Below are 72089 nucleotides of genomic sequence, written 5' to 3'. Positions count from 1 at the left end.
GCTTGTGGTCAATTATTAATAATTCTACATCCTTAAATAATGAAGCTTCAATATATTCTTTTCCATATGTTTTGGGAGATATATGCACCATAATTATAATTAATTAATGACTAATAAGCAGCATTTAATTGCACAGATAAGTGGTAAAAGATTTCTTACTTATTTAAATTTGATTTAGTAAATAGGCCGAATTATTTTTGTAATATTTTCACTGCAATAGTGACAACTAGTATGCGTTCGTTCTTCCACAAAAAAATTTCAATTTCTGGAAATTAAAAAAAAAAAAAAAATTTGGATCGACTGTTAATACCAAAATAAAAGCTTCACCATAGAAGAAGGGAGGGGGGGGGGGAATGAAATGCATTTTTGAGATATAATAACGGAATAACAAAGAATAATCTTTTCAAAAAAAATTACAACGTACTGTCAGTTGTTGAATTTCTGATTTTTCCCGACAGACATTATTATCTTATTTTACATTTATTAGTCAATCTAGTATTTGTTTGTTTTCATTTGTTTATTATTGATATGATACTGTACAGATGAATTTCGTTTGCATTCCTATATATAGTCTTCTGTATTTTTGGAATTGTTAATATTGGCTAAGAAATATTCTTTATAAATATTTTTGAAATTTTCATAGAGTTGGTTCACTACCAAAAACTTACTACTGCTACAGTTATGCATATACTTTTATTTCTTTACTTTCGATAACATCAGTATAGTACATTAATTAAGAATATTGTTACGGAAATTCCCAAGCCAACGGGTTTGCCTGTAGTGGGTGTATGGTTTAACGCAGTCAGCAGGCCACAATAATAAATACGGACTTTTATTAACACAAAGACACAGCTGAGACGAACATTTAGAAGAAACAACAGCCCACAAGTAGTTATCGGTAGCTAACAGCAACTGCAGTGGGCAGACCGAACTCAGAGGCGGAGGGTGTAGTTATTCACTAAAAGTCTCTCTAAAGGCTTGCTATTCTCCACTACCTCCTCATTTTAGCTGTACCCGACAACCGACTCACTACTCGATGCAGCTTCAATACTTGTCTTCTCATTTGTCATTATGCGACTCGCTGTATGACAGCTTCCGAATCAGGGCACAGAAGGCTTATGAATACCTAAGTATAACTTGCTTCCTATTAATCCTATCGCTAAAATTCCCGAAAATTCTATCATCGTCCATTTTATCGCCAAGCCCGAGGGTCACTGATCCAAGACCGTAAAGCTGTCTTTCCTACGATAAAATTAATTGTGCTCGGAAGCAACACTGCTGATTACTAACAATATATATAACAGATTAAGAATCGATTGAATTAATTACAACTTATTGATGCTTATTTTTTACTTTCTCAAATGATGAAGAAAAAGTACAGCCATCGTCAAAATATTCGAACGAGATTTTGACTACTCTTCCCATTCAGACCTGCCAGAGTCCGAAAAATATTATTATTTGGAATGAAGTCTGTCTGTAGATTTGCTCCTCTCTCTATGAACACGAAACTCAGAAATGATTTGAACTCGATAGATCCATCTTGATAAATGGACATGAACCAAATTTGTAAATTCTTATCGAAATACTTATTTTGTTTTCTAGTATTTGTGTATTAACTGCATTAGAGCGATGAATCGTCAAATATCTCGCCAGTTGGCTTTTTCGTAACTATCCAACGCCGTAGAAATGCAGTGAAAGCACAAGTACCAATTCCCCCTGCCCAAATGTGTAAAACTAAAACTAAAAATATGAGCATTGATGGTGTTCACAATATTGATCGAGGTCCAACATTTCACATAAGGCGAGGGAATGCAGAAAAAAGTTATGCACCCATATACTAGGAAGAACCTGCTGGTTATATTTACTTACTAGACACGTCAGTTGGGGTAAAAGGATTTTTATGCTTTATAATAAATATTAGCTACATAATTTTCACGAAAATTAACTTCCTATCGTTCCGTATTAATAAGCAAAACTTTAAGCACGACAAGAACTAGTTATATAAGCTATTATTGGGTATTTAAAGTCATTTGAAAGAAATTAAAATTATATCAAATAATATCATTCGACAGAATATCACCACATCTGCAGATAAACGTGTTTAAAAAACGCATTTGTATGTGAAAAATATTGTTATACCAAATAATAACTTAACATTATAGAAATTATAATTACATCCTTTGATTTTAATTCATGCATTTTTGAAAATTTTATCTACATTTGGCAAATAAACATTGAATAATAGCATCGTAAATGTGAGCAACTAATATTTTTAGATTTAATATCTTCCTTTTATTCTAAATAAAGGCCAATTTAAAATTACAGAACAATGCTTTTAAAATAGATTTTTCACTCTTCGTGAATTTGGGCTGGCAGAAAATTAGCAACATGCATTTTCTGATTAGTTTTTTTTTCTTTTATTTTCTTTTTTCCTCGCAACAAAGTCGGACTTTTCAGAATATAAAACAAATATGAATATTCATTTTTCTAAAAAAATTTAAAAATTTTTTATCAAAATAAAAAATTTTTATCAAAAATAAAATTTCTACCAGATTACTAAAAATTTTACAAAATTTCCGCCTGTATAATGCATATAATCGCAAAATAACGTCCAGTTAAAGATTTTTTTATTTATTTTATTCTAATTTGATCTCCATTTTATAAATATATTTTATATCTCTAATTTTTTTATTTAAATTATTTTCATCAAATAGAAAAACAAAATGCTTAAAATATTCTAAATTCAATTTTCATAAAAATCCTTGTGAGTGTATTTCTTTGAGATGAAGGACAGTTAATTGCTGATTATTTCGATAGTCTTATTAAGATTCATAAAATAAAATTTGAAATTTTATTTTTCTTCTTTTAAAGCTATTTCATTTGTAATGAGTTAATATATTTCATAAATGTAATAAAATTTTTATCTATAAGAGATCTCCAATTATTTGGACTGGACCACTTTGAGAAAGAAAAAATATTGCAAACAAATCTTTTGCAATTAAGAGCAATCAAATAAAAGACAGTCAAACACCTGTTTTGACTGTATTAACATTTCTTGTAATATTTTAATACAGTATGTAAGTAAGATTAGGTAGGATACATATTACCCATTTTTAATTTTCGGCTGAAGTATCAAATAGTCCTTAAAGTGATCTCTGATTGCTTGCATATATGTTGCACATCGTTAAAATTAAACATAACAACATTTTTTTTTCAATATTTAATGTTTTTGATGATAGTATCTCACTGTCCAGGTATGTTGGCACATCATAGTAGAAACAGTTTTTACAAAGAATGGGATTCTGTTGAAATTAATTCCAATAGAAATATGCACGTATCTAATTGTTCTTTAAGCAGGCTTAAAATAAAATACTATCTCTGATAAGTTATGTGTCATTCAATAAATTTAAATGCTTTGGCAAATATAAACTGTAGCAACAACATTGCAGTAACATTTGCAGACACTAAGCCATCCTTTCGATCTAATCTAATACTTAAATTCTTAAACAAAATGTAACCGCATATATATATTTTTTAACTAATGTAAAGAAATATTATAAACATTCTATAAAAAGCAATTCAACTTACACATTATAATCATAAAAAAACTTTATAATCATTCATATTTCTAATTTTAAAAAAAAACACCTTTAAATGCAAAACTATTAAGTATTAAAAAAAAAATTTACTTTCTAAAACACATGCTTGTTTCAAATGTAACAATTGGGAAAATTATATAAGTATCAGTCTGCCCCATTTAATTTTGTAATACTGGACTTAATCTGACATATCTTATTACAAAAAAAAAGTGATTGCCATTTGAGTTTATTTTTTATTTAAATATAATGACGTGAATTTAGATCCATTTGAATTAAACAAAATTTGCTTTGCTACTGAAATAACATTCATCATAAAATGAACATGAATAAAGATAATTTAATTACAAACACAAAAATTTAACATGTAAAAATAGTGATTTATTTACACAAATGCAATTAATGTTGCAAATTCCTTTCAAACCACATAGATTTCTAGAAAACATGATAAATCGGCAATAATTTTGTCACAGCTTTAAAATAAATTAAATAGAACACTGTATTATGTGCCCCACTATCTCCTACATAAAACACAAAAATTATTCGTAGTCATTTAATTCATATATGTAAAATTTTGGTTTCTTTTTTCCATATCAGTTATCCAGATAGAGACTGTTTCCCATTAATCAAGAAAAATTTAACTGTATTCTCCTTTATTTTCTTTCACGATAGATATCACATTTCTTTTATGATGTGTCTATCTCATTTTTATGCAAGTTTCATTTTGATGAAACATTTGTTTTTGGCAAAAATTGATATTAAGATAAATACCATAAATTTTCAAAATGATTCAATTTCATGTGAATTAGTATTTATGTTCAATTTTATAACCAAGATGTGTGGTAAGAAAATGCTGCAAAAATTAAGCACCTTTTTTTCATCACACATAGGCAAATCTGCCTATTTTTTAAGCATAAAATGTTTTGTCTTATACATTGTTTTTACTGAAAAATGTTTAAATTTAAATGTGTTTACAGCTAAAGTATTTCAGAATGGATACCATCACAAAATTAGTAAAATGGCCAAAAATGGATAACAAAATAACATGTTCTAATTAAATATTTTGGATCAAAAATTTTTAATATGAAAGAATAATAGTGTTTAGAATTGTTCCGACTATAAAAGAATTAGTTTAGCAAAGGGCTTTTTAAACATTTTACATTTCAAAAATTTAATAAAAGCTCGCTTTTTACAAAAATAAATAAAAAACTTCAGCTTTAAAAATTACAGAAAAATGTGAATATATATTTTATGAGGAAATAAAAATGATTCTACAGTATGAAATATTACTGAAATGAAAACTGAACATTACTGAAATCACATTACATAAAATATTTTCATAAGTAATGGAAATAAATAATGACGGTGCAAAATGAAAATAAAAAATGATAGTTAATGTATTTTTTTAAAACTATTTCTTGAAGCTAGCACACGATATGCCCTACAGTCTCAAAATTTAAAAAGCACTCAACAATCAGTGAATTTTATTCAGTAAACTGCTTTAAAGTTTTGAATTTTAAATTAAAGCAAAGAAAGCCTTTTTTTAATCACAACATTAACATACTTAACATGATTCAACAATGAAGCAATAACAACAATTTAAATTTCGTTTCAATAAAAATCATTGTAACAAATTATGTCCAAAATTAATTTTTCAAATTACTAAAATTTTTATAAAAAATACATTCATTTAAACAAAATTTATATTATCGGAAAGTAACCTTCTAAAACTTTTAAAATGATGTAAAAATAACTTTGATGCGATAATAAGCTTTGATGTTAGGGCGAAAACAAGTTAAATTTTTTTATTTTTTCCTTATTCTAATTAAAATTTTGAGAAATCCATTCTTAGTAGGCCTCAAATACCCAAGAAGTAACTTTCTACCAATTTTCATGTGCTCAACGTTGCTCTGTCAATCAGGACAAAATTCATCATGTATAGAAAGATATTTATGAGTAACAAAATAAACAAAAAAAATCTGTAAGAGATGAAAAAAGAGAACAAATTGTTATCAAAATGCTATTGATACGAATCTGTGATGCGGCTTCCCAGCATAGTGGGTTCCATAGGAGGTCCCAGAGCTTGGCGACCATTTGGCGACTTTGGCGCCAAAATAGATTATACCGAAACATCGAGAATTTTCCCGATCCGTCCAGTAGGAACTGAGTTACGCCTCGAACGTTCCTGATTGGTTGAGAGGCTTCTAGCCCCGCCTCCTGAGACCTATAAAAGGAGCAGCCTGCAGCTGCCGGAGTCGTCGTGAATTGAGGAGTCGTAGTCGGAAGCGACAGAGAAGAGTAGTCGGAATTGACAGTCAAGAACTGGCCTTCCAGAGATAAGCGGAGCAGCGACGGAGTCAATCTAGTGCTGAACTAAGCTGTGCGCTACTGTCTGCAGTAGAGTCTTGTTGTATGCTGTACGTCTCGGCTGAAGATAATCGTCTTCTATGCTGTATATAGTTGTCGTCTTTGTGCTGTCCTGTGTGTCATCGTGTAAATAAACGTCGTTGTTTTATTTTCTACTGCTGATTGAGCATTCTCCACACCATATAACTTCCACTATCCAAACGAACCCCTGGAAATTCCGTAACAATATCATCTGAACCCTAAAGAATAAGTTTTGATTTTATTTCCCTTCTTAAAAAAATTTAAATGCTAGATTTAAAAGGGTTTTAATGAACTAAAATTTGTCACCAACAAATAGAAATTTTCAAATGGATAGAGACAAAAAGGAAGTGAAGGAAATTATGATAGTTGAAAACCTATAGCTTCAAGTTAAAATTTCATCAGGCAAAATTTTACGCAATCGACTAACGTAATTGTACAGAGCAATGAACTAAATTCAGCATAGTAAAGTAAAATCCCTTTAAACAGACTGTTCAAGAAATCGCTCATAAATGACATATTGATGAGAACAATGATCAAATGTGTAAAGGACTAAAGAGGCTGCATGATAAATCTTTTTAGAGGAGCTTCTCCCATGTTCGATGTATCTCTATGGTGCACCAAATTCATACTGCTGTATTCTTATTTTCTTTTGATCGGACCAATCTGCTTATTTTTCCTAAATACATAAAAAGGTAAAATGTATATTTATCAGGGATAACTAAACCAAATTGTTCCCCATCTTTGAATTCCAATGACATTTGTAGGTTTTTCACGTTGCAAGAAGTATGACATAGTATATATACAGTTCAAGATATTTCATTAAACAACAATGCACACTGTTGAATAGAAAATGAGAAAAAGCCATTAAATGTTATATTAATACATATATGTAGCAGACCTCAAAAAGTTTTTCTTGTACATCTCAAGAAAATTAAGCACTTTTTAAGGACCCTTTTTCAAAATTAAGCCCTTTGAAGGTGCTTAAAAATAGTTTTCAAATTTAAGCACTTTTTCATGAAGCTATGCATCCTGTATAACACTTTAATTAATTAAATTGTCCTTTAATATATTTTGTAAAATCAGTAGAATAACTAGGATAGGATGTTGCATTGCTTGAAATAAGAAGAGTAAAATATGAAAATAAAGTATATAAATTTAATTGCAAATTAAAATAAACCAGCTATCAAATTAGAACACTTTATTCACATCTGATAAAATGCTTCATCCATTCAATTATTTTCTTTTCTGTCAAACTCTGATTGACATATGATAACAATAATTAACAGAACTGTAGGATAAATTATATAAATAACACATAATAAAATATACATATGACAAATTATAATGTGCAATGTAATGGAAAAAAAACAGCTTATTAATAATCACATTTTAAACATTGCAATAAATAATCAATTTATATATAAATATATTTGAGAAACACTAACTTACAAGATAAAAGCAATCAGAGTATTTTTTAAAAAAATGCAAAATGTAATTATGGTATTTTTATTTCTTACTAAACATACATGTCCTTATTCCTTTTAAAATAAGCTTCATCTTAATTATAATTCTTAATTGTAAAATTCTCTTAATGGACAAATCTCTCAAAACTGTGCAAAACTTTATTTAAAATGTTCTACATTTCAAACCACACATCGTTGAAAGAGAATTGTGCAAGAAAATCCTTGAAGTAAATAATGTACCATTCTGATACAAGTCGAATCATTTTCAAGAATCAATATACATATATAATTGCATCTAATCTTAGGAAATCATCTAGCTATTAAAATCTATCATTTAAAAGATGCAATTTCTAAAATTTATCTAAAAAGATTCAACACAATGATAATGAGCAACTTGAGTTCATAAGTAAAATATAAACGGAATATATTCCAAAGCTTTAAATAAGAAAAATACAAATAAAAGTAATAAATGTCATGCTTCAGATAAATTGAACAATAAATAAATTCTAAGTAGGAGAAATATATATAATAGAAAGTATTTATTCAGTACTTAGAACAGAGTACATGGACAAGCAGTTCTAGTTATATAAAATTTGTTCCAATTTGTATATAATATTAATAAAGAAAGATATAATTGAATTGGAAGCTTTTGATCATACTATCCTTACTTTAAACTTTTGGAATGTTTGTAAAGGGAATATTTTCCTATTAAATTACATTTACAAATGCAATAAGTTATAAATGAAATTGTAGTAGACAGGAAACATTGTGCATGTCAGATGGACAGCTGGAACTGACAGATCATTCACTCTTCTTTACCACACATAGGACAAAATTTTAAATAAAGTAATTCTTTTAATGATCCTTTACTTCTTTTTGGCATCTTTCTTTTGGTGCTTTGCTTTCCTTTTTTCTTCTTTTCTCCTTGTTCTTTCTTTCAGACTCTGGTATAGCTTGAAACCAAAAAATCCTACAAGGAAAAAAAAGAAGAAGAAAATTGTACAAACATATCTTATTTAATTTAGTTTTAACACGTATTGATTTTAGTACAAATTTACTTTTTAAATTTTAAAATATCAGTATTAATTAATCAAAGGTTTCTTGATGTTTACAACATACATAGCATGCAGACACCAATACAGTGGTTCAACTCACTCATTTAGTCCTCACTTACTCAAGATATTTTGAAAATAGGTATACTCTTAAAGTAATCAAATAATGCATAAAGTTATAATCATAATATCAAAATTTATGTTGGCACATAATATCATAAAATTTGCTCCAGTTAATTTGATATTCCAAGTGATATCCAGTATTCCTGAAACTTTAAGCAATTAGTTTCTAGTACATCATCAATTTCAAACAATAAAAATGTTCATAATTCAAAATAACCATCCAGATTACAAATAATTATAAGTTCCGTAAAAATGATAACAAAGAGAGAGCACGTGAATAGTATACAGAAAAACTTCAGCTTTACTCTGTGTAAATAGCTGCTCTGGATGACTATTCTTGATCAAACAAATTCCATTCAAGCAGTAACTAATTTCATACCTGGCAATGAACTTCCAAATATGAAGGAATCTAGAATCAACAGAAAAATTATTCAAATATGTAAAGTATGCAAATTTTATAATTCTATATGTAGCCTTCTTAAAATTACTTCTGATGTTTTGATTTCATAAGGATGCAGATGAAAGTATTTTAATATCCTTTTTTCCTAAAACACTGAATAAACTGTGCTTTTTATTATCATATAAATTGTTTACCAAGAAAATACCTCATACTATAAATAAATAAATTGCTTCAATATTGTCAGGATAGTCAGTTAACTACCTATCTAAAAAGTAACTATCTGTATGTGTGTGAGGCATCCAGACCAATATAATTCACACACATGAATGTCATGAAATGTGGTACACAAGCAATCATAATGGTGACTCAATGCACTTTGAATTTTAAAATGCAATGAAGAAATTTCTTTTTATTTAATACTGTGTAATGGTTTGATAGATTTTTTCACACAGTGTATTGTTTTTGATATCATAGGGGGAAAGTTAATACTTTTTCAGATTGGATGTACAACAACCATTTTGATAAAATCTGTTTGGAACCTCAAACAATATATATTTTTTAAATTTCTCAAAATTTAATTTCAAAAAATCATTATGAATTGAAATAAATTATTGCATCCAGCATTCTAATATTGTAATCATTTTCATTTTTTTTTTTTTTTTTTTTTTTTTTTATGTATTAACTGGAATGCTTCTCCAAGTCACACTAAGAATGATGAAAATCTTTTTCTTAATACTGTTTTTTTAACTATTTTCTTAAATAATTCAAAGATTTTCTTCACTGATTTGTCAGAGGGGAAATCTGCTTTTTTACTGTCAGATACCATGCCAGGCTTCTTGACCTTGCAAGGATTCAAGTCAAAACAAATATTACAAAAATCCTGAAAATTATTTTTACAATATCAAAATTCTATTAGCTTTGTTTAACTGCAAACTTTCTTACTTCATAGTAAGGTCTTTTTTCCTTTTACAGATATTTTATCTATCACTCCTACTTTTACATATCTGAATTCTGATCATCTATAATTCACCATCTGATAATATTGTGATAAAATATAAATATATAATATCAATACTTTTTCTTTCATTTTCATAAATTTAATTTTATTATTGTGATTCTGCCAAAACTCATCATGCCACAAATAATGTTGTCAAAGAATTGCTATACACATTTGTTTGCTTTCATATGCAAACAAAATTTAAAACTTCTTTCAAAACTGTGTTCATTTTTCCCCCTTCTTTCTATCATTGCAATCAGGGCAATCATTCTGAACAGTTAAAAGTAAAAGAAATAGGAGACAGTTGAAAGAAATTTGATAAAGGAAAGAATGGAACAGCTGCATTTCTACCTAAATAAAAACATTAGAATTTTATAAGTTATAACATTTTTCCACTATACAAAGCAGCTATACCCTCTTGCTTGATTCTAATTTTTACAATAGCTACAGTATTGTTTGTGTTTGAAAAAAAGAAATCTTTATTTTTATATATTAAAATGTTCTCTTTTTTTTCAGTCATTTTATTTATAAAATAAAATTGTTATAATATAATAGGTTCAAAGATATAATATTTGTAAACTAACATTCAAACTAAATCTAAATGTAACATATTTTATGTGATAAGCATTTTAAAAGAATATTCTGCAATGAGGAGAATAGGGCATGCTCTTTCACATTTCCTTTTTATACATACATGTGTTTTCTAAATAACTGAATATGATAGAATTCATATTCTGAATCTTTCTTAATGTTGTTTATCAAAATTAATTGCTGGGGTTCTGCAATGTATTCACAAGTTATTTTCAATTTATTAAAATTCATAAATATAAAAAATTTTGTTCTATGATTTATATTTTTTTAAAAAATAATAATAATAATTAGGGCTACAACAAAAAAAATTAAGGCGTTCATTAATTAAAAACAGAAAGCATAAAATAAAATTCTATTCATTTTCACAACTGTATTTAAAAACTGTAATAATTGTCGGCATGTTTTGTTATTTTTCTTTTATTTTTATTAATAACAGAACTGTTATTATACAGAAAGTGTCCAGAAAGAGAAAGCCTTTCAAATAACATACTGCAAACAGTAGGGTTGTAGAAAAAAAGTATTCATGATGTGGCAGCATCATTGAAGATTGTAAAATCAGCTCTACCTCAGCATGTACAAAATATAAATCAATGACATAATTTTCAAAAAAAAATCTAACATGAAAATTTTTATTGCAAGTCAAGAAGCTGTTAAATAACTATTTTCATTCATCACGTTTCATAAATTATATGCTTTCCAGCAAACAGATTTGTACTTTGTCATATCAATGGTTGGCTGAGCTTCAACTTACGCTGTTATTGTGCTACGATCGCAGTGTTACCTATAAAAAAAAGGGGGGGGGGAGTTCATTTATGAATAAGGAGATCCCAGTCAGACATGCTAAGACAGAGCGGCGCGACTCGGCGCATGCGGCTCCCAGAAGTCAAGGATGAGGCTCTGTACAAATGAACTTGTACCTCATCTACTTTATCTACTTTTTTACTACATATAATGTAATATATTTTAAGTGTTCATCTGTGCATATTTGTTTATATTTAGTTGTTGAAACAAAAAGTAAAACGAAGATAAATTAAACACTCAACTCCTAACAATGCACACAGCATTATTTCTTCACTGGAAACGACCACAATAAGAATTAAGGAAGAAGTTTAAATGCAGCAGTCGACGGATTTGGAAATATACGAAGTTTACAGTATATATTATAGTCTAGTGCAAGTGTGCAAATATTATTAATATAAAGTAAGTAGATTTACAGTCATTTATCTCACTTACTAGGTAATAGCGTAGATAATACCATATATTAATTTGATAATTCATTCTATAAACTGCTTATTACTGTTAGATATAACCATGCCCATGACAATGAAATATCGCTCTAGGTGTCAAAAAAGAAAATTATCAGAAAAGAAGAAAAGCTAAACTTCACAAGAAGTCACAAGTAGATCAGTTTTCTTGGCTTCGAAGTAATTCTGGAAAAGAAATTGCTTCAACTTCAGAAATTACAATTTAAACTTAAACTGGGGAAGAAATTTCTACTCCAACTACACAGTCTTGCAATAAAAATGTTAAAATGATGAAATTTGTTGAAGAACCGTGTGTTTATACAAATATCACCGAATCAGAAAATAATCACGGAAATGACAATAACAAATACGATCAAGAGAGTATAAATGATCCTGGTTTACGCCCAAGTATTATAACTGATAAATTTAGAATGTTTTGTGTTAAAGCAGACCTGTACAACACAAGGGATTTTTTGCTAAAAGTGCTAAGGCAGATCATTTTCCACTACGTACTACTTTAAAAAAATGCCAAACGGTGAAACCCAACTTCGCAGATGGTTAATTTATTCAAAAACGCAAGACTTCGTGTTTTGTTTTTGTTGTATGTTGTTTTCTAAAAGACGAAGAAATGACTAAACTACATGCTTTATAGGTGGCTATAATAACTGGAGACGGCTGTCAACTGTAATCCAAAATCATGAGCGTTCTAGTTGTCATTTTAATTCGTTTACTGCTTGGGAAGAATTATTAAAACGACTAAATTTACATTCAACTAATGGTAAAACAAATCAAGCTAAATTATTTTATTTTTCTAATCTTTCACTTCGAGGAAATCGCGAAATAAAAGGATAGCCTAATAATGGAAATTTTTTGTTTGATCGAATTATTAAGTAAATACGACCCTGTGCTAACGGATCATATAAACAAAACCATAAATTCGAAAAACAGAATTGCGCATCATTTAGCATATAGTTCAAAAGAACAAATAATCTCTGCATTAGGAAATGAAGTCCTTAACAAAATTATACATGATACAAAAGCAGCCATTTACTATACTATTCAAAGAGATTGTACTCCTGATATTTCCCATAAGCAACAAACTTCAATCATTATGAGTAGGGATTGCAATACCGGTATACCGGGGTAACGAATACCGGTATTTTGAGCCATTTGTACAATTTCGTAATACCGGTATTCACAAGTTTAAATACCGGTTTTTCGGTATTTACTAGAAATTTTTAAAATTGCCTCCACTATATGTTCAGGTATCGCGAACATAGCAAAATAGTATACGTTTTTATGTCTTCATAACAGGCGAAATTAATTAGCTAATTAATGGCTTAATTAATTGCTTAAATCTAAATTAGCGAAACATGGATTATCCCTGAAAGAAAATATTGTATCCATAACGACTGATGGAGCAACAATTATGAAAAAAGTTGGAAAGTTGATTGGTGCAAATCAGCAGTTGTGTTATGCACATGGAATTCAATTAGGAGTAATAGATGTGTTATACCGAAAAAATAAAGAACAGAAGAATCCAAATACTGTGGATATAGAAATTTCGGATTCCAACTTTGAAAAGAGGAACAGTGAGAGTGATATTGACAATGAAGATAATGACAATGTAATTGTTGAAGAAGATATTGGTAATGAGGATGAAATATTAACCTATCAAGAATTGCTTCCTATAATTTATAAAGTTCGAAAAATTGTTAAGATATTTAAACGTTCCCCTATAAAAAGGATATATTACTAAAATATATACTAACTGAAAATAAAACAGAATATATGTTAATATTAGATTCTAAAACACGTTGGAACAGTTTACTCCTAATGATGGAACGATTTTTGAAACTTAGAAATCCAATCCAAAAGGCAATAATGGACTTAAACCTGTAAATTAATTTTTCAGATAGTGAATTCGACTTAATATCCAGAACTATATCAGCACTACTTCCAATAAAATTGACTATTGAGGCATTATGTCGGAGAGATTTTAATTTATTAACAGCTAATACAACAATAAATTTCAGGTTGCAGTCACTGAAAGAACAGCACACATCACTATCTGAAGAATTATATACTACATTGAAAAATCACACAGTTGAAAATCATACCGAAATAGAAAATGTCTTATGGTATTTACTTAATTATAATGATTTTAAAAATGAAAAAGAAGAAAAGAAAATAACCAATTCAAATCTGATTAAGTTTATAGTAAATTTTCTTAAAAGTTTTTACCCACAAACCTATACACATTCAGAAGAATACGGTTCATTTATCGAAGATTATGATGTCACTACTGTCGACTTTGAAAAGGAATTGTCTCTTGAACAAAAATTAGAATTAGCGATAAATAAAATTTCAACGAACCAAAAATACAATACAGAAATCAGTTATATCCAAAACCATCCGAGGGAAATCGATTTATTTTAAGATGAGAGATTTAGAGGTAAATACTTGGAAAAAGTATATCGCGCATTGCTAACAGTACCACCAACTACAGTAGACGCCGAAGGAGCGTTTTCGACAGCTGGTAATTTTTACACAAAATTACTTTTCAGGCTTAATGACAGTACAATTGATGCATTATGTTTTTTAAGATCACATTTCAAAAATTTGTAATAGTACCACAGACTGAATAGTGATATTTACACTTTTTTTGTGATTTAAATAAATAAGATGTTTCTTTACTTTTTTGTGATTATATGCTGTTATAATTTATAAGTTACAAATTATTTTTGTGATGTTTACACTCTCTAACAAAACTGGCAAATAAAACAAAGAAACACCTGTGTTTTCTTTCTTTTTCTAAAATTTCTAATACCGGTATTAAAACCGGTATCCCGGTATTAAGATTTAAAAAATACCGAATACCGGTATTGAAATTTTGGTCAGGTATTGCAATCCCTAATTATGAGGTATGCAAAATTTGAAGAGAAAAGGTTAACTATAAACGAGTCATTTATAGGGTTTATTGAAGTAACTGATGTGACCGGAGAAGGACTAACAAAAACTCTATTGAAAAAATTTACTGAGCTTGATTTAGATATTTCCGCATGCAATTTATGTTTCTTGCCTATCACATTCTTTTAATTTTTTGATTTGTGATGCCGCTTACAGCAGTATATATAGTAAAAAAACTTTTGGGGATATTACAACGTTTATATTGCTTATTTTCTGTAATGGGAAAATGGAAAATTCTGTAAAGCATTTCAACATTACTCTTAAATCATTATGTGGCATTCATTGGGAAGCCAAATTAGATTAGGTGAAAGCAGTGCATACACAATTTAAAGGAACTTGCAATGCCCTAGAAGAATTTATTGATGTTTAAATTATGTAAGTAACGATAATACAGCGGTATCCGAAGCTAAAAGTTTATAAGGTGCAAGAAATGTCATTTATTTTATGTTTAATAGTATTGTTTGCAATATTTTCCAAAATTAACACTATCAATAATCTATTTCAAGCAGAAACAATTGTTCTTGACTCGGTTTTCAATTTAGTCAATAAAATTAAAACTGAAATCCAAAATTTAAGAACAATAACACATTTTTCGACGGAGCAAAAGTACTAGCACATAATTTGAACATTTTCCTGAAAAACGAATTCAAAAAAGGAAAAGATTATGTTCCGAAGTTATAAAAAAAGGAAGGAAAAAAAAAAAAAACAGTAGAGAAATTTTGATGTTATTTTTTTAATACTGTAATTGGTACTGTTATTGTACAAATAGAAGATGGGTTTAAAAATATATCAAATAGTATTTCTGATTTCAAATTAATCACTGATATAACAACTTTAGAAAAATATGAATTAGAGAAATATTCCAAAAACTTTGTAAAGTTTCACAACACAGATGTAGATGAAAACCTAATCCAAGAAATTTGTTTGTTACAGGATTTGATTTTGAATGAGAGAGATGTAAATAACTCACAAGACATATTGCAATGCATATTAAATAATAATTATAATGAGTTATTTCTAATTGTATTAACTGTGTTAAAACTTTTCTTTACGTTGCCAGCTACTGCCGAAACTGCTGAGCGCTGTTTCCGCAAATTAAAATTAATAAAGAATTATCAAGCATGTGTTCAGAATGCTTAAATGCACTTTCTGTATTAAGCATCAAAAAAAGAAATTGCAAAAAAAAATCGTAATTTTTCTGATGTATTAGCAAATATGAAAAAAAAAAAAAAAAATCACGCATTAAATAAATATGCATTAGTAATATATGTTCAGATTTTTTTTTTTTTCTTTACAAAAAATTAGGGCCCCAAATGACTTCTTGCACCAGAGCCCCTTTGAAGAGAAGGCCGGTTCTGTGGATCATCATCCTAAACTTACTCTCAGATCTACTAAGGCTGCTAGCATAGGTCTGACAAGTGCAATAGAAATCTTTTCAAAAATAATTTAAAGTTTTTATGACCCCTATGAGCGTAAAGAGTTAGACAGTAAAATTTCCAAATTCACCAAAAGTTGTGGCTGCATAAAGAAACAAGTAAGTCAGGACACTTCACCTTACTTACTTGTGGTGAACTAATAATTGCATTGAAAACCAATAACTGTATTGTTCACTATTAATGTGATTGGAAATGCTATTTCAAACACATTTCTTTTCTCGTGAATATGTTTCAAAGATGAGCTTTTGAAAGAAGCATAAGCATTCCTAATCATAGAGGTTAGACGAGATTTAAAATTTCTTCAAATACTAGATCAACATACAAACAGTTCAAATTAAAACTGTTCTTGACAATCATGAAAGCCATATTAATATTGAAGTTATTAACAAAGCAAAAGAGAATGAGTGGAATGGACTCTTTTCCCTCTACATTGTAAGCATAAACTTCAACCACTTGATATTTCAATATTTCCTGCATTTAAAAATAAAAATATACAACTTGTAATGACTATTTAGTAAATAATCCAAGGGAAATTATAAACATATACTATTTACACATGCTTGTTGAAAATGCACATTTATCATATATTATACCAAAAATATAACAGTAGAATTAAAAGAATCTGGTATTTATCTGTTCAATCTTTCTTCACTACTCAAAAGAATACATATCAATATCAACTGAATTGGCTAGTTGAGCCACTGAAGAATGGAGTCTTTCATAATTTATACCTACATCTCAATACTTTTCTTTGAGTCCCTACTAAGCTCATATTCTCATCAAGAAAATTAATAAAGAAAGAGGGGAAAAAAAGTAGAAAATCAAAGTTTATATACCGACAAATCAGAATAAGAAAGAGAAGTAAAAGAGACAACTCTTAAGATAAAAAAAAAATAGAGAATGCATCATCATCTGATGATATGACCATGGGTGGACAAATTCTTTGTACAACTAGAACTCTACTGATAAAGAGTCTTTTGATTTGTACGCTCATGATGACAGCAAAATTGTATAAGAAGGATCCAAAAATCGCTGTGAATGGCTTTGAGCTTGTTAATCTTTTGAGGAAGAAGACAATTATTTGTTATATTGTGGAGTTGAGAATGATATGGAATCTTATATTCAGTTTATAAGAAAAGACAACAAAGAAAATTTTTACTTTCCCCAGGAAAATGACTTTGGTGAGGTAAAGAAAAATGAAATTATAATGAAACTGCCCCTACTGCAAATAATTGGTTGTCCAAGCCAAGCCCACTCAACGTTTTCTTTCAGTCATCCTTATCAGAATACAGTATTTTTTTAGTTTTAATTTTCTAAAATCTTGGCTATTCCTCCTACATGTAAAAAAGGTACAGGGCAAAAAATTTTATTATTTTTAAATATGCAAATAAAAGCAAATTACTTTGTATTTTGGTCCTTTTGTATTTAAAAAAAAAATTCCTCTAAGCAAGCTGGAAGGTAATGGTAGATTCCTTTACATCTAAATTACACCCTGGAAACATAAACTTTTAATGTTAGAAACATTCAAAAATAAGGCTTGAAAACCTAACTTCTAAGATATTGCAGTTATTGAAAAATTTTAAATACAAAAGTTATCTGTCTTAATGAGGCACTAATTCAGTTAATTGAATTTATTTTTCTATCTTCAATAATAAGAAAATTATAGCAAAATTAAAATTTTACCCCCAACCATTTCCACCCCCTTTGAGCTAGATGGACCATTTAAAAACTTGTTCAAAATTTTTACATTTCTAGCAACATATTCCAAGCTAGTTAAAATCCCAACAAAATTACTCCAGTTATCCTGTACATAAAATAACATGGGTAAAGTGTGACACATACACATATATAAAAACTTTTGAATGCAGAATGGTTTTAGGTTCTAGGGACTATGATCAGTGAAGAACAGAAGAAATTTTCCTGGAGTCTTGTCATGAGAATCATTGCAATAGGTATTCCTCCTATAAGGAATCTACCTAAAAGTAGCTTTAAAAATTAGATTTTTATAAGCTGCTCTCTTGTCAATCTAAACTAGTAAAGAAAAAAGAATTTATAAAATCTGTCTCATTCCTTCTAACTCTCCTCCAATAATAACGTAAATAAAATTATTACTTTTCATCATTTACAAGCAAGATTTTCTATTACTCTATAGTTTGAAATCATAGCCTTGATTGTGATTTCAAACTGTGGACTTTCAAATTACAGCTGGTTTCTTCAAAAAATGAAAATATCCTCAAAATTATTACTCAACAAAATTATTCAATAAAAATGATGGAACAACATTTTCATTATCAAAAAGGCAACTACCATTTTATTTAAAACACAAATTTACATATATACAATGCAGCAAAAAATTATTGCAGTTTTTTTGTTTGTTTGTTTTTTAATATTTACGTGCAATTTTTAAAACACAGTGTTGATACAATGCATATGCAATGCAAACTAAATAGTTATAACCATTAAGAAAAAATCAAGTAAGCAAATAGAAATATTTAAGATCATTTAAATTTTTTATTAAAGCTGTTTTTACATAGTAGATAACCTTACAAATCCAAAATCAGAAATGTTATGATTGGAACCAGGATGTTCATCACTCGTATTTCACTGTTGGTAAATCACTGCCAAATTGCAAAGATGATCTTTAAAACATACATTAATATGTACAATAACTTACTTTTTTCTTTATCAAAAAAATCTCAACCTAAAACTTACTACAATAGCAGAGTCTGATAGTGTATTTAATCTTTCCTTGTGTGGACATTATTTCAATAATAATCTTTATAATAATAACTGCAGAGCATTAGAAATTAATTTCCTATCTACATGAGGAATAGAAGTGAAAGTTAAAATGTCCATAGCTATATGTGTTATTTTGCATCAAATCTGATATATTTAACATCTAAAAACACATTCTTCCTTTTACTTTTTGACTTGATTAAATTGAAGAAACACATATACATATGCATATATGCATTACAGGGAACAAAATGAGATATCTTACTATGAAACTTTTTTTTTTCGCTCTTTCTTTAACAATGAGAAATATAAGCAAATATCTCAAAGATCACAAAGCCTCCTTTTCTGAATGTACGAATACATCATTTAGATCGAGAAATAGCTTGACTAATGCTAAACATGCTCCGAGCAAATTACATTGTACTGAATAATAATTTTTTATCTAGATAATCATTTAAGAATGCTTATGAAATTAATTATAAATTCAATTAAAAGCAAATAAATTTAATTATTTATCAAGGATTCCAGATCTTAGTAGGAAATAAAAAGAATTATATATGCTAAAATAATGGGTAAAATCCTAGATGGGCCCACCTCTTGGCGACTTATTTGAAATCTCGCCAAGTTGACTACTAATTGAATATTTGTTATTATTATTATTTTTTAATTAAAAAACGATACTTGAAGGCCAGAAATAATAAATAAAATAAAATAAATATAATAAGAATAAATATAATAAATAAATAATAAATATAATAAAAATAAAGAAATAATAAAATTAATATAATAAAAAATATTTAAAAAAAAACGTCTAGGTTGCCACATTGGCGAGGTTATAACCACTTGTTTGGCGAGAATTCAAAAAGACGCCAAGAGGTGGGCTGTGCTAGGATCCACCCAAATATTGAAAGTAGGATTATTAACAGGATTTAATTCAAGAAAGCAAGACAAATATATTTAATAGTATTACAATCAATTATGCATTAATAATACACATTTAATTCACTCTGAAAAGAATTTTTAATACCGTATTTAAAACTTTGTACTTTAAAATCACTTTAGATATATATATACCATAGATATCAGATGTATATTTGCTAATAATCTATGTATATGGTTAAAACTCAAAATAAAAAATAAACACTACATTTAAAACACTAGCTGTCACAAAAATGTAGTTAATATCACTGGAAAATATTTAAGAGCATGAAAGGATTAATAATAAATTTTAAATGACAGCAATTATAGCATCAAATAATCACCCAGCATCATAAATACCCGGATTTGAAACTGCAAAATAAAATATACATATTTACCCATCAAACCAACAACGATGACAGCAGGTAAAATGAATACCCAATTGCTAAATCCATGTTCAATGGGACCAGCCGGGCCGGTACCTGTAAGATCAACCATATTTTTTTTTTTTTTAAATTTTATTCTCTCACTATATTGATTACAGACACGTATAACTAAAAACTTGCTTTAATTCCTGTCGCGATCATCAAAGCCAGCTTACTAGACAGAGACTCGTTAACCGGAGGAGGCCTGAACCCTCCTCCCCCCCCCCCCACACACACATACCATAAGTTCAAAGGAGGGAGCATCAGAAGCAATGGGGAGGAATCAGCACTGGAGGACGGGTTTCATTCCGGTAGTGATGGAAATGGGGGAATCGATGTATGGTTGCTTACGGAAAAGCTTTTTTCGTCACAAGGTGGAATATTTATTTACACGCCAAGAGTGCATTTTTGGAATGCATAGGGTGGAGTGTGGCGAGTGTCGGTCGGATCTATGATGTAGGCAGACCTTATTTATGCACGATCTTTCATAATAAAAGAATAATACAGTGTTATAATATATTTATTTTTGCTCATAATTACGTTTTATGAATCTAATTTTTGACTAGAAATGAATGTTGACTGTGGCTGGGAACTTGGGAAAGCTGAATTTTCTACAGGCGCCTTCTATTTATAATTAATTAAATGGCAAGAAACTAATATGTTATCTCAGAATTAAATTCTATCTTCTATTGGTTTGTTAAATGAAATTTAAAGTTTTCACAAAGTAATGGAATGGACTTAAAGTTTCATTTAAATTCTTAATGGAGGCTGAAATTGATGCTTTATTCGGAATACAAATTCGATGTAGTTTTAATTTTATTTCTTGCAATTAGGCTGTATTCATTGAAAAGTATTTTAATTTTTTTATCCTATTAATTTAAATGCTCATATTTTGTTTAATGTACAAAGCTAAATGTTTTTAAAAAATTAGCTAAATTTTTTTTAATGATGCTTTTTAAGAATTATATATATATTTTTTTTACCTAATTAAGTAATAAATGAGTGTTAGAACATCTAAAACATTTTTTTATAACTGCAGGCATGCTTTGATTTTGTTATTTGCTAGTATTTGTAGTAGCAATAAAGCATTTATATTTTGTGGTCTAAAAATTGCAATAATAAAAATCTGTAATCTCTTTCTTTCCGTTTTATCCATTCTTTTTTTTTTTTAATGTTGATAATGTGCATGATAAACTCTTTAAAATTTGTTTTCAAATTGAATAATTCATACTTGTAAAAATATGCAATGTAAAGATATATATATGAATTCTTTTCACTATATATATAATTTTAGCTAAGTTTTTGATAAAATATAGCTTATTCTCTGTTAAGAAAGTATGAAATCCTCAAAGGAATCATCAAAATATTCAATATTTTCTATTTAATAAAAACTAATTTTTGTTTTGTTAAAATAAGATTTATATTGAATTAAAAATTATATGCATAAGCTGATTAATATTACATGATTTTAAAAAGTACTTTTTCAGTACATATATTTCTTATTCTATTAATGCTAAAAATCAGAATTTTGATTGAAAGTAGCCAAACTAAATCTGAAAAGGTAATAGAATCAATTATTTCTAATTATACGGTTGGTGTAATAACATTTTAAAAGTAAAATTGTACTAAAAATTCTAATATCTTGGATAAATTTGTTCAAAATGTTGAATTTTATAATAATGCACATCAGTTAAAACTTTTAAAGAAAATTTGGAATGTAATTTTTAATCTCAAAAAATAAAAATGATTTTATAATTTAATATAATGATATTAGTTTATTCTAAATTAGTCAATAGAATTTCCAATTAAATTGTAAAATATTATTTGCTAATTTGTAAGTCATATTTTATTCAACACTTACATTTTCTCAAGAAATTTTTCTTTTTCTTAGTTTTTTTAAGCTTAATTTCTTCTCATTTTGATTTCCAATAATAATTCATGAAATAAAAGTGATTTGCTTCACAAGCATTCATTATTGTTATATATTAATGTATATTAGTTAACCAAATCATTAACAAAATAAGAAACGTTTGCTCCACCTTAAAAAATGCTATACTAATATTGTTTTAACTGATTCAAATGAGTGGATAAATACCGAGTGGTGAAAATTTCTGAGATATTGTGTAAAAAAAATTATAGAGGATGATGAAAATCCTTAAAACCTATAAAACTTATATAGTTTATATACCTACTTTATCTTCTAAAATTAAGGTTTTGACTTAATTATTAAAAAAGACAATTTCTATGAGGATATAGAAAAAAAAATGTTGCAGAAAAATGAAATGGGAAAATAATTTTTATAGTTTTAAAGTAATGATAATTACAATAGAACAATGAATTTTAACACTGTTTATGTTAAATTGAAAAAAAATTATTTACAATTTAGAATCAATAATAAACATAATCATAATCTCTTAATCAAATTATCTGCAAATTCATTTGTTCAATAGGAATTTAATAACTTGGAGAATATGACTTTAGTGACTTGGAGACTTTAAAACAACTTCCATTGTCCCCATTACAAAAACTTGAAGAAAAGCTAATTTCCAAAAATAATTTAGTATTGATTCAATTCACCTTCAGTAAAAATTTTAAAGCTAATAACACAAGTAGGTTAAAGCTGTCTGAGTGGTTTAACTTGCATATATCAATTGGATCAATAAAAGAAAATAGATGGCAATCAACTGAAGACGGATTTTATTCATTACAGAAAAAAGGATGAACAGAGAATGAATAATATCAGAAGGATCACAAAATATGTTCTGATTATTGTTTTGATGAAGGAGTTTGTATGAAACCAGTATTTTAAAAATCAAAGTAGTTTTGTACATTTTAAATGCAACTGAAAGAACTTCCTGGGCCATTGTATTCACAAAAGAAGAAAAAAGAAACCTTTTAGCATATGAAGAGCAGTTGAACTTCGACATGTACATATAACTGGGAACTTCTAAAGAAATAAAGAGAACTTGACAGAAAAAAAAAAAAAAAACTTAATGAACAAAGAGAAAGCACAATCATTTACAAGCGGAATATATGATATAATATATTCCACAAGATATTGTATAAAAGCTGATAATCTATGCAACTCCTCTCAAAATTCAAATTCTACCTCTAAAACATGATTCTTATTAATTCTTAAACCGCAACCTGAAAATTGGAAGGAAAAAAACTGTGAGCAGTATCTTTCACTTTTGTTTTCAATATCATTTTAAGTTTTTAAAAAATCTTTCTTTTTTATTTAGTTAAAATTACTTTTTAAAAAATCGTCTACCTCATTATTGTTTATTGTATCTAAAAAGAATTTAAATCAAGTATGTAAAATGTATGATGTGTTATTGTTTATTGTTTTTATTAATTTTTTAAAAAATTTATAAAATTAAAAAAAATTATATGCCCCCCCCCCTTCCTCTATATTTTTTCTGCCTCTATAACATTAGCATATAAGATCATACAGCATTTTTTTATATGAATACAATTAATTGAAAAATAAATATCCATTCTGGATATTTATCCTTAAAATTAGATACCTGAATGCCATCACTAATCAACTCACACTTAAATTTCGTTTACAGCATTTTTTTAAAAGAAAATTTTACTTTTGAAGAAAAATAATTCTTTTGAGAATAAAAGAAACCTTTGTTAATGTTTCAAAAGAAAATTTCGTAATTTCCAAATGTATTTTTTGAAGTTTTAAATACTAAATCTGAATGGTAAAATGGTAATTTAACAAAATTTCGAATATGGCTGTGTTAATTTACCTAAGCATTTTTATTAAACAAATAAAATGTCTTGAAGGGTATGAGAAATTGCGTTGTGTCAAGATGTCAGAAGGAATTGTTATCCTCGTTTGTAGATTTTTCAGCTACTACTGCAAATGTAATATTCCATTTTTATTCAAAGATTATTGTTATCAAATAATATTATTGCTGTCATACTTTTTTTTTTTTTTTTTTTTTGTAATTACTATATTGCATACAAACAAACATTTAATGTTGAGTGACAGAAAAAAACAAGTTTAAATTAATGACAAAAGAATACATTCGTCTTTACTTGAGTAGTTAGATTTTGATAGAGTATTGGGAATGAAATGAATTGTATTACAATAATAAAAATTATTGTAGAAATACATTCTAAAATATTTTTTTAGTTTATTAATATTAAAAAGACAATTGTCTGATAATGAAATTGATATCAATAAACGAATTTTGATATTAAGTTTGGAAAATGGTGTTAGTATCATTTTTGTACAATAATATATTTTGGGAATTATAAGAGGAAAACATCAACATTTTGTTTAGTTAAAATTATAACTGGAAATTTTGATGCATTGCACCAAAGCACACGCTTTCAACCTTTAAAGCATGTTTGATAAATTTTCAGTTTCGGGAGTCGGCAGTCTGTCTTATAACTCATGTTAAAGTATAGATAAATATATGAACAACTATATATTTCTTCAGTAAGATTGAAATTACAATTGCATATCTGTATGTTGACCTAATGTTATTCTTTGATTTGATATCTACTGGAATGCAGCATCTTGTAAAATTTTTATTCATCCACTACTCTATTTAAAAGTGAAGGGTTTTTTTTATCAAATAATTTTAATAAACATTATTTTGATATTTTCCCCTTTCTTCTTTAGCATTTTAATCATGAAAATAAAATTGCTTAAATGTAGTTTCTCAAAGAAAGCTTATTTGCAGAGAAGTATTTCTTAGATAGGGCAGTAACCGATGCTTTTATGAGCATAAAGAAAGAAAAATAGATATGTATGACAGTTTTGTAATTGATTCCTCCACTTCCATCTACTTACCTATCTCTGCTGCTTTTGAAAAGCTACCCCAATTTGCCTACGGCAACAAAACCACCGGGTGGTCGTAAGCAGATGCGCTCTTAACTAGTATCATATGTGCTGAAGTTGTAGGATAAACGGAATTTAATTACCTTTTAGAGAAACCTTGGTAAACAGTTAGAAAAGCTGTAGGAAATGCATATTTCTCATTCTTATAATGAGAGTGATTGATGGATAATGATTCTTTTTTATGGGATAATCAACATTTTTTCCATGCGAAACTTGATAATTACACTTTAACCCATGCCTGGAGATGGGAAAATTCAGTGAACTCATGATCTAATTTCCTTCAAACAAATGCCTTCATTTTATAAAGGCAAATGAATAAATTTTTATAGAATTAAAAAAAAGGACAAATTAAGGAATAATTAAACAGACAGTTATTTGTTTACACAAATGATATAACAAAGTATTTGACATTCGCATTGGTCTGTGAATAACCATTTTGAGCGGATGTTTTTTAAGTAAAGTTGATTAAACTGAATCTGTTTCTCCCTTGTAGCATATAAATATTACAAATACTTGATAAAGAATATTGGAATTATTACTACGATTTGTTTCTTATTTAATACTTTTTTATCGATGTATTTTAGCCAGTTTTTGAGTTGCATTTTAATATAGTTAATGTTTTGATAGCAAGAATGGACAAAACCATTTTTTATACAACCATGTCGAATGAGTTTTATTTCAATATATAGTATATATACATATATATATAGAGAGAGTGAGATTTATTAAAATTATAGTTGTAAATTTTGATCAATTGCTTAAAAGTACACATTTTTAATCTCTAAATCACGGTTGCTAAATGTTAAGCTTTGGAGTGGCAGTCAGTCTTGTAACTCATGTTAACGGATAGATAAAAACATTAATAATTATATTATTCTTCAGTAAGACTGAAATTACGAACGGATATCAGCATCTTACTCTAACGTTATTCTTTTGATTTAATATTCATTAAAAAGGACCGAGAAGAACTATTTGGAATGCAGCATATAGCAAAATTTTTATTATTTTTATTCAAATGCTTAGTGATGAAGAATTTTAATGAAAAAATTTTAATAACATGCGTTTTATATTTTCCCCTTTCTTGTTTGGTATTGAATTCATCAAAGAAAGAAATCGCTTAAAAGTAACTTCTCAACCAAAAGCAGCTATTTGAAAAAATAAATTCAAGTTTAAATATCGATTTTTATTTATTCTTTTATTTTTTTTAATTATATTTTTTTATATATATATTGGGCTCAATTTTTCATTCGGTTGATATGTCACATTTTTCTGAAAAGGATGTCGCATTATTTACAAAAATTTTAACATGATTAAATTTATAGACTGGATGGTGTCTCTGAATTAAGTTAGGAGAATATTTATAATGCAAAAACATTTTCGAGATTTCTGAAGGCTAGACCGTTCAACCGAAAGTTTGTTCGTAATTTGAATAGTAAATGTTCACTAAGAAAGGTTTTTAAAATTGTAAATAGGTTTTTTTCTTTAAAAATTTATTGACATTTTAACCCTACGTCTCAATAACTTCGGAGCGTATTGTTGCATTGAAGCCATTCTTACGCCATTTTAAAATTCAAAATATTAATTATTCAGTTATATCAATTTCATTTCTGTGTAATTTCTTTTCATATTTTATTTAAATATTTGAAAATATTTTAAAGAATATTTTATAATAATACTGTCTAGTACCTTCGTTACAGGGTCGGTCTGAGGCCCAATCTGAAACTATTTTCTATAATACTTATTTCTAGACAATTTTTACCAGTTACATAAGATAACTTTTGTAAAAAAACACTTTTTAAAAGTGATTTCTAATTAGTGAATTAAAAGTAGATTTTTAAAAATTGCGTTTAGTTTTGCGTTTTTATAAAACAGTGACATTCAAATTGTCATAACTCAGTCAGTTTTGGTCACAAAAGGGCGAACTTTTTTTATTTAATACAACAATATATATATAGAAAAATTATTAAAAGCATGCCTCATATTTAAGCCAACTCAACATGGAAAAATAAACCGAACCATCATATCTTGGTCATATCAGTGGGAAAAGGCCAAGATGAGGTATTAGGAACAACAATGTAAATGGTTTCAGTTTCTCCTCAGTAATAAAATACAATGTTGTAAAATAAACTTAAAAACTTTTAAAAAATAAATATATTGCAAATTATATGGCAAAAAATTTAGCATCATTAAAAAGATAATGTTTTGAATTTTTAGATGCTGTACAAATTGTTTTTCTGCTATAATATTTTCAGAAATTATTGCAAAAACACCAAAATTTCACAAATTTTAATTAATTGAAAATTCAAAAAATCACACCGAAATTTCAAATATCCGCACTGCATATATGTGCAAAATTTGGTTCTAATAGATCAAACGATTTGCCCTGTACAATACCAATACAAACACACACAAATTTATCTTTATAATTAGTGTAGATTATATGCATTATGTAATTTAAAAATAAAGTGGGTTTTTTTCCCCCATATATTCAGTACTGGATGGCATTACTCATGTGAAATTAAAAATTAAGTAAATTGGCAAGTTAATTTCTAACAAAATTATGTATAATCATAGAGAATACAAACGTGCCGTGCAATTTTGAAACTCTGTCACCTGAGAGAGTGAATAAAAATTCCATTACAATTCATCTTTACAAACATGAAATGCATTATCTATACTAATATTAAAGATGAATGTATGTGCCTTCGTGCGTATGTGAGTATTTGCGTAAGACAATAAAAGTAACACATTTTTGATGTCTGGAAAATTCACGGTATCATGGATAGATAGTTATATCTAAATAATTTATTTGGAATTAAATATAATCAATACTTTTGTCTAACCAGCTGGTCACCAGGAGCGATCTCTACTACTAATAAAGATCAATATGTGTTTGTGCGTCTGTATATCTGGGTGTTGACGCTCTATTAATCAAATCATAAGACATATAGCTACTAAACTTAGTACGCAACTATGTTGGACGGATAAAATGTGCACTTCGGAGCAATGTTTTAAAAATTTCATTTAGAATTTTAATTAATTAAAAATTAAGCAAGTTCTTGATATTTTTGTCCCTCGATAACTTTCGAAAATATTACAGTATAAATGTTATTTTTATATATTCAGAAATTTTTTTCAATGATTGTAATTTTTTGCAGTATAAATTTTTTTTTCATATTTAATCAATTTTTTTAAAAATATTTTAAGCACACTTTCTAGCAAAAATCTTAAGAATTCTGAGCAAATATTAAACGTATCAAGGATAATAATACAAAAGCATAAGAATTCTGGAAGAACACCAAAGTTATTATTAAATTTGCAAAAAAAATTCTTCAGTTTTCGTTTTACAGTGCGAATTATTATGCTGTCCTTTACAAAAATTATTACTGGCAAAGCTGATTTCAGGAAAGTAAGCAATATAATTATCTAATTCTGCAAAAAATAAATTTAAAAAATCTGAAAAATTTACATTTAAAATATTTTTAATATGAAGAAAAATGCCAATTTTTGTTTTGCTCTAGATTAGAAATTAGATTGTATTGTTAAAAGACTAAAAATATCAAAGTGCATCCATGATGGTTAGTGGCGTTGACAGAAAATAATGGAAATGCATAGTAAAATGAACAGAATCATAGAAGTCTTCTAATATAATATTTTTTATAAACTATCTATCAAAATTTGAAGCTTATAAATAATTTGCTGAAGAAGCTATTAAGACCCAGTTACGTAAATTATTTAATTGAAAATTTTAGCGGCCATTAACTTTGGCAAAGCCAGTTGGTTGGTGACTGGTATTAAATAAAATGTTGCTATAGATATAACTCAGCAATAGAATGGAAATCACAAATAGAATTAACGCTAAATAGAAAATGATTAAAACATGTTTTTCACACTGACAAATAAACCAAACATACTCGTAAATTTATATATACTTTAATACATATGCTTTAATTTTTAATTCATAAATGCACATAAGCTAGCGAAAAATTAACAAAAACTTGTATACTATCTGTAATAAGTAAATAGGTCACTATACTATTTATTTCAGTGATTTAACAAAAATTTATGAAAATTCTTTATTTGGTACAAAAAGAAAATTGAAATGCAAGAACATTGTTCAGAAATAAATAATTTTTAGGACTTACATAAAAAATAATTGAAAATTCATAGATCAATATTGCCGTTTATTATTAGGGAGCAATTTTTCTTGCTTTTATTTCCTTTTGTGAACTTTTTATATAAATCCTGAATCTGGCTGATTTCAGATCCAATCGATATAACTGCCCAACAATTTAAGCGTTTTTGCCAAATTAATGATCGTAAGTATGTTTTATAATTAATGATTTAATGATCGTAATTAATTTCAAGTTGGATAACTTTCTTTCTACAAATGATACAGAAACTGAAACTTTCAAGAGAATCCGTAGATGAATATATAAATTTGAAATGTGTCTTATCTGTTATCACAAGCAAGAAATTCAAAAATCTTCATGTTTTATTTTTTTTTAAATCCCCAAAGGCATTCTTCAATTTCCTCACAAAGCATTCATCTATTATATTTTCATTCAAAAAAGAAATCGGAGTGGGATTTTTCCCCCCTTCTGCAAATTATTTCATGAAAAAACTATATTATTGCAAATGTTCCCATTAATGACATATGGATAAATGCGTCTTGTTAAAATGGTGATTAATAAAGAAAAATATTGATAGAATATCCATATCTACCATAATAGAAAAAAAGTTTTTAAAATTGAAAAAAAAAAAATACTTATTTTTGTGAGATTTAAGCTCGCAAAAGTTAAAATAAAATTCTTAAAAATTACCCTTCAGGATTACAAGATAATTCGAATTAAGAACAAATATCTTGTTTTTGAATAAATTGTGTAGAATAATAATTTCATACATTCACATTTCCTTGTTAATGTAAGTTTTATTGAATAATTCCTTTATTCAAATTTTATAGGAAACACCTCTTTTATAATGAACCAGAATCCAATGCATAAAATGCTAATTATTTTTTAAAAAATAATTAGCGCTAATTTTTAAAAATAATTAGCCTTGATTTTTTTTTTTTTTTTTTTCTGCTCATGAAAAGTTTTGCCAAAAATCCATTTAGAAAAGTAAATAGTAGGTTAAGTGTACAAGAGGTTAATAACTTCCGTTGATGATGGAGGAGTTTTAACTTTCCGAATTCTTCTAAATTGTAAATTCTAAAAAAAAAAAAAAAAAAAAAAAAAAAGATAGAAACAATGATAGACAAAAAAACTGGTAATAATGATGAAAACAAAACAACAACAACAACAACAAAAAATGCCGCTACAAAATTAGTAGCAACATTGAAAAGGGCTTTGAGCTTTTTTTTCCAACAATAAAATATATATTGTTGCAAAATACGTTTAAAATATTTCAAAAAATTTATTAAAAATTGTATGATAAAAAAATTTGGTATCATTAAAAGGATATATATATTTTTAATTTTATAATGCTATAAAAACTATTTTTCTACTGTAAACTTTTAAAAAGTTATCTCGAATAAAAACAATATTTCGCTTTATTTTTAATTAATTAAAAAAATTTAAAAATCGCTCTGAAAAACACATTTCTACCTACCAAACTAAACATTTGCCAATTTTGATTGATACATGTCAAAAAGGTTGGTTTGTAAAGTCAGCACATGTACAAACAGACAGAAGCTTTTCCCTTATGTTTAAGTATGAAAATTTAGTTAAAATAACAATACATTTTCTCATTAAACATTCTTGCCAGCAGGCTTATATGTTTTAGCAAAAACTAATCACTCTCTAGCCAATTTTTTCAATGAACTAAGAATGATTTATTGAACGTTTGACTCGTTCGGAAATATCCGGTCCCAATACCCTTCTCGTGCCCCCTTTTTTCCCCCTACTAAATATATAAAGTAGTTATAAATTTTATGTTACGAACATACAATATCTTTCGTAAAAAGACTACTAGGATTCTTTTATGCTTGTTAAGGTCCATGGCAAGACGGAAGAAAAATTAGCCCTGTCTGCAGGAAATATGAGAAACCTTATGAACGTCGCCCAGTTAGAAGCAATCGACTAAAGACCGATCCTGCTTAATTCTTGGTCTTATACTCAAGAATGTGTTTGATATTGTCGATATTAAACACCATTTTTATTTACTTTATTGCTGTTGTAATTAAGGGAAAAGAATAATATAAAGATAGATTAAAATGAAACCTAAAATATTATTATACTACGATATTTCGAATTAAAGGTTCGAATCAGCTTAATATTAATTTTTTATACAATTTCTGTAATAAATTTGAGAAGAGAATATAAGTAGAGTCTATAGAAAATATAAGGATCTTTTTGCTCTGCCGTCAAAGACATTTTTTTCCTTAATCTGTTCTCTCCTAGCAGATAACAAGTGGTCAAAATCAATTACATGATGTCATTGATACCGGATAAGATTAATGTATTAATCATTGGAAGAAGTAATAGGATTTAATTGAACAAAATTAAAAAACAGTGCCTGAAAATTTGCCATTGTAGGATATCTATCCCCTTTCCGAAAACTAAGAGAACTGCTCCACTTCGGGCTCCTTCATGGTTTTTTTTCTATCATTTTTCCTGATAGGTTTTCCAATATCCTTCTATTGATAGCATTTGAAAAAGTCATAACAATAGTTTTTGATGCAAATTTAATTGAATTTTTTATTTCTTAAGATTTGAAGTCTGATTGGAAGAATTTACTTGATAAATCAAATATCATAAACCCCATTATGGGTTTGAAGGGGTTTATACATTCCAGCTTATTTTCATCAAATAATCTACAAACAAGTTCATTACATTTTCAAAGAATAAATGTAGATTATTCAAAGAATAGTAGTTGATTAGAAAATATATGTAGAAATTTATAGAACAATTAAAGGTCCATGCTACACATTCAACATTAATATAGCATACCCGGCAGCTGAACATAAATGCTAAATAGAGAATCAGTCAATAAATATTAATTTTGGATTTTAAGAGGAGTCGGGCATAACTAAGCAGGTATTCCATGTATGACATGGCTAGAGCCGAAGAAGAAACATGAGCTCTAATGTTAGCTAACTATTTAATATATAAACACCGCATTCCCCAATGATATACACTGTTTTGCTTCACACTGAAAACACATTTACATTATAAGGATGATTATTGTTATTAAGTTATATATAGTTGTAAATTATTATAAGAAATACTGTTTTTTAGCTTTTTTATGAGAATTACTATTTAAGCAAACTATAATATATAAATAATTATCATAACCTTCGAAAAGAATTATCTTGCAGTTGATGAAAGACTTATTTAATGATTGAGTTAAGAAGTGAATATATTATAGAAAGTTAATTTTTAAAATTGCTTTTTATTGAATGCTAAAAAAAGCCATAAAACACTGGTCAAATAAAAAAATCAACTGTATTTTATTAGGGAAAAAAAGATGATGTTCCAGTTATACCTAATTTTTAATTTTATGTTAGCCTAAAATAAATGAAATAAAATAAATAATAGAAATGAAAATAATAAAGTAGATTTGAATCTTCATCCAAACATTATAGGATGCCAAGATTGTAGATTTTAATTTTTAGTTTTATATTATCTTAGTATTTTTCAAAACACTTTTAAACATATTTTAACATAGGAAGTTAAGATTGTAGATTTTAATTGTTATATTATCTTTAAAAAATTAAAATGACAATAATATGCATATAAAATTGTATTTAATATCACTGCAATGTGCTCATATGGAAGTATAGTTTACTAAACCAATGAAAAATATGTTTAAAAGTATTTTGGAAAAATACTAAGATCAAAGAAGAAAAATGTTGAATGGATATATAAAAAAAAAAAAAAAAAAAAAAAAAAAAAGATAACTGAAAAATTAATTTTTTAAAATTTAAAATGTTTTTGGTCAGTGATATATTTCGAAGTTATTAAAGAAAATGCTTGAATTTTGTTAATTTTTTATTAAAATTTTAATTTAATTTTTGAAACAAGATTTCTTAATATTGCTACCTAAGAAATAGCTAACTGCCAACCAAATTTTGAAGCCTTAAGTCCAACAATCTGCCTCGGAAGATGCAATTCATTTATAGCATGGCAGCCTATAAATTTTATTATATTAAAAGTATGAATAATTTTATCTCATATTTTTTAACAAAGAAAAATTGTTCAGCTTTGATTGAACAATGAAAATGATTTGTCTTTCATTTACGATATTGCTGAGAATAAAAATTTAAAAATTTGTTAATTAATATTCCTTCCTTTATTTTAACAAATTTTTAAATTTAATAAAAATTCAAAAATTTGTTAAAATAAAGGAAGAATATCATAAGATTTTATAATTAAAAAGATATATGTGTAAATATACTTTTATCTTAAAGATGAATTAAAATCGTTTTTTAATTTGGAAACATTTGCGGAAGTTATTGCAGAAAACATCAAAATTTTTCGCTGTTTTTAAATAATGAAAACTAAAAAATTGCTCTACCAAACATTACACTTTCCCACCCTACAAAACATATTTATTTTCTCTGCATACACACACGCACGTTCTCATTTATTAGAAAAAAAATTGTATATAGTAAAAAATTTATATATATATTATATGGGGAGTCCTTGCAGCCAAATGTTATTTCGAATCGCAATAACATAAAAACATTTATTTATTCAAATTTTGCATGAAAATATTTCTATTATTTTCGACTGTTGGAGACGTTTTCTTTCAAATGAAAAATAATTATACAAAAATAAAATGAATAAAAAATAAATAAATAAATACATTTATATTTTTAATAAGTTACTTAATAAATAATAATTTTAATGAATGGCTAAAAAAATTTCTTAATAAATAAATACATTTTAATAATAATAAAGAATTTATTTACATCAAATTCAATTTAAAATAAAAAATTATCAGATGAATTTCTGAAAGAGTCTAAAAGTTTCCTTAAAGACATGTAGAAAGAAAGAACAAAGTTTCAGAAAGAGTAAAAGAAACGAAACAGTTTGACGATTCTAAGTTTTGGCGGAATAAAATAAAAAACATAATCGCGTAATAGAAAATGAAAAAGCTTGGCATAATTCGCCACAAATATGCTTATTTGCCAAATCTTATAACCCCTATTATAGCTAATCCTGGAATTGGGGTAGTTCTTGTTAGCTCCTATAGATGGCGCCGTCTACAGGCACTAATTGGAACCTGGCTTGATCCTCCAGTACGTCCTCCGGTTAACGCTACCCCACAAAAACAAATGTGAAATAAAGAAAGAGATAATATCAATATAGACACTCAAAACTTTAGCAGCGCTCACGCTTTGTTGTAACAAAATTCGTAACTACAGTCGTAACAAAATTCGTAACTATTCACATGATAGAGTACTCAAACATCTGACGCAATTGTTTCATTTCTGGTGTAATGTTTTTTACGTTGAAGATTTAATTTTCAACATTGGAAATCTACTCAGCATTTTATTTAACGATGTTAAGTAGCATTTGAATTTTTTTTTATTGTTATGGCTTGAGAACAATATAAAAAATTTATGTTTTTATTTCAATGGGGTCAATTCACGTTCACGTGTCAGGTACCAAGCAAACCGCAAACTTCTGATTCTTTTTAAAGATATTATTTTGAATTATTTTCTCCAAATTTTCTTAGTTATAAAATTAATTTTATTTCTTATACTAAAATTTTAATTAGTATTTTCAATGGAATTATTGTTTTTGAAACATTAATTAGCATCGCTTTTTCATTCGTTTGGTGCTGCTTTATTCTTTCCTTTCCCATATCCTCCCCCCCCCCTTTTTTAATCCGAAGAATGCATTTTGACAAATCACTATGGCAGTGTTTTTGAAAAATTACATAGTGTCTCACAAAAGTGATGGGACACTTGTGCTTTACAAAAGGAAACTGTAATAAAATAAATAAATACATATGTACAAAAATTTTTTGGGTGTGTTTCATATTTAAAGTTAGTAACAATTATTACATAACATACATTTTGTCAAAATATTAAAATATTAATTTAATAAAAATACAATTTTTTAGAACGGAGCAAAAAATGGCTCACATAAGGGATGGGACACTTACTTTTCCATCAAATATTTATCCAAAAATTATACTTTTTTAAAGGTTTTAATATTTTGTTGGATTTCTTTTTACTTTTAAAACATGATTTAATCTTCTTGGAATGGATTCGACTAATTTTTTTGTGATTTCTGGAGTGATTTTACCCCATTCTTCTTGAAGCACCGATTTTAATTGTTGTCTTGAAGAAATGTTGTGTTTGCGAATTCCTGATTCCAATTCTTGCCAAATATTCTCTATGGGATTGAAGTCTGGAGATTGTGGTGGTGTTTTTATTATTTCAGGACAGTTATACAGCAGCCAGAGTCTAACGTTCAAAGCAGTGTGCTTGGGGTCATTGTCCTGGTAGAATTTAAAATCATTATGAAGGTTCAATTTTCGTGCTGAAGATTTCAAATTTTGCCTTAAAATGTCAATATACTTGTACTGATCCATTATACTGTCAATAAAAACAAGATTACCAACTCCAGTGGACGACATACACCCCCATACCATAACTCCTCCTCCACCATGTTTTACTGTTGGTACCAAGTTCTGTTTGCGAAATTCTTACTTGGGTTTTCTCCACAACCAGATTCTACCGTCAGAACCAAATATATTAAATTTACTCTCATCAGCAAATATAACTTTATTCCAGTAATCAGAATTCTTATTTATGTTGGATTATGTTACGAAAGCTAGTCTGAGTTTTCTATTCTTTTCACTCACGAAGAATTTTTTTGGCTACTCTACCGTGATATCCAGCAGATCGAATTGCCCTTCTAATAGTTTCAAGATTAACAATTATTCCATATAATGCTTGTAAATCAGCAGCAACTTTAGGAGCACTCTTTCTTGGATTTTTTTTTAATATTTCGAACGATAATTCGCTTTTTTCCATTGGATAGCTTTGATGGTCGGACAGGTCTTCTTTTATCCTGAATAATATGATTCTTTTTATATCGTTTAATGATATTGAAAACTATTGAATGACTCAAGTTAACTGTTTCAGCAGTTTTTCTAATAGATTTTCCACGTTCAATATGCAAATTAATAATTTATTTTCGAAAAGGTGGTTCAAAAACACAAAATTAGAAACAAAATCCATTTAAAACAAGTGTTGCAGGAAGAATGGGGTAAAATATCTTCAAATACCACCAAAAATTAATCGAATCGGTACCATGACGTTTAGAGGCTGTTATGACTCAATGTGAATTCTCCTTTCGTTTTAAATATATTTATTTTCACAACACGACACAGAGATAATGAGGCTATTTACAGTAGAGAAAGTTATTCTGCATAGAATACGTACATAATATTGATGAAAACTTATATAAATACTATTAAAAAAAGTAAGTTAACGTAATCACATCAATAGAACCATTCTTATTTCAATTTTTTTTCCGTAACCTAAACTAAAAGGAAGTTGCCAGATTCCAAGTTGGAATAAGCTAAGAGTAGAATTAAAGAAACAGGAAATACAAAACTTAATGGTGAGTGGCAACATCCTCCCACCTTTTGTATTGTGGGCATAACTTGCTTAAAGCAATACAAAACAAAATATAAATTATATGCAATACAAGTAAATACTACAGAAATCTTAATTAATAATTGTTAATGAATGAACTAAAATACTAAACAGATTATACAAATGTACTGAAATTAAAGTTGAAGTTCAGTCTATAAGTCCAATCTTTTTGGAGGGGCAATTTGACGACCAAGTCGTGTTTTCTTCAGAGTTTCTTTTTGTTCTTTAGAAAGATCTTCAGATTGAAAAGATTGGTCATTTGAAGTAGAACACTGTTTAGCACTATAAGAGGTATCGGGAGCACTTTCAACTATTGCAGGTACATCCTCGAAAATCTCAGAAGAGCTCAATTCTAAGGGATAAATTCTCTGAATAGGTTGGATAATTTCTCCATTAGATACAAGCAATTTGACGACTCGTTCGATGTTGTCCTTTCCTTGAAACATTTCGATGACGCGTCCTAAAGGCCAGTTTAACCGTTTAACATTGTCCGAGCCCACTAGAACAATATCTCCTACTGATAAGTCACATCGCTTGAGATCTAACTGCGGATTCCAAATAAGCTCTGATAAATATTCTTTTTGGAACCGTTGACGTAATTGATAGCGCAGATTTTGAAGATAACGTATACGCTTACGTAAATGCTTAGCGTCTACAATGTCCAAGTCCAAAACTTCAGTGCCTTTAATGTCTTGGATGAAGTCTGATGGTTTGATAGCCTTCAATTCATTAGGATCATCATATATGTAAGTAAGTGGGCGTCCATTGACTATGCTCTCACACTCACATAGCAAAGTCAGCATTTCTTCGTAAGATACAGAAGCATGACCAAGAACCTTCCTTAAAAGTTGTTTGAGGGTCCCACCAACCTCCATACCATGGTGCAGCAGGAGGATTGAAGTGCCATTTGATCTTCTCTATGGCACATTCAGCTGTTATTTCCTGCCAATTGAGTGAGTTGAACGCTCTTGACGTTCCCAAATAATTTGTGCCGTTATCAGTGTATATCATTGAGCAACGTCCTCTTCGAGCAAAAAATCTTCTTAAAGCTTGCATGAAAGCTTTAGTTGACAGAGAGGTTACTAATTCCAAGTGAATACCACGATAAACTGCGCACGTAAATATCACAATCCAAGCCTTTTGACCTCCTTTCAAGAATAAGGGACCTGCTAGATCAGCACCAGTCACTTGAAACGCAGCAACGCGATTTATTCTGTCGGCAGGAAGAGGAGCTGGACTATCTGGTAGCACAGGCTTTGATGTATATCTCTTGCATGTAATGCATCTTTTCAAAACTTCTCTGACTACCCTACGGCCTCAAGGAATCCAAAACCGTTCGCGTAAATGAGACAGAGTAGTTTTCACACCAGCATGGTGAAGCTTCTGATGAATATAATCAATAAGTCTCCTGACAATTGAATGATCTGGTAAAACTGTAGGTCGTACAAAATCTTCTCGATCTTCTCCAAGTATTAGTCTCGAACGAACTTTCAAAATCTTATTATCTTCGTAGAAATGAATTGTCTGCGTGTATTTTTCACGAATATCAGACGGCCATTCTGATTGTATTAATAGGATCAATGCTTCTTCGGCTCTTTGAATTTCTTCGTATGACAGCTCTTTTGTCAGCTTGTCTGAATTCACTCTTATGTTCCGACAAAATCTCAATACCCAAGCTGTCACTCGGAAAATTCTTGGATAACTGGAAAAGTATTAAAATCTACTTCCAAGACATTCTTTGGTATTGATATTAAGATTTACAGCAACAGACTTTCGTCTTTCTACTAATGCCTCTTCTGGTAGAGTTATTTCAGCATAGGGCCAAAACTCCGGAGGTTCGTAGAGCCATTTTGGACCCTCCCACCACTGGCTTTGTAAAAGTTCAAACCACTCGCATGGTCTTGAAGGTATATCTGCAGGATTGACATCTCCAGGAACAAATCTCCAATCTTCAGCATTTGTGAGTTCTCTTATTTCTTTTACTCTGTTACCCACAAACGTATTCCATGGTTCTGAGTTAGTAATCCATCCCAGAACTACCATAGAATCTGTCCAAAAATATGTCTCCAAAGATAGCTCAAGCGCTTCTTTAATTGTTGAAGCAATTCTAGCTCCAATGGCTGCTCCTAATAGTTCCAATCGGGGAATTGTAGGTCTCAGTACAGGTGCTACTCTAGCTTTTGCGGAAACCAATGAGATTTTCACTTCTCCCTCTTCTTCACACCGTAAAAAAGTACAACACGCATACCCATGAGCAGAAGCATCCGTAAATATGTGCAAGGTAGCCTTTTCGAAACTTCCATAAAATAGCTTGCGAGGAATTCTACATCTTTCAATAAGATCTAAATGTTTAGCCCATCGTTGATACCGTTTTTGCATATCAGGTGTTAACTCCTCGTTCCAGTCCAATTTACTACGCTAGGCTTCTTGCAACAATAATTTTGGTAATAAAGTCGCAGATGAGGTGAAACCAAACTCCCGACACACCCTCACTCAGGGGTTTTCACACACACTCTCTCGGTTATATGATTTCACCACTGGGTGGAGCTACAAATTTAGTAGGCGGAGCGTTCTGCTGACTTATTGGCTTCAACATTCCGCCCCCCTTGAAATATCATTTCAAAATCTCAACATTACAGAAATAAAAATTTAACACATTACTTAATTAGACAATGCAAAATTTCAACAATTATCTTGCACAAGATACAAAAAAAAAAAAAAAATTACACTTTTAAAATAAATTTGAACATTATATACAAAACATTTCTGAAAAGAAAATATATGCGATATTGCAATATGTACAACGAACAACTTAAATATACATTATATCATTTTAAATACTAAATATAATAATTACACTAAATATACATTGATTTTATTCACATGGTAACAAACAAATTTTTGAAATTGCTCTTTTCGTGACTCCTTGTGGAGTTTTTACAAGTACTACCCTGACATTGCCGTCTGATCCATAAATTAAATCTTGTATTCTTCCCATTGTCCACTGGCAAGGGGGAAGATTATCATCTTTTAAAAGAACCATAGAATCCTTTGAAATGTTTTGTTTCTCAAACTGCCATTTGTGTCTGGCTTGCAAATTATTTAAGTAATCTAATTTCCATTTTTTCCAAATTGTTTGGACCATTTTGCTCAATCTTTGCCATTGAGTAAAAGGTTATCTTTTCTCTCTGAATAATCTGAATCAGGAATACTATTTATGGGACGGCCGATTAAAAAATGGCCTGGGGTCAAAATTTCAAAATTGTTTGGATCTGATGACAAAGGTGTCAGTGGGCGACTGTTTAGAATACCTTCAATTTGAATAACAATAGTCAAAAACTGTTCCATTGTTAAACGCGCATTACCAACAACTATCTTTAAATGGTGTTTGAAAGATTTAACACCCGCCTCCCATAAGCCACCGAAGTTAGGTGACCTTGGTGGAATAAATTTCCATGTCACTTGTTCAGTTGTTAAGTAATTAGCTAATGGCTCTGGGGGTCTACCAATCATATTTTGCAAACGTTTCAAATCTGAATTGGCCCCTTTGAAATTAGTTGCATTATCAGAACAGATAGAGGAACTAACTCCTCTTCTGCTAAAAAAGCGCTTTAAAGTGGCAATCATTGCCTCTGCAGTTAAGTCAGTGACTATTTCCAAGTGGATTGCCTTAGTAGCAAAGCAAATGAAAACAGCCACATAACATTTTTGATAAATGCCTTTCCTCTGACCTTTGTATTTAATATAGAAAGGTCCACAAAAGTCTATCCCAACATGAGTAAAAGGATAACTAGGTTTAACTCTATTGGTTGGAAGATTTCCCATAATTTGGGTTACCGTTCTAGGTTTAGTTTTAGCACAAATAACACAATCATGAATAATTTTTCTGGCTGTATTTCTGCCAGATAATAGCCAATATTCCCGTCTTACCAAATACAACAATGTTTGTGCACCAACATGCAAATATTTAAGATGAAAATATTGCATAACTAACAAAGTGAATTTGTGATTCTTTGGAAGTAATATGGGAAACTTTTTATCATATGACAAATCAGAATTACTTAGTCTTCCTCCAACACGTAAGACACCGTTTGGGTCTAGAAATGGGTTCAAGCAACTTACCTCACTCTCATTAACATTTTCACCTTTTTCGAGGGCTTTTATTTCACAATTAAAGGCAGCTACCTGGACAAGTTTGACTAAAGTTAACTTGGCCAACTGCAGTTCCTTGGTGGTTAAACATTTGCTCGAGTTTCTCAAATTATTAATAAATCTGAAAATAAAGGCTAAGATTTTAATTATTTTATAAAACTTATTTGACACACTGAGTATATTATCTAAAAATGATGAGTCCACAGCTGAAATTAAACAGAAATTAGTCGAATTTTTGAGTTCTGCTAAATAAAGTTTCTCAGAAGAAACGTCCTTGTTCTGCACAGAACTGTCCAATGGATAGTGGATGTCATCGCAATCACCAGGAAAGTTCACAACCAGTTCTTGGAGAAAGGCTGGACCAAACCACCATAAGTCACTTTGTTGCATTTTCGTTGGATCAAGTCCTCTTGAAATGACGTCAGCGGGATTTTGTTCGGAAGGAACATGATGCCACTGATTCATTTTTGTGGATTCTTGAATAATAGCCACTCTGTTCGCAACAAATGTTTTTAAGTCTCGTGACTCTTTCCTCATCCACGAAAGCACGATTGTAGAATCCGAATAATATGATACTGACGTAATATCCATTTTTAATGCATTTTTTACCTTCTGCATCAATTTGGTGAGCAGAACGGCACTGCATAATTCTAAAAGAGGTATAGTTACCTGCTTGATTGGTGATACACGAGATTTACTCGTGATTAGCTTTACTTTCACTTCACCCGCTGAATCGACTGTTTTGGCGTAGATTGCAGCACCATATGCCTTTTCAGACGAGGCACAGAATCCATGAAGCTCATTCATTTCCGCGTTTGGAATGACAATACATCTTTCTATGTTAATGTCATTTAAGTTTCTTAAAGATGTTACAAACTGTTGCCATTCACTAGCTTCTTTCTCGGGAAGCATTTCACCTCAATCGATCTTGAGTAACCACAATTGTTGCATGAATATTTTTGCCTTCGTGATCACTGGCCCAAGTAACTCAAGTGGATCAAAAAGTCGGGCGATAATGGATAAGACCGACCTTTTGGTAGGATGGGCATCTACTTTAAAGGTAGAGCAGTCAGCTTTAGCCTTCCAGGCAATCCCTAAAGTCTTAATTTCATCTGTAGATGAGAACTCATACTCTTTCTCCGTAGCAGGAATAAGCTCGGAAGTATTTCCACACCACTTGTGTAATGACATCTGGGCTGTTTTTAGAATGCCAACAAGTTCATGTTGCAAAGTTTTTGTCTCTTACAATGTACTCGCTCCACTTAAAACGTCGTCCATATAAAAGTCATGACACAAGACTGATGCAGCACTTGGAAAGTTTTTTCCCTCGTCAATGGAAATTTGTTTAAGTGTTCTCATGGCTAGATATGGAGCACTAACCGTTCCGTAGGTAACCGTATTTAGCTGATACGTTTTAACGGGCTCATTAGCTCCCTCTTTCCATAAAATTCTTTGTAGATTTCTTTGACTCTAATCTATATTGATCATACGATACATCTGACGAATATCTGCAGTAAATGCAAATATATGCTTTCTGAATCTAATTAGCAATGTAAATAGATCGTCTTGAATCACTCCGCCGTTATACTGAATTGAGTTGAGCGATTTTCCACTACTAGTCAAGGTGGACGCATTAAACACAGTACTTAGTTTAGTCGTCGTTTTTTGAGGCCTATAGATGCCATGATGAGGCATATAATATGTCACTTCAGGTTCAACACTTTCATCTTGTATCTCGCTCATGTGGCCTAACTCTTCATACTCCTTCAGAAAATCAGAATACAGTTTCAGATATTTTTGGTCTCTAGACAGGCGAGTCCACAGCGATTCGAGTCGTTTTACAGCAATATCCCTTGAATTCCCTAGACATGACCAATGCTCTTTAAATGGCATCGTCACAGTATATTTTCCTGTCTCATCTCTTCTACGTATGTGTTCGCGCATAATGCTCCTCACAAATAGCATTCTCTTTACTTTTAGGTAATCCATTACCCATTTCCTCAATCTCCCAAAAATTTCTCAAATTTGAATTTAATTCTTCTGCTCCACATATTAAACCGCAATAGTTAGAATTTAATTTAACTGAACTCGAAGCGCTACCTCCTACAATATACCCAAATACAGAGAGAGTCCTGTAACGTCAAATTCTCATTTTTAGCATTTAATTTTCCCGGCTTTATTATTTCATAAAAGTATTGAGCGCCAATTAAAATATCTATTTTGCCCGGAATATTAAAATTAGGGTCCGCAAGGTCAATTGATTCTGGCATATTTACACGCATATCTATCATCTTATTCGATATTAAATCCGTTATTTTTGATACCACTAACATTGAAATATTTCTTTCGAAACTTTTATTTTTATTAGCCACAATTGCTGTAACTCTGCGATTAACTACAAGAGAGGCATTATTTATACAAGAAATAGATTGATTTATTTTTTCACTTTGGAGTTCTAGCCTCTGCATGCAATTCTGACTCATGAGGCAGCACTGTGAGCCGTTATCCAAAAGACACCTTACTTCCTGCCATTGCGAACATCTGTCTTTTATCAAACATCTTACAGTAGACAAAACAACATTCTTGTTTACGGTTAGATTTGTTGCGACGAAAGTCGGACCCCACTCACTGGGGGAAACCGAACCCTGTTCCGAATTTCTACCCTCCGATTGCGACTTATTTATGACTTCGGTGGTTTTTACATTCGTAGACGAAACATTTTTTGCTTCTTTCGAAAAGTGTATTAACTTATTGCGAGCTTTGCCACAGAAACAATTTCTAAACGAACACTTTTTAACGCTGCAATTAGGCGATAAACATTTGAAGCAGGCACTTTTATTTTTTACTACCTCTACGCGTTCAAGAACCGAAAGTCTCTTAAATTGAGGACAAGCATACAAAGGATGATTCTCGCTTTTTAGACATAAATCGCAATTTTTATTTTTCATCTCATTGAAAAATACTTTTGATGCTGGTTTAAATTTATTGCTATAATTTTGCCCTCTTCTCATCTCATTAATGGTTTTGCCTTTGGAAGCAAAATAAAGATCACATTCTTTTTCTAACTCGAGAGGTGTAAACCACTTTTGATTTTGCCTAATATTAATATGAGTTGCTGTTTCTTTATCCAGCGTTTGGAATAATTTATCCGAAACTATCAATTGTTTTAGGGTCTCAAAATCTGTAACACCCCTTAATTTTAAATAATATTCAAAACTCGTCATTAAGCGTGACGCGAATTACACATGAGTTTCATTATCTCTAGAAGCGTATCTAAAATTCTCTAAAACCGCTTGCGCTGTTGGCTCGAATTCTCTTAGTACAATTGATTTAATTTCTTCATAATTATTTAAGTCTTTCTCAGCAATATAAGTTAGGATATTCGAAGCTCTTTCTCCTAATAAATTTAATAAAATCTCAGCTTTAAATTTCTCAGGAACCTTTTTAGTACTAAGTGCTCTCTCTAACGAAGTAAAAAAGAAACCCCAATCCTGAGCTTTGCCCGGTGATTTAATACATAATATTCTCACAGACTTTAATAAGCTATCCAGAGACTCTTCTGGTTCGGTTTTACGCTCTACATTAACGGAAGTCTGAGTACTATTTTCAGTAGCCCTTAATTGCGCTAATTGTAATTCTATTTTAGCTCTCTCTAATCTAAGACGCTCTAGTTCTATTTCACTATGCTGATCAGATTTTTGGTTTCTATTCCCTATTATTTGATCTACAGCATCTTTAACAACTTCGTTGTCGTTTTTGTACACATCACTCTCCTCAATTAAACGTTTTATTTCACTCTTATTCATGCCTTCCGCAATAACCAAACCTATCTCCTCGGCAACGAGTTTTAATTCATCTTTCTTTAATTTTGCTAAACCCGCCATTTTAAATATATAATTCAAAACAATTCAAGAGAATAATATTATCACAATTTTATTCTAAACTCATTAAAACAAAATTAACTTCGTCTCGGGAAATTAATTACAACTCATCAAAAACAAAATTAATTTCATCTCGGGAAATTAATTATAACTCATCAAAAACAAAATTAACTTCATATCGGGAAATTAATTATAACTCAACAAAACAAAATTAACTTCATCTCGGGAAATTAATTAGTTAATAACTCAAAGGATAATACTGCCCATACCTCTTTGCTGGGACTGCTGTCACTCAAGACCAGTTATCCACAACAGAATTCTCATTCTTGGTATTTTCGCACCAATTTCGTCATCATCGACGATATCTCCACTAATAAATCACACATTTCAAACAATGAATTACTATACAATAGATGCATAGACGTCTCCGGCTAACTGGACCATGATTTGGCCTTCGATAGCTCAGTTTTTAGAAAAAACTCAATCACATATAAATGAAACACAATCTCGTGGACTGTATCTCTCTCTTTTATTCTCAACACTCCCGACACACCCTCACTCAGGGGTTTTCACACACACTCTCTCGGTTATATGATTTCACCACTGGGTGGCGCTACAAATTTAGTAGGCGGAGCGTTCTGCTGACTTATTGGCGTCAACAGAAAGTAATTTCCTCTTAGTATCACTTATTCCCATATCAGCTTCAGGATGAACACAGTAGAGCTCATCGGTCTCGGTATCCCATTTAAGTCCAAGCACATTTTGACTTTCTAGATGTTTAATTCCTATGTGAGCCCAACTCCGTAATTCAAAGGACGCTGCATTCATTATTTGCATGGCTTGTTCCTTGAACCGTAATAATTCTGCTTCGTTTTCAACACTAACTGTTAAATTGTCCACATAAAATCCTCGTTTAAGTTTCTGGACTGTCGGTTGAAGAGACTCATTTTGGAATTTAGCTGAATCCAAGTGATGGCGAATTCTAGCATTCAAAAGAAAAGGGCTTGATGAAACTCTGAAGACAACTCTACAATGTCTGAAAAATTAAAATTTCGAACTATCTTTGGAATCCCACCACAAGAATCTCAAAAAATCACGATCCTCTGGTCTGACACTTAATTGTAAAAAAGCTTGCTTAATGTCAGCAATCACTCCGAAGTTATTAGTGCGAAATCTTAAGAGAAGAGGAGTAATCTGTTCTGAGAGGCTAGGTCCAACACTTAAACATTCATTTAGAGAAGCATATCCTGGTCGTGTGAAGGATGCGTCAAAAACTGAACGAACTTTGGTAGTGAGGCTTGCTGATTTGATGACGGGTCTATGAGGAAGATAATGACCTGGGTTTGAAATTTCATTCTCTGCGATAGCTTCTATTATACCTTCCCTTTGCCATTGTCTTAAAACATCATCGTAAACTTTATACATATCTTCTTTCACTAGACGCTTTGTAACTGAACGTAGTCTAGATTCAGCCACATCATGCATATTGTACACTGGTGGGTGACCAGATAACCAAGGTAATGCTACTTCATATCGTAGATCTTTTAATTTTACAGTTTCCTTGAAATGGAGCAGAGTTTCTTCTGCCAGAATTGACTTATTTTTCCTTTCAATGGGATCTTTAATTCCCAAAACTTCTAAATCCCAAATTTTTGGAAGCTCGATATTTTGCAGAGCTAGTGTAACCATGTAAACAGATTGTTTTTTCTTCCCTAATCCTAAAATGGTCCAAACCAATAAAGTCTCTATGGCTGATATTCCGAACGCAAGTATCTCTACTCTTCCTGTCAATATTCTTCCAAGCACATCAGCTCCCAGAAGAACTCTTACGGGTGGCGTATCTTGTCCAACATCAATCAGTTTAATCCCTCGAGAAGCAAGTTCGGCAATTAAATTTCTATCACTTATCCTTGGTAAAGTTGAGAAAATTTTCGGTTGATCAAGAAGAGACATTGAAGTCGAATATTTACGATCCAAGCTTTCAACCGTTACTGTGAATCTCCCATACTCCATAGAAGGAGAAATTCCGCCTCCAAACAATCCTTGAGAAAGCACTTCCGTTCCGGAAGGAGAAAGATTCAACTCTGCAACTAAACTCTTTTCAATATAAGAACGATGGGATCCATCATCCATCAATGTGCGAACACAGACTTCTTTGTTTTTATGTCGTAGTCTGACAATCATAGTTTTTAGATAAATTTTACGTTCTGAGGGAAAATTTGTTAACAAAGTTTCCGTGGAATGTTGCTCCTCATCAACTTCTCTACTCTTCGAGGAAATTTTATCCTTTCGTAAATCTGGACATAGTAAAGCATAATGCCTTCGTCCACAAATCAAATATTTAACGAAACTATGGCACCTTTTTGCGATATGACCAGGTTTAAGGCAAACGAGGCAGCATCTCTTGCGAATAACTTGTCCCTTTCTGTCCTCATAAGCCAAGTTGGAGATTTTCTGGCAGTCTTGACTTGCATGAGCACTCTCACAGAAAATACACTGATTTCTTCCAACTGATGTATTCGCAATTAGAATAGCAGCAGTGGGTTCATCTCTCAGTGGTGGTTTATTAGATTCTTTACGTTTCATACCATCGCCAAATGAAGTTTCTGCTAGAAAACGATGTTCTTCGCCTTCTACTTCATCATGTAAAAAAGTCATAAAATTTTCTAGGACTTTATCCTTTGAGACAACAGGATCATCTTCTTTGTCTTCTCTATTCAGCCTATATCTATCCCATGCTTTTAAGATTTCTGTTGGGAGACACGATTCAACAACTGGATACAACATTGCTGCATAATTAGACGTTGTCACACCTAATGTCTCTAACGCACGTAAATATGAACCAAGTTTATCGTACAAATCATTTAACTTGATATTCGATTTACTATTGACTAATGCTAATAAATCTCGAATGTAAACTTCAGTCAGTAAATCCTTCCTCCCAAATCGGGACTTCAAATGCTCTATAACTTTCGCATAATTGTCCTTAGACGGTGGGTAACTTTCCCCAATATCACGAGCCTTTGTTTTTGGTTTGAACGAAGATAATAAATATTGAAACTTATTTTTTTCTCTTATATTCTCATCTTCATCAATACGACAAAATTGTCCCCAAAACGCAACCCAGGTTCTAGGTATTAGATCATACTCTTTCATACGTAATTTTGGCAATTTTAAATTGTCATGTGAGTATTTACGGGAAACTACAGAGCTACTTTTATCTTCTGTATATTGTTTTTCATAAACAACTCTTATTTCGGTAAATCTGTCTCTGTATGATTCCGTCGTATCATATTCTTCATCAGTAAACATAATACATTCTTTAATTTCATCATCAACTTTAAATAAACACTCAGCTTTCTCGACAACTTTGTTATATTGAACGTGAATGTCCTTTACTTTATCAATCTTATGATGAATATCATCGAAAGTGTTTGCCGCTACAGTAAAAAGACGTCATAAATTCATTTTTTCATTTCTTAATTTAGTTTCTAATTTTGCTTGTTCAGCCTTTAATTTAGCCTCAATCTCTGTTTGTCCTGCCTTTTGAGTCATTTTACTTAATAATAAACGTAAATCAATTGAACATAAACACTCTACTCAAAATCGGAACTTCGTATATAAATAAAACAGAAGCAGTCAAAAATCATTAATTACCTGGTTTATCTTGAACAAAGTAATATCCGGATCGTAAATTTGACGATTTCTGCTTCATTACGTAATGCAGAGTATAATGTCCTGTCGCGGACGCCAATTTGTTATGACTCAATGCAAATTCTCCTTTCGTTTTAAATATATTTATTTTCACAACACGACACAGAGATAATGAGACTATTTACAGTATAGAAAGTTATTCTGCATAGAATACGTACATAATATTGATGAAAACTTATATAAATACTATTAAAAAAACGTAAGTTAACGTAATCACATCAATAGAACCATTCTTATTTCAATTTTTTTTTTCCGTAACCTAAACTAAAAGGGAGTTGCCAGATTCCAAGTTGGAATAAGCTAAGAGTAGAATTAAAGAAACAGGAAATGCAAAACTTAATGGTGAGTGGCAACAGAGGCCATTATAAGAGCCAAAAGACATGCAACTTAACAGTGACACTTTGTTTCTATGCGAGATATTGCAAAAATGACATTGGTGTACTCTCAATTTTTTGAGGCAAAATTCTGAGTATGTTTATTCAAAATGCTTCTAAAATTTTTCAATTTAGAAGTTTTTCGTTGATTTTTCTCTATTCTTACTCTAAATTAAACCATTTATTATGTGTAAAAATATAAACGTGTTTTCACTTCTCGGTAACGTGTTATTTACCTTGGAAGTCGGATTTAGCAAGTGAAAGTAAGGTGTACTCTCAATTGTTTGAGCCACTGTATATATATATATATATATATATATATATATATATATATAATATATGTGATTATTATTTGAAAAAATATGATCAAATGTATGTTTCAATGTACTCACTAATTCAAAAAAACTAAAAAAAAAACTATTTACTATTTATTAACATTTTCTTTTCTAGACACTTAGAAATAATATAAACACAGTATGACAAGAATGTCAATGTAAATGATGAAATCAATTTTATTCAACAGAAACATCCTAGATACTAAAGAACAGTTTTCTTATCACTAATAAAAACATAATGTTGAACAATATACTATTAAAGCAGAACATTTATGAATTTTTTTTAAATGCTAAAGTTACATTGATAAAAATTACATCCAATGAATATCATAAAATAAAACAAAAACATACAATACAGTAAATTTAATAAACAAGAATAAGGTCATGATATATATATATATATATATATATATATATATACAGAGAAAGAGAGAGAGAGAAGTTAAATAGGCTATAAAGAGCAGTGGAAAGAAACACTTTTATGCTTTCACAGAATTTTATAATTGAAAATTAATATGTTAAAGAAATAGAAAAAAAAAAGTGAAACATGCATGTAGCAATGAAGTTGGGAATAAATATTACATAATAAATGCTGATATGGAAATTGATTTTCAATGAAAAGACCTTTATTTATTAAAACAGAAATCACTGAGATGCGCAGTGTTATAACAGGATATTATGATAACAGTCAATTTCAGTTTAAATACAACAAACTATTGACATTTCATTTTTAACAATAGAAAAGTTGTTTGATATAAATTCACTTTGAATCAATCACAAATCTGCAAATGTAATTAGAAAACTAGTAATATTCACTTCCACCTAAGTTTAGCATTATAGCAGTTCTTATTTTTGCAACATGAGTTTGTTTACTTACATTAATTAAATTTAGATAAGATTTTGTAAAAAAATGCAATGTAATATTTATGCAAACATTTTAAACCCTTCTAAGCATATTCAAAATTATCAGAAATTTCATCAAATGTGAATAAAGTAAATTAAAAATACACTCACGATTTTGTTTGATTGTTTTTGACGGCAAATCGCTTACCGATTTCTTTTTCTTCGAAGAGTTTTTCTCCCAAATTACTGGAACAGCTATATTTAATAAATGGAAACACACTGAATGAATTCTTCAAAATGATCGGAGCTTATATCACAGACTTCGAAGGCTTGAAAAAATCTATACTAAAGCTATCAACCCGTCAGGATTGTTGAAAGGAAAATAAGAAAACATTTTATCACGACAGTCACTCTTGTGTTTCGCATTAAAGCATGCATCCATCAGCACACCAGTATTTCCTCTGTTAAGACATAATAAGAAGAAAGAAAACGACCCAAAAATTATAACTTCAAATGCAAACAAAAAATCCGCTTCATACTTGGCGGAGAAGTTTAATGGTAGACTGATCGACGAAAGTGGTGCGGATGAAACTTAAATGCCATGCGCAAAAAGTACATGACATGTGACTTTTACGTCACATAAATTGACCCCATTGCTTTAGATGTTAAATTAAATCCCAAATCTGACTTTTTGAAATAACTATAGTTATCACTTTGTTTTCCAGCATTTTTATTGATACGTAAACTTGTCTTGTTTAAAAGTAACTGTAGCACTGCTTCAATTAATTGGTTGAAACCTCATTGCTGTCAGTGATGGTATACTACTCTGCAAATTTCTTTTCTATAACATTGCGAAGATGTTTGATTCTTCAATAACTGGACGGTAGATTTAACTCTGAAAAGGTCCATATAAACAGTAAATATTCTATAAAAGAAAGTTTTGTGTCAAGAATTTTCAAATATCTGACACTCTCTTAAGTCCCCGTAGCCTTCTAAAGAATTTAATGCAGCTGAATTTCGGTCCCTTTTAAAAGCAGCACGAAATTTATTTTGGAAAGGAATTCGTAAAAAACGCTGCCTTAACTTCCACAGGAGAAGGAAATCAGATCTTCGCCATACATGGAAGATATTTAAGGAAATTAAGTTTGATACCTGGAAAATAAAATTTACACGCCGGCGAGATTTCGATGATTTATTTCGAGATATAAATTTTGATACTCCGTTTATTCCAATTTAATTTATGATCAAGTGATTAATTCAATCCAATTTGGTGTAAATACCATGTACCAAATTTCAGTTATTGTGTTATAGCGTTACAGAGAAACTTTGTACTTTTTTTTTTCTTTTCTTATTCTCATTGAGGTTTAAAATGGAGAAATTCGTCAAAATCTCGCGTCAATTTTTTTTAAAGATTGCAATATTTACTCTTTATTTCATTAATGAGAAGAAAAAATTAAAAATAAATAAAAACTTTATTGTTTTTTTTTAATGTTATATATTTGTTTATTGCTAGTGTTTAAAATCTGATTTCGTAGGATTTTGTTTATATTTGGGATGTACAAAGAATTATAGTTTAGTTGCTTTATATAAAACCTTATTATATAACTCTACGCTTTTTTAGTTATCGTATACATCTGTACTCAAGTACCCCTACAGACTTCCTAAGAATGGATTTCGTTCAAAATTTTAATGAAATCTTCAAATTTAGTATAAAATTCATGCACCAAATTTCGTACATGTAGCTCAAATCGTTTTTCAGTTATCATGTTCTAAAAACATGTTTCCAAACTCCGGGAGATCTGAAAAGTAGACAGTAATCAAAATCATGACTTTCAATTTACTTAAATTTTATTTAATTATTTTTTTTTTGAGAATTATAATTGTAAGTTCTATCTACATGCACAAAATTTGCTTCATGGTTTTAAGTTTGGTTGGTTCTAAATTTGTAGATTTCCATCAAATTTTGAACGAAATCCATGCTCAGGAAATCTGTATGGCCATTTGAGTAAAGGTGAACATCATAAGTACAAAACGTAATGAGATAGATTATAAGATTTTATAGAAAGCACTAAGAACATCGTCCCATATCATATTTTAAATAATATCTAAATGCGATAACTTAAATCAAAATAAACGAAATTTAAAAAACTATAATGTTTTTCTTTCTGGAGATGTTGGCCTATTTCAAAAATGTCATATAAAAGAAAAAAGACAGAGTGATATCAATGCTTCCTTCTTTGCACGAGACATCTTCAATTACTCTCATTACTATTTCAGGAAATATGTTGTCAATAGTATTAATTACAAAATGATACAAGGTGAATATAAGTGTTTCTGTATCTGACAGTGAACTTATTTCATGTCATGTTAAAATAATTGCTCATATCTGTAATTACTTCAAAAGAGGGAAATAATTTTATATTTCAATTTTCAAATCTGTCTGGGAAACTATAATTCCAATGATTTTAAATCCTAAAACTTGTTCCATATACAACTCTTTGCCTTAAAATGTTTTTTCTCCTGTATATTTTTGATACCATGCAGTTTCTACTGAACTTGATCTGTTAAAAGAGTTTAATGATGAATTTTAAAAATTACAGTAAAAATGTATCATTTACAATTTTATTATATACTATTATGGCTACTGGACCATTAACATATTTACTGTGGCTCAGACTGTTGTTTTGAGGAATAAGATATGTGATGGCTTAAAAATGAATAATTTGTTTACATTTCTACACTCAAATTTCTAAAACCATTCAATAGCAGAATTCACAAACTTGTATGATAAATGTATACTTGCATACTTCTAAAAATTCTCATCAAAAATGGTATAACAATGCAAATAAAATTATTCTAATCATTATCACTAACACAGTTTTTGCCATACATGAGAATTGTTATTAATAATAATGTTCTATATTATTATTTTAAAGTTCCTGAGTGTTGAAAGAAATTATAAATTAATGAGCATATATATATGTAGTCTCTTTCTTTGTGATTTTATTAAAATTATATGTTATTATTATAAACATTTGTACAGGACAATTATTGATAGATGTGTTTATAAGAATATATTTTCTGAAATTAAGTCACATTTTTAGAATGTGTGCAGAAGTTTTCTCTAAACATTTCACCTTTCTTATTCCATGCCATACCATTTAGATTAGTACAGCACATATAAATTTAATTACATTATACAGAAATAAACAAATATTAAAAGTAAAGAATCTTTTTAATAAAACAATATCATTTTTAATATTTGCTTATTTTTGTATAATGCTTTTGAAATTGCTAACATAATTTGAAGAAGAGTAATGATTTTTTGTCAATTTTCCGTGTATACTTCAAGTAACAAAGCATATACTGATACAAATCTTTAAATGAAGTATTTTTTAGATTTTAAATTTAAAAAAAAACTCAAATAATCATAAAATTTAATTCTTTTTTTATTGGTTCTTTTATAATATATAACTATCGTTTGATCTAAAGAAAACATTTTTTTCATTTAATATATTATATATTTACATATTATTAAAATTATTTTACTGTCAGAAACAGAGAAAGCACATCACTTCTGATCCATTTTTTTAAAAAAATAATCTCTATTATAATAATAATAAAAATGAATGTATGTGTGTTACTCTCTACAGGCCACATCATTTGACCTACAGTGTCAAATTTGGGACATAATTGAAATTAAGTACAACCAATATCCTGACAAACCAGCCATGTTGGCGAAGACATCCAATAAATTTGATAATTTTAAATTCTAACATGATTTTTGTATTGGGTATATTTCTATACTAAACTCAGATGAATAAAATCACAGCTTTTGGCATTTATACTTTATTTAGATGAGCTTGATTTTACAATGATCAAATTCTGATTAATATATAGAGTTCTAAAACATCATAAAATCCTATGATTTACAAATTTTTTCAGCAAATAAAAATATTAAAAATTATTTTTATTAATAACTAACATTTTCATTTCAAATCATAATTTATATATATATATATAACTATCGAATAAATAAAAGGTATTTTAAGTTACAGAAATAATTTTATTGTAATTGTTCTTCTAAATAATATGTTTCATTTTTTATTTCATAGATACGTGTTAAGAATTACATTTTCCTAGATTTAGTTTTTTTGTGAGCCTATTAGTTTTAGTTTCTTTGTAGTCTATTAATTTGAGCTTTTGTTAACATGGTAGCAAAACATGGAAAGATCATTTTTTTTCTTCATACAAGCATAACACATTTTTGTTTTGTGTGTGTATGCATGCATAGAAACATATCATTGAAACACATGTTTAAATTATTTAACAAATGACTGCAAATTGAAAAAAATTATTTTTTGTTGTTGTCATATTTAAAGGTTATTGCCAAAAACAAAGACAACAAAAAAAGATGTACAAATAAGATAGAGAAAGTAAATACAGCTTTTAAGTTGGCTGTTAATTAATAAGTTTATAAATAACAAGAAAATGTAACAATTTTAATAAAAAATTATTACATTTTCAATTCCTATTAGAGGATAATTTCAGATGCAAATGAAAACCACATTAGTTGAATTTTCATTTCCGATTACTCAGAAAATTTGCAGTACATTTCAGCTCACATTAAATAAAGCTTCCCACATTTAAAAAGATTCTTGAATATTCATGAAAATTAGTCCTCCATTTCAATTTCAATGTGGAATTGATTACTTCAACTGAATCTAAAATACTTAAAAGGAACTTTCCTAAAAGTTTAAAGATTACGAGAAAGCCTGAAAATATCTAGACAATCACCTAAACCCAATTCCTTTATTAGAAGACAAAATAAATAAAATGGGATTTTTAATAATGCAAGCAACAACATGAATACTTAAAAATTTTTTTCAACCCTTCAAGCACATAAAAAAGCACACACTTCAATATCTAGAATTCACATATTATCTTTTAAGTTATATTACAGATTAAAATTCCAAATACTTACCAGGAAGTTGGGTTCTCCATTCTCACATCAATGCAACACTGATAATTCGCATTTGATTGTTACTGAAACAAACAAGGATTTTTCCTAAAAGTTAAAAGCTTAAATGAAAGCTAGAAAATGTCTGGACAATCACTTAAACGCAACCATTGGGAATTTTATTATATTTAAAGTTTAAAATATTAATGGTGTACGGTCCAATTCCAATTATTTTTAATTACTTAAAGAAATGTATTGAGTATACAATGCTGAAAATGTGTATTCAAAACAAAACTAGCATTTTAAAAATTTATGCTTGCAGTGATTTGTACAAACATTAATGCTCTAAAACAAGTATATTGAAATTTTCAGTCAATGATAAATTGTTTAATTTTTGATACACATATTAACTAATATAGACACCACAATTAAAATCATCTATTTGCTTTACATGACGTGGAAAAACAATCTGCCAGTGGCTATTTGAATCGAGCGAATAATTTAACAACAGTTTATTAATGTTGAGGTATCCTTATCTGGCTTATAACAAAATGGGTCCAAATATTTAAATATTTTATTTTTCAAATCAGCTATAATTAATGTCCAATGGGAATTTAAATTTACAGGAATTATAAGAAAATCAAAATGTGCTATTTCTCGAATCCAAGGAAATTGAAGAATGTTTTTTTGACTAAAAACCAAAAGAGAGTGTAAAGATTCTATAGCTTTGAAATTTGTGAATCTTCTAGTTAATATAAAATTAAACACATCAATACCTGAATCGTATAGCCAACCTTTGATGATATTGATTAAGGATATTTTTCTTCTTTGACAACAACATATGGATCTAAAGATTTTAACATATAAAATGAAAGATCAATATTATTAATTAGTTAATATTATAGTAGTAGGATTTGTGACATTAATGTTATTAAATCTATGAAACACATCAAGATTAACACATTTAGAATTTTTAACATTAAAGGATTTCATATCTGCCTCTTTCTCAAAAAGATTATTAGGTCCATCAAGAAGTCCTTCATTTAATTTTTGCTTGTTATTGCAATTTTCATGGGCTGAGTAGTTTCTTTCTTTTTCTACGAGAAGTTTTAAACTTAATCTCAGGATTAATTTTTTCATTAGGTGCAACAGAAGCCAGATTATTTTTAAGACTCAAAACCCCAAGCATACCAGCTACTAAATTATTCAAACAACTAACTACATTATTGAACATGATTTCGTTAATCTGAGGAATTTCTATTAATTGTAATATTTCGGAATATAACTTTTTGAACTCGTCCTCCTTTTATCTGTCTCGGTAGATAACATGTTGGGATTTAATTTTTCACTTAAAATATCAGAATTAATTGTAAAATTTTTCTTCATCAAATTTATGAAAGTCATCAGTTGTATACATATTAGGTTTCTAAGACATTAAATGAATTTTATGTATGTGCTTACACAAGTTGCTGCAGTCTTTGAAAGAGCAATGATACAAATGACTGCACAATGCCGCACAATTAATATTTGAACATTTAAAGCTGCAATGATCCAATAAAACACAAGTATCTGCAATTTTTCTTACCAAATATATCTTTCCTTTTACAGATTGAGATTTAAAATTCCAATGATTGTCATATTCAATGATATCTATATTCTGAATCTTTACAGGTCTGTCATGTTTCTCTTTAACAGTTTTAGTGAACTTGGAATGAGTAGGAATATTATTAATAACATTACAAGAATATTTTAAAAATCGATCCCTTTCCATTTTCAAAAGAGTTGAAACAAGATCATCTATTCGCCTATTATACTTACACTCAAGATATATTGTTTTTAGCTGATTGTGAAAAGATTCGTAATAATTGTTAGTTGGTATTACCATGTGGAAATCGCATGTGCAGTCGATTAACATTGAAAGTTTATTTTCAAAATTTCAGACACTTCCTTCATTATTTTTAATAACTCGTGTAACATTTATTGACGGCAAAACTTATAGCATATTTTTGAAGTTAACTGCCTTTTCCAAGCACGAAAAACATAATAGTAGATGTTTTATATTTGGACCAAATACAGAATTAAATGCTTTAAAGGAATAACCATCATCATCAGTCATTACAGTATTTACATTCAGATCAGGAATAAGACAATGTAAACTTGAAAATAAAGCAATTAAGGTATGGTAATATAAATTATTAGGGAAAAAATGTGCAACTGGATAACCTTCACCATACTCATCCTGAACATGGAGAGAAAGAAGATAAAAGTCAAAAGTTTGTGCCAATACAATACAAATACTTTGTATCAATACAAAGAATTTTATCTGAATGCTTAACTAACATATCCTTTTGTGCTTTAGTCCGTAAACATAAAGCAAAAGAACTTTCACAATTTGGCAAATTATCTAAATGTGCAGGGCTCCAAATTATTTTTGACTTCTGAAAAGAAAAAATTAAAATAGGATTGTATGGCTCTTTCCTTAATTCCTCTACTATACAAGAAACAGACATGGCATCATTGGCTGGCTGAATTGAACTGTGCAAGTGCCTTAAATATTTCTGCATAGTTTTACGAGATATGGTTTCCTTTTTAGGTAAAAAATTTCTATTATCTCGACATCCTACATCACCACGTAATAAACTTACAATTTTTGCAATGGGAAAGGAAAGTAATAAGTAAGATTTAATTAAATCACATGAACTTTCCTTAAGGGTTTGATATTTAGTGTTCTTGTAACAAACTTGACAGTTATGAATGGAATAATATATAACCTATATGAAATTCTTCTGCTCATATACGCAAATCTTAATGGGGCAACTTATACTAAAAGTAATTATCCCCTTTTTATTTTTACGTTTACCATTTCCTTCTGCCCTCGAATGAAAAAACCTCTATGGATGAAAAAATTGACATGAATAATAATAGAATGTTTTCTCACAGCATATTTTTTTACCAGCTGATTTTTAAAAATAAATATGAGTACTAATAGTTTCAGATTCTAACCAAATTTTAAAACTTGTCCTAGAATTGAAAGAATAAGTTTTGATGTTTTTAATGTCATGCACAACATTAAGATGCTTATTTAAATTACATACACTAACATAAGCTTTATTACATTCTGTTCAAAAATACGATTCATGCTTCCTGTTGCTGGTACAATTTTTATTTGTGTTCATTACTGCTATAAAATTGACCACGCTCTAGACACAACTGAGGAGAATTTTCACATTTATCAGTTAAATATTGATTATCTAAAGTTGTCTCGACGCACTAAACATAATTACATTTTTTTACAATTTCTGCTTGAGAACTAACACTATCCTCCAATGAATTATTACAATTGCGTTTTGGCACAGTTAAAAAATTAAAAACCTTTGGTTTACAGCATTTTAAATGATTTGCAAAAGAGGATCTTGAGGAATAAGATTTTAAGCATACCTCACATTCTTTATGATAAGTATTCTTAACATGATTAACTAAGAACTGTCTTTCAACAAATATAAAATAATTTGAGAAATTATAAGAATTTCTTTGTTATACTCAATTCCCAATGTTTATCTGGAGATTAATGTAAAAAATAATTATAATTTTATCATCAGTATTATCATTTGACATCGTAGATGCCTGCTTTTGAATGGCAAATGTTGTCAAAGGCAAACAATTATGTGCAATGCTGAAATACACAGCAAATTATTGTCAAATTCTAAATTTTTAAAAATTACTTGAAGTAATCTTGAAAAATAGTAAATATATGATAACCTGAAAAAAAAAAGGGAGGCACAGAAGTTCAAAGCAAATTAAATCATAAAAGGAGAAGATTTGACTTTACTTATTTACAATAGATCAACATTTATAATTAATAAAAAAACAGCATCTAAACTTTTTCATAGTTGTTGTTAACTAATACCTTAATAGTCCAATAAAATAATAAATTAACAGAGTCTACAAATATTATATATTTATTATTATATAAATGAATAATTAACATTTGATAATATTAAATTTAACTGTGTTAAGTATAACACTCATGAATATTAGACAACATTCAGTCACACAGCCTGATACTATAATTATTTCCATATTTTAGCCTATGTGCAAACATTGTTTCAGAAATCAATTTAAAATCATAAACAATTCAGAAAATTTACTGAATTTCATATTTAAAAATCTTAAAAATAATTTTCTTAAAAGGTCAATGTGTGAGGCCGATGAAAAAAAAAAGGAAAAGTACAGACGAATGGAAAAACAAATATTTAAAATTTTTTTTACTTTCTGATGACTGATCAACGAAAGGGAAAAAAAAGAGCTAGGAACATGTAGATGGTTCCAAGCATAGCTTAATTGTATAATGTTCTATTTAAAGATATATTAAACAAAACTCAATTTATCATTAATATGAAATCATATTAAACTATATTTCAGATAATATTTACCAAGAATCTAATATGGATTATTAATACGTCTACAAAATACAAATCTTAGAGAAAGAAATAAAATAAGGATTCGAATTCATAATACTATAATTAATATTCAAGCTTAAATGAATTTTATAGAAAAAGTCCATCATCAATCAGAGAAACATTAATTCTTTAAATGAAGAAACAAATCAACACATAAAAGATTATATGATACTGATAATATGTTACTGATAATATGAAAATCATGGTACAATACACTACATTATTTAATTTCAATGATTTTTATATAATTATTTAATTTTCTAGATACAGAAATGTAGGAAAAACATGTTACAAAATGCTCTCATAATGATTTTAACGCTGTATCATAATTATCTGCCTACTGTCTCCCTTTAGATTAATTTTTTAATTATCTCTTTATTTTTATTTTTTAAATAATTTTTTGCATTTTCTATTAGGTTACTTTTTTATTTGAGTTATGAATCAGTTATCTTTCTTCATTAGCAATACTGAAACACTTTTTAAAGGATATTGAAAATACTAATATAATAGTTGACATATCTTTCACTAAAATGAAATAAGTATGGATAACTTCCTATACTCTAACTCGATACTATTAATGCATTAATCATCAAAATGCCCATAAGATAAGTTTAAATATCAGTAATTGAAAATGATTAATACAAATTACATCATTCAGAAAATATTCTAGAATATGGATTAAAAATATTTACTTAAACTCATGCAATCTTATCAATCAGATAAGAGTCAATCAAATAAAAATACAGTCCCCGCCAATAATGAAATGATTAAAACTATATTTTATAGCATTTTTTGTGAAAAGAAGTAATTGATGTAACAGAGAAAACTAATAGACACACAAAAACAAATGTAAAATAAAGAAAGAGATAATATCAATATAGACACTCAAACTTTAGAAGAGCTCACGCTTTGTTAAAAATTAGTAACTACATTAGTAACTTTAGTAATTTAATTTTCAACATTGGAAATCTACTCAGCATTTTATTTAACGATGTTAAGTAGCATTTGAATTGTTTTTTTTTCTAGTGTCATGGCTTGAGAACAGTATAAAAAAATAAAAAATTTATGTTTTTATTTCAATTGCTTTAGATGTTAAATTAAATCCCAAATCTGAGCTTTTGAAATAACTATAGTTATCCCTTTGTTTTGTAGCATTTTTATTGATACGTAAACTTGTCTTGTTTAAAAGTAACTGTAACACTGCTTCAATTACTTGGTTGAAACCTCATTGCTGTCAGTGATGGTATACTACTCTGCAAATTTCTTTTCTATAACATTGCGAAGATGTTTGATTCTTCAATAACTGGACCGTAGATTTAACTCTGAAAAGGCCCATATAAACAGTAAATATTCTATTAAAGAAAGTTTTGTGGCAAGAATTTTCAAATGACACTCCCATTAAGTCACCGTAGCCTTCTAAATAATTTAATGCAGCTGAATTTCGGTCCCTTTTAAAAGCAGTACGAAACTTATTTTGGAAACGAATTCGTAAAAAAAGCTACCTTAACTTCCACAGGAGAAGGAAATCAGATCTTCGCCCTACATGGAGGATATTTAAGGAAATCAAATTTCGATGAAGTCCCTTTAAAAAAATTAATGAATAAAACATGCAAGAAATAAGACATAGATCGCCAAAGAAACAATTGAATGTCGATTTTAAATAAAAAATAACTGATATTTTTGCATCTGCTTTGAGGAAACTTTATTTATTAAAATATTTATAGACAAGAAAAAAAAATTTTCCAACTAAAAATTTCAGCAAACTCCATTAATTTAGAACAAAATCTTTCGATGATTATTGATTAATAATTTTGATTATACTAATAATTATATGTATTATTTGAATACTTGTTTTAAATTCAAATGTCTCTTTAAAAAGAAACATCAAACATTTTCATTTTTATTATCGATTGTTGCAATATTTGCTATGAAATAGCGTAGAAAATGAAGGTAAGCATATGAAAGTGTAACGTGCAAGATATTTTAAAACCCTCCAAATAAATAAAAACTTCAAGGTATTCAATTTTTCCAATAATTATTAAAAACCAAGTTTTTGCTTCAGAAATATATTAAAAGGAAATTACTCCAAAATTAGAACACCCCATTCGGAATTACCCCAAAATTAGAACATTTACATTTGTGACCTGTTTGAGGAGGGTGGTTTTTATTTACAAAGGAAACATTGCAATATCTTTCAGATAATCGGGTAAAAAGTAATTTTAAAGTAAAGGTAAAAGTACGGAAACTTTGCAAAATAATCTTAGTATTGGACTTAAGAATACTAGTAAACTAATATAGACAGCGCCGTGTCTAATAAAAAAAACATTATTTTAAATTAAATCTTATATGGAAATTAAAAAAGCCAGCTGGAGTTATCTCCCCAAAACATCATTAAGCTATAATAAGGGCGTTATCCCTTTCCCTATTCCCACATAAAATTGCGGATCTTGGATAAAAGTTTGTATCATTATTATAGCATTCGCAAAGAACGGTCATGAAATATAAATCTTTGGCGTAAATTTAGTGTTTCTACTGAATTTATCGTCTGATTTTCGACGGTTTTTTTAGAAGGATTACTCCATAGCATGAGGTTAATAGAAACCGGAAATCAAATTTGTGTTTTAGATTAATTTTTTTCCCCAATTCATTGAAAACAAAATTTGATACAAAACTATAATTGTAGTCACAAATTCAAAGAGCAATTAGAGTTTACATGCTTGTGAAAATTATATTTCTAATATACATTCAACTGACTGATTTGGTTCTGGATGTGATAGATATCTATCTATACATAACATCTTAAATCTTGTATCTAAATTTTATCCCTCCGGCTCTATTCCTTTTATTATGCTAATTTATATTCGCACAGCTGGACAGATAGACTATATCTGAATGGAATTTCGAACAAAATTCGGTAGAAAACCAATTTGGTGTAAATACCATCAACCAAATTTCATTTGTCGAGCTCTAAGCGCTATTGAGTTATCGCGTTCTAGGACACAAAAACAAACAGAAAAACGTTAAACCATTTTTTTTTCACTCATTGAGGTTTAAAATGCAGAGATTCGTCAAAATCTCGCGTCAAATTTTTTAAAGATTGTAATACTTACTAAGAATACGAGTAGATTCTGCGCATGTGTGCGAACTTGACTCTTGAATTTCCGATTAAATATAGAAATATTTTGAAATTAAATATAGTTTTGAAATATATGATTTGTAATAATTAATCATAACTGCATGAATAATTGAGAAATATAGGTAAAAATTAAAAAAAAAAGTTACAAAATTATTTGTCGCTCTAGAGATTCGAACTGAAGACCAGCAAAATAAAATGACACATCCTACCGATCTGGCCACCAAGTCTCGTACCACGAGAGTGTCTGCAGGGTCTAAGAACCTCATTACGACTCGGCAAAAAATTTTAAGTACAGTGTAAATCTGGTTTTAAAAGCACAATGCTAAGAATACGGGTAGATTCTGCGCATGTGCGCGAACTTGATTCTTGAATTTCCGATTAAATATAGAAATATTTTGAAATTAAATATAGTTTTGAAATATATGATTTGGAATTATTCATCATAACTGCATGAATAATTGAGAAATATAGGTAAAATTTTTTTTAAAAAAAAGAAACATTACAAAATTATTTGTCGCTCTCGAGATTCGAACAGAAGACCAGAAAAATACAATAGCACATCCTGCCGATCTAGCCAACAAGTCTCGTTCCTAGAGAGCGTCTGAAGGGTCTAAGAACCTCATTACGACTCGGCAATAAGTTTTAAGTACAGTGTAAATCTAGTTTTAAAAGCACAATGCTAAGAATACGAGTAGATTCTGCTCATGTGCGCGAACTTGACTCTTGAATTTCCGATTAAATATAGAAATATTTTGAAATTAAAAAATTGTTTTGAAATATATGATTTGGATTGATTCATAGTAACTCTATGATTAATGGAGAAATATAGATAAAATTTATTAAAAAAAAATAAAAATTACAAAATTATTTGTCGCTCTCGAGATTCGAACTGAAGACCAGCAAAATAAAATGGCACATTCTACCGATCTGTCCACCAAGTCTCGTGCCTCGAGAGCGTCTGAAGGGTCTAAGAACCTCATTACGACTTCTCCAAATTTTTAAGTACAGTGTAAATCTGGTTTTAAAAGCACAATGCTAAGAATACGAGTAGATTCTGCGCATGTGCGCGAACTTGACTGTTGAATTTCCGATTAAATATAGAAATATTTTGAAATTAAAATAGAGTTTTCAAACATATGATTTGGAATAATTCATCATAACTGCATGAATAATTGAGAAATATAGATTTAATTTATTAAAAAAAAAAAAAAAATTACAAAATTATTTGTCGCTCTCGAGATTCGAACAGGAGACCAGAAAAATACAATGGCACATCCTGCCGATCTAGCCATCAAGTCTCGTACCTCGAGAGCATCTGAAGGGTCTAGGAACCTCATTACGACTCGGCAAAAAATTTTCAGTATAGTGTAAATCTGGTTTTAAAAGCACAATGCTAAGAATAGGAGTAGATTTTGCGCATGTGCGCGAACTGGACTCTTGAATTTCCGATTAAATATAGAAATATTTTGAAATTAAAATATTGTTTTGAAATATCTGATTTGGATTTATTCATAGTTACTCTATGATTAATGGAGAAATATAGATAAAATTTATTAAAAAAAAATAAAAATTACAAAATTATTTGTCGCTCTCGAGATTCGAACTGAAGACCAGCAAAATAAAATTTCACATTCTACCGATCTGTCCACCATGTCTCGTACCTCGAGAGCGTTTGAAGGGTCTAAGAACCTCATTACGACTCGGCAAAAAATTTTAAGTACAGTGTAAATCTGGTTTTAAAAGCACAATTCTAAGAATACGAGTAGATTCTGCGCATGTGCGCGAACTTGACTCTAGAAATTTCGATTAAGTATAGAAATATTTTGAAATTAAATATAGTTTTGAAATATATGATTTGGTTATTACTCCATTAATCATAGAGTTACTATGAATCAATCCAAATCATATATTTCAAAACAATATTTTAATTTCAAAATATTTCCATATTTAATCGGAAATTAAAGAGACAAGTTCGCGCACATGCGCAGAATCTACTCGTATTCTTAAAATTGTGCTTTTAAAACCAGATTTACACTGTACTTAAAACTTATTGTCGAGTGGTAATGAGGTTCTTAGACCCTTCAAACGCTCTAGAGGTACGAGACTTGGTGGCTAGATCTTCAGGATGTGCTATTGGATTTTTCTGTTTTTCTGTTCGAATCTCGAGAGCTACAAATAATTTTGTAATTTTTATTTTTTTTAATAAATTTTATCTATATTTCTCCATTAATCATAGAGTTACTATGAATCAATCCAAATCATATATTTCAAAACAATATTTTAATTTCAAAATATTTCTATATTTAATCGGAAATTCAAGAGTCCAGTTCCCGCACATGCGCAGAATCTACTCGTATTCTTAGCATTGTGCTTTTAAAACCAGATTTACACTGTACTTAAAATTTTTTGCCGAGTCGTAATGAGATTTTTAGACCCTTCAAATGCTCTCGAGGTACGAGACTTGATGGCTAGATCGGCAGGATGTGCCATTGTATTTTTCTGGTCTCCTGTTCGAATCTCGAGAGCGACAAATAATTTTGTAATTTTTCTTTTTTTAAAAAAAATTTTACCTATATATCTCAATTATTCATGCAGTTATGATGAATTATTCCAATCCATATATTTCAAAACTATATTTAATTTCAAAATATTTCTATACTTAATCGGAATTTCTATAGTCAAGTTCGCGCACATGCGCAGAATCTACTCGTATTCTTAGCATTGTGCTTTTAAAACCAGATTTACACTGTACTTAAAAATTTTTGCCGAGTCGTAATGATGTTCTTAGACCCTTCAGACGCTCTGGAGGTACGAGACTTGGTGGCCAGATCGGTAGGATGTGTCATTTTATTTTGCTGGTCTTCAGTTCGAATCTCGAGAGCGAGAAATAATTTTGTAATTTTTATTTTTTTTAATAAATTTTATCTATATTTCTCCATTAATCATGGAGTTACTGTGAATCAATCCAAATCATATATCTCAAAACAATATTTTAATTTCAAAATATTTGTATATTTAATCGGAAATTCAACAGTCAAGTTCGCACACATGCGCAGAATTTACTCGTATTCTTAGCATTGTGCTATTAAAACCAGATTTACATTGTACTTAAGATTTTTTGCCGAGTCGTAATAAGGTTCTTAGACCCTTCAGATGCTCTCGAGCTACGAGACTTGATGGCTAGTTCGGCAAGATGTGTCATTGTATTTTTCTGGTCTAATGTTCGAATCTCGAGAGCGACAAATAATTTTGTAATTTTTCTTTTTTTTAAATAAATTTTATCTATATTTCTCAATTATTCATGCAGTTATGATGCATTATTCCAAATCATATGTTTGTAACTCTATTTTAATTTCAAAATATTTCTATATTTAATCGGAATTTCTAGAGTCAAGTTCGCGCACATGCGCAGAATCTACTCGTATTCTTAGCATTGTGCTTTTAAAACCAGATTTACACTGTACTTAACATTTTTTGCCGAGTCGTAATGAGGTTCTTAGACCCTTCAGACGCTCTCGAGGTACGAGATTTGGCGGCTAGATCGGTAGGATGTGTCATTTTATTTTGCTGGTCTTCAGTTTGAATCTCGAGAGCGAGAAATAATTTTGTAATTTTTATTTTTTTTAATAAATTTTATCTATATTTCTCCATTAATCATAGAGTTACTATGAATCAATCCAAATCATATATTTCAAAACAATATTTTAATTTCAAAATATTTCTATATTTAATCGGAAATTCAAGAGTCAAGTTCGCACACATGCGCAGAATCTACTCGTATTCTTAGCATTGTGCTTTTAAAACCAGATTTACACTGTACTTAAAATTTTTTGCCGAGTCGTAATGAGATTTTTAGACCCTTCAAATGCTCTCGAGTTACGAGACTTGATGGCTAGATCGGCAGGATGTGCCATTGTATTTTTCTGGTCTCCTGTTCGAATCTCGAGAGCGACAAATAATTTTGTAATTTTTCTTTTTTTAAAAAAAATTTTACCGATATATCTCAATTATTCATGCAGTTATGATGAATTATTCCAATCCATATATTTCAAAACTATATTTAATTTCAAAATATTTCTATACTTAATCGGAATTTCTAGAGTCAAGTTCGCGCACATGCGCAGAATCTACTCGTATTCTTAGCATTGTGCTTTTAAAACCAGATTTACACTGTACTTAAAATTTTTTGCCGAGTCGTAATGAGGTTCTTAGACCCTTCAGACGCTCTCGAGGTACGAGACTTGGTGGCCAGATCGGTAGGATGTGTCATTTTATTTTGCTGGTCTTCAGTTCGAATCTCGAGAGCGAGATATAATTTTGTAATTTTTATTTTTTTTAATAAATTTTATCTATATTTCTCCATTAATTATAGAGTTACTATGAATCAATCCAAATCATATATTTCAAAACAATATTTTAATTTCAAAATATTTCTATATTTAATCGGAAATTCAACAGTCAAGTTCGCACACATGCGCAGAATCTACTCGTATTCTTAGCATTGTGCTATTAAAACCAGATTTTCACTGTACTTAAAATTTTTTGCCGAGTCGTAATGAGATTTTTAGACCCTTCAGACGCTCTCGAGGTACGAGACTTGGCGGACTGATCGTTAGGTTGTGCCATTATATTTTTCTGGTCTTCAGTTCGAAACTCGAGAGCGACAAATAATTTTTTAATTTTTATTTTTTTTTAATAAATTTTATCTGTATTATTCAATTATGCATGGAGTTATGATGAATTATTCCAAATCATATATTTCAAAACTATATTTTAATTTCAAAATATTTCTATATTTAATCGGAATTTCTAGAGTCAAGTTCGCGCACATGCGGAGAATCTACTCGTATTCTTATCATTGTGCTTTTAAAACCAGATTTACACTGTACTTAAAACTTATTGCCGAGTCGTAATGAGATTTTTAGACCCTTCAGACGCTCTCGAGGTACGAGACTTGGTGCACAGATCGTTAGGATGTGCCATTATATTTTTCTGGTCTTCAGTTCGAAACTCGAGAGCGACAAATAATTTTGTAATTTTTATTTTTTTTTAATAAATTTTATCTATATTATTCAATTATGCATGGAGTTATGATGAATTATTCTAAATCATATATTTCAAAACTATATTTTAATTTCAAAATATTTCTATATTTAATCGGAATTTCTAGAGTCAAGTTCGCACACATGCGCAGAATCTACTCGTATTCTTAGCATTGTGCTTTTAAAACGAGATTTACACTGTACTTAAAACTTATTGCCGAGTCCTAATGAGGTTCTTAGACCCTTCAGACGCTCTCGAGGTACGAGACTGGGTGGACAGATCGTTAGGATGTGCCATTATATTTTTCTGGTCTTCAGTTCGAATCTCGAGGGCGACAAATAATTTTCTAATTTTTATTTTTTTTAATAAATTTTATCTATATTTCTCCATTAATCATAGAATTACTATGAATCAATCCAAATCATATATTTTAAAACCAAAATTTTAATTTCAAAATATTTCTATATTTAATCGGAAATTCAAGAGTCAAGTTCGCACACATGCGCAGAATCTACTCGTATTATTAGCATTGTGCTTTTAAAACGAGATTTACACTGTACTTAAAACTTATTGCCGAGTCGTAATGAGGTTCTTCTACTCGTATTCTTAGCATTGTGCTTTTAAAACCAGATTTACACTGTACTTAAAACTTATTGCCGAGTCGTAATGAGGTTCTTAGACCCTTCAGACGCTCTCGAGGTACGAGACTTGGTGGCTAAATCGGCAGGATGTGCCATTGCATTTTTCTGATCTTCTGTTCGAATCTCGAGAGCGACAAATAATTTTGTAATTTTTCTTTTTTTAATAAATTTTATCTCTATTTCTCCATTAATCATAGAGTTACTATGAATCAATCCAAATCATATATTTCAAAACAACATTTTAATTTCAAAATATTTCTATATTTAATCGGAATTTCAAGAATCAAGTTCGCGCACATGGGCAGAATCTACTCGTATTCTTAGCATTGTGCTTTTAAAACCAGATTTACACTGTACTTAAAACTTATTGCCGAGTCGTAATGAGGTTCTTAGACCCTTCATACGCTCTCGTGGTACGAGACTTGGTAGCTAGATCGGCAGGATGTGCCATTGTATTTTTCTGGTCTTCTGTTCGAATCTCGAGAGCGACAAATAATTTTGTAATTTTTCTTTTTTTTAAATAAATTTTATCTATATTTCTCAATTATTCATGCACTTATGATGAATTATTCCATATCATATATTTGAAAACTCTATTTTAATTTCAAACTATTGTTATATTTAATCGGAATTTCAAGAGTCATGTTCGCGCACATGCACAGAATCTACTCGCATTCTTAGCATTGTGCTTTTAAATCCTGATTTACACTGTACTTAAAACTTATTGCCGAGTCGTAATGAGGTTCTTAGACCCTTCAGACGCTCTCGAGTTACGAGACTTGGTAGCTAGATCGGCAGGATGTGCCATTGTATTTTTCTGGTCTTCTGTTCGAATCTCGAGAGCGACAAATAATTTTGTAATTTTTCTTTTTTTTAATAAAATTTATCTCTATTTCTCCATTAATCATAGAGTTACTATGAATCAATCCAAATCATATATTTCAAAACAATATTTTAATTTCAAAATATTTCTATATTTAATCGGAATTTCAAGAATCAAGTTCGCGCACATGCGCAGAATCTACTCGTATTCTTAGCATTGTGCTTTTAAAACCAGATTTACACTGTACTTAAAACTTATTGCCGTGTCGTAGTGAGGTTCTTACACCCTTCAGATGCTTTCGCGGCACGAGACTTGGTGCCTAGATCTTCAGGATGTGCCATTGCATTTTTATGGTCTTCTGTTCGAATCTCGAGAGCGACAAATAATTTTGTAATTTTTCTTTTTTTAAAATAAATTTTATCTATATTTCTCAATTATTCATGCACTTATGATGAATTATTTCATATCATATATTTGGAAACTCTATTTTAATTTCAAAATATTTCTATATTTAATCGGAATTTCAAGAATCAAGTTCGCGCACATGCGCAGAATCTACTCGTATTCTTAGCATTGTGCTTTTAAAACCAGATTTACACTGTACTTAAAACATATTGCCGAGTCGTAATGAGGTTCTTAGACCCTTCAGACGCTCTCGAGGTACGAGACTTGGTGGCTAGATCGGCAGGATGTGCCATTGCATTTTTCTGGTCTTCTGTTCGAATCTCAAGAGCGACAAATAATTTTGTAATTTTTCTTTTTTTAATAAATTTTATCTCTATTTCTCCATTAATCATAGAGTTACTATGAATCAATCCAAATCATATATTTCAAAACAATATTTTAATTTCAAAATATTTCTTTATTTAATCGGAATTTCAAGAATCAAGTTCGCGCACATGGGCAGAATCTACTCGTATTCTTAGCATTGTGCTTTTAAAACCAGATTTACACTGTACTTAAAACTTATTGCCGAGTCGTAATGAGGTTCTTAGACCCTTCATACGCTCTCGTGGTACGAGACTTGGTAGCTAGATCGGCAGGATGTGCCATTGTATTTTTCTGGTCTTCTGTTCGAATCTCGAGAGCGACAAATAATTTTGTAATTTTTCTTTTTTTTAAATAAATTTTATCTATATTTCTCAATTATTCATGCACTTATGATGAATTATTCCATATCATATATTTGAAAACTCTATTTTAATTTCAAAATATTGTTATATTTAATCGGAATTTCAAGAGTCATGTTCGCGCACATGCACAGAATCTACTCGCATTCTTAGCATTGTGCTTTTAAATCCTGATTTACACTGTACTTAAAACTTATTGCCGAGTCGTAATGAGGTTCTTAGACCCTTCAGACGCTCTCGAGTTACGAGACTTGGTAGCTAGATCGGCAGGATGTGCCATTGTATTTTTCTGGTCTTCTGTTCGAATCTCGAGAGCGACAAATAATTTTGTAATTTTTCTTTTTTTTAATAAAATTTATCTCTATTTCTCCATTAATCATAGAGTTACTATGAATCAATCCAAATCATATATTTCAAAACAATATTTTAATTTCAAAATATTTCTATATTTAATCGGAATTTCAAGAATCAAGTTCGCGCACATGGGCAGAATCTACTCGTATTCTTAGCATTGTGCTTTTAAAACCAGATTTACACTGTACTTAAAACTTATTGCCGAGTCGTAATGAGGTTCTTAGACCCTTCAGACGCTCTCGAGTTACGAAATTTGGTAGCTAGATCGGCAGGATGTGCCATTGTATTTTTCTGGTCTTCTGTTCGAATCTCGAGAGCGAAAAATAATTTTGTAATTTTTCTTTTTTTTAAATAAATTTTATCTATATTTCTCAATTATTCATGCACTTATGATGAATTATTTCATATCATATATTTGAAAACTCTATTTTAATTTCAAAATATTTCTATATTTAATCGGAATTTCAAGAATCAAGTTCGCGCACATGCGCAGAATCTACTCCTATTCTTAGCATTGTACTATTAAAACCAGATTTACACTGTACTTAAAACTTATTGCCGAGTCGTAATGAGGTTCTTAGACCCTTCAGACGCTCTCGAGGTACGAGACTTGGTGGCTAGATCGGCAGGATGTGCCATTGCATTTTTATGGTCTTCTGTTCGAATCTCGAGAGCGACAAATAATTTTGTAATTTTTCTTTTTTTTTTTTAATAAATTTTATCTCTATTTCTCCATTAATCATAGAGTTACTATGAATCAATCCAAATCATATATTTCAAAACAATATTTTAATTTCAAAATATTTCTATATTTAATCGAAATTTCAAGAATCTAGTTCGCGCACATGCGCAGAATCTACTCGTATTCTTAGCATTGTGCTTTGAAAACCAGATTTACACTGTACTTAAAACTTATTGCCGAGTCGTAATGAGGTTCTTAGACCCTTCAGACGCTCTCGAGTTACGAGACTTGGTAGCTAGATCGGCAGGATGTGCCATTGTATTTTTCTGGTCTTCTGTTCGAATCTCGAGAGCGACAAATAATTTTGTAATTTTTTTTAATACATTTTATCTCTATTTCTCCATTAATCATAGAGTTACTATGAATCAATCCAAATCATATATTTCAAAACAATATTTTAATTTCAAAATATTTCTATATTTAATCGGAATTTCAAGAATCAAGTTCGCGCACATGCGCAGAATCTACTCGTATTCTTAGCATTGTGCTTTTAAAACCAGATTTAAACTGTACTTAAAACTTATTGCCGAGTCGTAATGAGGTTCTTAGATCCTTCATTCGGTGTTTAGGTACGAGATTTGGTGGCTAGATCAGCAGGATGTGCCATTGCATTTCTATGGTCTTCTGTTCGAATCTCGAGAGCTACAAATAATTTTGTAATTTTTCTTTTTTTTTAATAAA

The 72089-nt window shown here is 29.4% G+C and overlaps 4 protein-coding genes across 4 annotated transcripts; all 4 read right to left on the bottom strand.

The window, feature by feature from the left end:
* Window positions 1-36972: 36972 nt before the first annotated feature.
* LOC129981407 (uncharacterized) lies at window positions 36973-37695 on the bottom strand. Its single transcript, XM_056092239.1, has one exon. The coding sequence runs from the start codon at window positions 37693-37695 to the stop codon at window positions 36973-36975; it is 723 nt and encodes a 240-aa protein (XP_055948214.1).
* An 838-nt stretch (window positions 37696-38533) lies between these two features.
* LOC129981406 (uncharacterized) lies at window positions 38534-39199 on the bottom strand. The gene has a single exon (XM_056092238.1). It carries the CDS (start codon window positions 39197-39199, stop codon window positions 38534-38536), a length of 666 nt encoding a protein of 221 aa, XP_055948213.1.
* A 3243-nt stretch (window positions 39200-42442) lies between these two features.
* On the bottom strand, window positions 42443-42961 carry LOC129981403 (uncharacterized). The gene has a single exon (XM_056092236.1). It carries the CDS (start codon window positions 42959-42961, stop codon window positions 42443-42445), a length of 519 nt encoding a protein of 172 aa, XP_055948211.1.
* Window positions 42962-45474: 2513 nt separating this feature from the next.
* Window positions 45475-48568, bottom strand: LOC129981402 (uncharacterized). The gene is made up of 3 exons (XM_056092234.1): window positions 48511-48568; window positions 45951-48293; window positions 45475-45812 (listed from the first exon to the last, which is right to left on the bottom strand). Exons 1-3 carry the CDS (start codon window positions 48566-48568, stop codon window positions 45475-45477), a joined length of 2739 nt encoding a protein of 912 aa, XP_055948209.1.
* Between the last annotated feature and the right edge of the window lie 23521 nt (window positions 48569-72089).

The sequence above is a fragment of the Argiope bruennichi genome, chromosome 8, assembly GCF_947563725.1.
Source record: "Argiope bruennichi chromosome 8, qqArgBrue1.1, whole genome shotgun sequence".
Classification (NCBI taxonomy): domain Eukaryota; kingdom Metazoa; phylum Arthropoda; class Arachnida; order Araneae; family Araneidae; genus Argiope; species Argiope bruennichi.
Note: the sequence above shows the minus strand (reverse complement) of the source record. Positions and strands in the feature narration are given on the sequence as shown.

Excerpts from the sequence above, each read along its gene's own strand:
- LOC129981407 (XM_056092239.1), bottom strand. The coding sequence starts at position 37,695 with ATGGAGGTTGGTGGGACCCTCAAACAACTTTTAAGGAAGGTTCTTGGT.
- LOC129981406 (XM_056092238.1), bottom strand. The coding sequence starts at position 39,199 with ATGCAAAAACGGTATCAACGATGGGCTAAACATTTAGATCTTATTGAA.
- LOC129981403 (XM_056092236.1), bottom strand. The coding sequence starts at position 42,961 with ATGGATTACCTAAAAGTAAAGAGAATGCTATTTGTGAGGAGCATTATG.
- LOC129981402 (XM_056092234.1), bottom strand. The coding sequence starts at position 48,568 with ATGAAGCAGAAATCGTCAAATTTACGATCCGGATATTACTTTGTTCAA. Across the intron at positions 48,294-48,510 it reads CTTTGTTCAAGATAAACCAG|CGGCAAACACTTTCGATGAT; the intron begins GTAATTAATGAT and ends TTTTTACTGTAG. Across the intron at positions 45,813-45,950 it reads AAGTGTCAGACCAGAGGATC|CTAAATTCCAAAATGAGTCT; the intron begins GTGATTTTTTGA and ends ACTTGGATTCAG.